The sequence below is a fragment of the Cornus florida genome, unplaced genomic scaffold (genome assembly GCF_030987335.1).
Source record: "Cornus florida cultivar Cherokee Brave unplaced genomic scaffold, ASM3098733v1 CherokeeBrave_3.0.0_Hap2_Chr05, whole genome shotgun sequence".
Lineage (NCBI taxonomy): Eukaryota > Viridiplantae > Streptophyta > Magnoliopsida > Cornales > Cornaceae > Cornus > Cornus florida.
In genome coordinates, this window is record NW_026775575.1 from 67,481,269 (window position 1) to 67,553,357 (window position 72,089).

The following is a 72,089-nucleotide window of genomic DNA, read 5'->3' on the forward strand; positions in this document are numbered from 1 at the left end:
AGAGTTGACTTCACGAATGGATTGATTAATAGCGTAATTTTCGAAGCCAAAATGAGTAAAACAAGTTTCAAAAGGATCTTGACCTAGAATGAATGGGAGAGATTCTTCGACCATTTATCTATGATGTCAAGAGAAAAACACTCATATTCCTTCGGAGGATGTTGAGAAGCACTAAAGATGTTGAGCTTCACCTCCATATTTCCAAAAGATATATCCATCACCCCGGTTCGGCAATTAATGGAAGCATTAGCCATGGATAAGAAGGGCTGACTAAGGATCACGGGAATATATTTTTTTGGATTATGGACCGGTTCAGTATTTAGAACCAAAAAGTCTACCGAGAAGTAGAAGTTATCCACCTTAATGAGTACATCCTCAATGATACCACGAGGTTGTTTTACGGATCTATCTACAAGTTACAAGACAACCGAAGTAGGTTTGAGTTCTCCTAAGCCAAGTTGCAAGAAAACTGAGTAAACTGAGGACAGAATCAGATTTACACTCGCTCCTAAGTCAATGAGGGCCTTTTCTATCTCGTTGTCTCCAATGACACCCGAGATTGTCGGGTCACCTGGATCCTTAAACTTTTGAGGTGTATTGTGCTGAATGATAGCATTTGCTTACTCAGTCAACCTCACCTTCTTAGGAATATTGCTCTTAGAAATGTGTTTTTGAGTAAACAAATCCTTAAGAAATTTAACATTAGGTGGAATTTGCTTAATGCCATCAAGGAGAGGAATGTTGATCTTTACTTGCTTAAAGACTTCAAACATTTCCTGAATTTTATCGCCTTTGTTCCCAAAGTGTGTGGACTCTTTGAGGCATTAAGGAAAAGGAGCCTTAGGCTCATAAGATGTCTCAACATTTGGGATTGGCAGATTTGGAATTTTTGTACTAACTTTCAGATTTTTAGGTGAAAAACTTGAATTCTTAGGAGCAAGAGTTTTAGTTTTTTCATCAACCTTATTGTCCACAATTCTTCCATTCTGAAGTGTAGTGATTGCTTGGTCTTTCTCAAGATTCGATCCACTCGGAGGAGTGATTTCATAAATCATATATTGCCTTTTTGGGTTCACAATAGGTTGAGCAGGAAGTTTTCCCATGTCCATCTTATGAAGCTGGTTCACACAAGTAGCCAATTATCCCAGTTGGGTTTCAATGTTGGCTATTGATTGGGAATGAGTATTAACCAATTGCACAGTTGATTGCATACCACTAATGGTAGTCATTATCTACTTATTAGAGTTAAATATCTCATCCAATTGGGATGGGTGAGGAGGAGCATGATTTTGATTAGAAGAGCTCGCATTATAGGAAGAAGAACGGTAACTTGAAGAAGTTGAAATGGCCGGTTCATGGGCTAAAAATTAGACTAAGTTGATTGCCCATGACCTTGAAATGATGAATTTTGTGGGGCTTGTCGCCTCCACGAGAAATTTGGATGATCTCACCAACCCGGATTGTATGTATTGGAATAAGGATTATTTCTAGGGTGAGAGAACATGGCATTGGCCTGTTGTAATGACCCGGTCATTTTCCTTCCTTTTTTTTTTTTTTTGGTAATTTTTCTTTTTCGTCCTTTAGTCATTTTTGGTTTTTCCTTTCATAACCTCACTTTTTGTGCTCAGATTTGATTCCAACTTTGCATACATCCATGATATTTGAATACTATAATATCTACATTTGCACTTTTATAGAAAAACATGTTAAATGTTTACTTTCCTTGTAAAGGGCGTAGATGAATAACTTTTGGTATTTCCTTAAACTTGAGGGATTTTTTTGTAATTAAGTAAAGTAATTATTTTTCATCCTAGGGACCATTTTGTAATTTAATTTGGAAGATATTTTTAAAAAGGACCTTTTGTAATTTTTGAAAAATGTGACAAGTGTCACATTCCTAAGGTGCCACTTGTTGGCTTGGTTGTGAAACCACTTAGAGCCATTATCCCTTGACACATGGAGGGTAAAGATTTACCCATTTGTTGGCCTAGGATTGGAGCACATGTTGGCTTAGATTCATGACAAGTGTAGGCTAGGGATTTAGTGTAGGGAGACACCTTGGATTCATGACAAGCGTAAGCACAAGATTAAGTTTTGCAAGTGTGTGTGTGAGATGTAGTGCAAGAGCACCTAGTGAGTGGAGAAGCCCACCACCTTATTTAACTTAAGGTTTGTATTTTTTTCTTGCATATTTCATCTTTTCCTCTCAAACCCTAACTTGACCACTATTAGAACAAAGCTTGAGTCATGGTTTAAAGCTTCATTTTGGTGCCCTTCCATTTGCCTAAGATTATTGAGCTTGGAATACAAAAGCCTTGCATCATCATCATCTTCATAACCCTACAAGGAGAACTTGAATTTCCTTTGCTTTCATTGGATTCAAGAGGGTCAATCCTCTTGTGAGGTAGGAGGTGTTCTAATGTTTATTTTTTTAAAGTAAATCATTGTCTTTTTAGTGATGTATTAATTGTATGCATGTCTAGTATTAATTTGAGAAATCAAGGGTTTAATTATAGCTTCTATATAAATCACTTTAAACCTTGTATATGGCATGATCATGACTTGAACCATGATATACATCAAGTTGGCATGATTTGAATAATCTTTTAAATCTACAGAATTAATTAGTATGAATTGATTTAAATACTACTTAATTGTATCATACTTGAATTCCATCCTAGACTTGAAATATGGTATGATCATGACTTATTCATTGCTATATATTTAATTGGAATCATTTGGACAATTCTTGAAATCTAGAGAAATTACTTAGTTGGTCTATTTAATTTCTATAATATTGATTTTATGATTAAATCATGTAATTCATAAAAATTATTGTGTGTTAATACATATTATGACTTGTTGCTCTATATGTTGATTTTGGGAACTTGGGATATCATCAAGAACTTAATATGGCTAGAGCTTGGTTCTAGTACGGGGGACTGTCCTCCTAAACTATAGTGCGCACTAGGGGAAAGGTACACATGGGTTAATAGCCCTAAAGTGATCTCAAGAATACGGTTTTAGTCCGAGCGATGTCCAATTATCTACCTTAATTTGATTTCACTCTTTAATTCTTAGACTTGATAATCTTGTGATATTGCATTTTAATGTGCCATTTTAAAGTCTCAATGTCATTTTAATAGCATAGACCAAATACTATTAAATTGCAAACTTTGTAATAAGTTAATCATGTGCATGCTCATCCCCTACGAATAAACTTGTTAGACTTGTTTATTCACCCCGAAGTTACTGGGTGTTTTGCAGGTAAAGAAGCATTGTTGAGGGATACACAACACTCTTAGACATGCTAGAAGTCTTGAAGTATTTTTGATGACATTGAATATGCACATGTTAGCATATCATGTTTACTTTCGTTTATTTTGACAAAACTTGTACTTATTGTCTAAGCCATGTAATGTGCACTTAAGTGTACCTTTTGACACTCTTTTGATATGTATGTAATGAGGCCAATGGCCAAAGATACTTTTATGCCATGTATATTATTTCATCTTAATAGTTTGTATGTGAAATTTAAGGGATTTCATCCATTGAAGGGTCATATTTTGCATATGACATGCCATGAGGCCATAGGCCATTGTAGCGCATCTATTTTATCAAATTACACATGCGTGCATGGTCATTTCTGGGCAAAACCCATTCCTTGGTGATTTGAGCCTCCAATAGACTCATTTCACATTTCTTTTGCAAAAACTGAGCATAAGGGAATTTTGGGGTTTTCACATGAAAATTAAAGTTTCCTTTTGGCATAGTTAGCTAGAAAACATGATTTTGGGGAGGGTTTCTTCTTTGTGTTTTTCTCAAAAATGCCCAGAAAGTCCTCAAAATTACTTTTTAAGTCCCAAAAGTTGCTAAGCTTGTCAGCAGAACGAGCGCTTGTGCATGGGGACGAGCGCTCACAAGTGGGACAGTAGGATTTTGCCCTTGGGTGTGCGCCATACGAGCACTCATAGCCCTTGTACGAGTGCTCGTCTGTCCCTTTTTCATCACTGCACCTCTGACTTCAAATTATCATATCTTCCTCGTTTTAACTCCGAATTGGTCCGTTCTTGATTCTAAACTGACCAAGTCGAAATAAGCTTTACAATGGTATCAATTAGAGATTCAAATTCCATTTTGAACTCAAGTTATTCAAGTTTTAGTGAGGTAGTGTTAGGATTTGGTTTGAACCGAAAAAGGGGTTTTCTTTCCTTAACTTCAAGACTTGATATCTTCTTCGTCCGGACTCCAAATCAGGTCATTCTTGAGTCCATTTTTTTTTATTATTTTTCATTGTATTTCCAATGGTATGCTTGGTAGCATCCATTTCTCTATGAAATGACCATTTTACCTCTAGGTTCGTTCTTGTCCGTTTTTGTAACGTCGCTTCCGCACTTGTTTTCTTTGGGTTCCGTGACCTCATTGAGGGTCACCTTGGTGTCTTATAGACATGTAGCATCTCTGGAAACCATTTTTTTACCTTTTGCATCCGCATTTCGATTCATTGTTGGATTTACATTCGGGTCACTGCTAACGCACCGGGTTGAATTAAACTCGGGTCGTTACAAGTGGTATCAGAGCTCCTAGGTTCCAAAACCTTGGGACGACGGGTTTTGGGTGCATATCATGCTTTTGTTGGTGTACCTTGATTTATTCATATGCCTATGATAACGTGTTTTAGTATTATAACATGCTTACGTGCTTAGTTTGATAACATGTCTATGTGTTTATATGTTTAAGTACCTAGAAGATTTCAGTATCTGTTTAGCATGTTGTATGTGCTTACCTGCTTTAGCATGACTGTATGTCACATACATTGACATGTTTCTTGTTTCATGCATTCATAGCGTGAGTTACATTCAGTCATAATAACTTGTGTTATTATTGACCTTTTTCATTGCATATGTTTAGCATCATGGTTGTCACACGTGGGGAGTTTTCACGTCAGGGTATTGAGGAGCAAGTGGATGACACCGAGTTTATGAAAGGTCCAGGGAGGCCTAGGATTCCAGTTCGTGGCATGGTTCCTAATCCAGCACGAGCTCCGACTTATGAAGAGCAGATTGCACAGGGAGTGGCTATGGGGATGTCAAAGTCCATTCAGCAGATGTTTCGTCAGCATATTGCAGGGATGCAAATTCTGGTAACGACACCAGTTGCTAATGAGGCATTGGATTACTTCATGAAGTTACAGCGGGTTAAGATCGATCAATTTGCAAGGAGTATGGATTCGCTTGCTTCAGAGGCAAGGCTAGATCTCATAGTACGCAAGCTTGATAGCATGGCAGTGCCTATAGACTGATTGAGGATCTCCTTAACAGCCTCTATGTTCATGGGAGATGCTAATATCTGGTAGAGGTCTATGACCAATATCCATGATGTAGAGGTGATGACTTGCGAGGAGTTCAGGACATTATTCTTCAATCGCTTCTTTCTGAGGGCTATGAGGCAGGATATGAGGGTGCAGTTCACAGGTCTTTATCAGAGCATGATGAGTGTCATTGAGTATGAGACACGCTTCATTTCTCTTTCCCGCTATACACCGAAGATAGTAGCTACCGATGAGCTCAGGGCAAAGAAGTTTCAGGATAGGTTACATCTTGATATCAGGTCACGGATTTCAGTATTGGACTTGAGGACCCACGGAGAGGTGGTCCAGAGGGCTATGATGGTTGAGGCAGAGGACCGAGATCAGAATAGGATCAAGGAATCGTATAAGCAGTCTCGTGGAAAGGCTCCATTAGTATCTACTGGGGGACCGTGGAAGAAGGCTAAGGCCAGGGATAGTTCATGTACTCAGGGACAGTCACAGCAGGCTTGGTCTGTTCCAGCAGTTCCAGTATCTTCGGGGTCAACCCAGGGAGTGATTTGTCACCACTGTCAGCAACCGAGGCACATCAAGCCTTACTGCCCACAGCTTCAACCACAAACTAGTCAGTCACAGGCTAGTAAGCCTACAGGTTCGATGAAGAGGTCTCAAGGGACTTGCAACTATTGCAAGTAGCCTGGTCACATGAGGAAGGATTGCCCTCATCCACGGAGCAAGGCACAGAGTGGCGCAGGTCCACAGGCCACACCAGCATAGTCGACAGTTGCACAGTCAGGTTTCAGGGTGCCTCAAGCACCACAGCCAATTGCACCAGTCAGTTCGTATCCGGGTAAGAACCCTACACCTACTGCTTCCGGATATCAGTCAGCTCAGTAGGGCAGTTCACAGTAGTCGAGGGCTCAGGGACGAGCTTACGCATTGCCATAGGTGAATACCTCTGTTGGGACTTCTACAGTTCGAGGTATCTTTCCAGTTTTCAGTTCTTGGGCTAGAGTTCTTATTGACACAAGTGCATCACATTTATTCATATCTGCATCATTTGCATATTCTTTGGGTTTGGAGGTCACGCAGCGGGATGGTTTCCTTTGTGTTGACACACCAGTTGGTGGTCCAGTGTCTTTGGACTGTGTTTATCGAGGTTGTGCTATCGAGATAGCTGTACGAACGTTAGAGTTTGATTTCGTTGTTTTTGACATGACGGGTTTCAACGTCATTCTTGGGATAGACTAGTTGTCTTTCTTTCTTGCCACGATTGATTGCTTCCATGGGCGAGTGTCCGTTTGCACTCCCACAGGAGATTGTTTTCACTTTGTGGGAGATCGGAGTGATTCCCACTCAACGATGATTTTCAGTATCGGTGATTGGAGTCACCATAGCTTCTACATGGCTAGCCTGTTAGCTGACGAGGGTAACAGTTTGGGCCATTATTTTTCGACAGTTATAGGCAAGTTTCAGGATGTCTTCCCAGAGGAGTTGACAGAACTCCCTCCTCTTCGGGAGGTTGTCTTTGCCATTGATGTCATTCTCGGTACTGTACCTATCTCTATGACACCGTACCGTATGTCACCGGCAGAACTTGATGAGCTGAAGGCTCAATTGGATTATTTAAAAGCTAAGGGCTTTATTCGTCCTAGTGCTTCACCTTGGGGAGCATCGGTTCTTTTTACGAAAACGAAGGATGGGTCTTTGAGACTTTGCATCGATTATCACAAGTTGAATTATGCCACGGTCAAGAACAGGTATCCTTTGCCTAGGATTGATGACTTGTTTGATCAATTGAAAGGAGCGACATACTTCTCAAAGATTGATTTGAGATCGGGTTACTATCAGTTGAGGGTTAAGGATGAGGATATATCCATGACCGCTTTTCGTACATGGTATGGCCATTATGAGTTCCTGGTGATGCCATTTGGTTTGACCAATGCTCCAGCAGCTTTCATGGATTTGATGAACCATGTATTCAGTGACTATCTTGACAGGTTTATGGTGGTGTTTGTTGATGACATTCTCGTGTACTCAACTTCAAGGGAGAAGCATGAGTACCATTTGAGGACAGTATTACAGATCCTTAAGGATAATCAGTTATACACAAAGTTCGAGAAATGCGAATTTTGGCTATCGAAAGTGAAGTTCCTTGGACATGTTGTGTCAGGGGGCAGAGTTGCAGTGGATCCGTCAAAGATTGAGTCGGTGATGAATTGGGAGCATCAGAAGACAGTGTTTGAGATTCGGAGTTTTCTTGGCCTAACCGGCTACTACCGGAGATTTGTTCGAGATTTCTCTGGTTTAGCGGCACCTATGACTCGATTTACCCAAAAGGGGGTCAAGTTCATATGGAACGAGGCTTGTGAGTTTGTTTTTCAGGAGTTGAAGGTCAAGTTGACATCGGCTCCAATTTTGATCATTCCTGAACGTGGTTTGGGTTATGTGATGCTTCACGAGAAGGTTTGGGTTGTGTCTTGATACAAACAGAATGGGTGGTTGCTTATAAGTCTCGACAGTTGAAGACTCATGAGTTGAACTATCCGATACATGATTTAGAGTTGGCAGCAGTTATCTTTGCCCTGAAAAGGTGGAGATACTATTTGTACAGGGAGAAGTTTGAGGTTTTCTCTGATCACAAGAGTCTCAAGTATCTCTTCTCTCAGAAGGATTTGAACTTGAGACAACGCAGATGGGTTGAGTTCATGGAGGACTATGACCTTGAGTTATAGTACCATCCGGGTAAGGCCAATGTGGTGGCCAATGCATTGAGTAGGAAGTCACGGGGGACTCTTGCTAGCATTTTCATTCACAGATGGATGATGTTAGAAGAGCTTGCAAATCTTGGTTTGCAGTCTTATGAGGACGCTTCATCGGCTATTTTGTTTAGCCTTGTGGCTCAACTGGCTCTTGTTAGCAGAGTTATTGAGGCACAGTTAGAGGATGGGGAGATGAAAGCCATCCATGTTCGGATTTCAGGCGGCAAGAATGTAAAGGGTTGGACCTTACATTCAGACGGTGGTCTCAGGTACAAGGGGATGATGTTTATTCCTTTGTCTTGTAGTGAAGACGTTCTTCAGGATTTTCACCACTCTCGACTCGTAGTTCATCTTGGTGGTACGAAGATGTATCACAATCTGCGGCAACAGTTTTGGTGGCAAGGTATGAATGAGATGTTTCACAGTTTGTGGCTCAATGCCTTACTTGTCAGTAAGTGAAGGTAGAGCATCAGCGATAAGTAGGATTATTGCAACCATTACCAGTGGCTGAGTGGAAATGGGAGAATATCACTATGGATTTCGTAACGGAACTTCTGAGGTCTCGGGCTGGGAATGATGCCGTTTGGGTCATAGTTGACATGTTGACTAAGACGGCTCACTTCTTGCCCATGGTAGTGACAGATAGTGTAGAAAGACTGAGTGGACTGTATGTGAGATAGATTGTCAAGCTTCACGGGGTTCCTGTATCCATTGTTTTGGATAGGGATCCGCGGTTCACATCTCATTTTTGACAGAGTTTTGAGGAGGCTCTTGATATGGGGCTTCATTTTAGCACGGCATTCCATCCTCAGACTGATGGTCAATCAGAACGCACCATTCAGATATTTAAGGATATGTTACGGACTTGTATCTTGGATTTCAGTGGTAGTTGGGAAGATTACTTGCCTTTGGTTGAGTTTGCCTATAACAAAAATTAGCAAACCAGTATTGGCATGGCACCTTTTAAGGCATTGTATGGCAAACCTTGCAGATCTCCAGTTTGTTGGACCAAGGTAGGTGATACCGTTGCCTTGGGTCCCGACATTGTCATTGAGACTACAGAGAAAATCAAGTTGATTCGGCAGCGGTTGGCTGCCGCACAGAGTAGACAGAAGAGTTACGCTAACTGGAGGAGGCGATCCTTATCTTTTGAGGTAGGGGACCATGTCTTTCTCAAGATTTCTCCACAGAAGGAACTTCTGAGATTTCGACAAACTGGTAAGTTGTCTCCTAGGTTCATTGGACCATTTGAGATTTTGGAGCGCGTCGGTGAGGTTGCTTATCGTTTGGTGTTACCGCCAGACCTGGATAGGGTTCACGACGTCACTCATGTCTCTATGCTGAGGAAGTACGAGCTAGATCCATCACATATTTTATGATGGACTGACATGGTTGTTGATAAGGACGTGACCTACGATAAAGGTCCAGTCCAGATTCTTGACTCACGGGAACAGGTCTTGCGGACCAAGACCATTCCATTGGTTAAGGTCTTGTGGAGACATCACGGCGATGAGGAGGCTACCTGGGAGCTCGAACAGGAGGTTCACTCTCGATATCCCCATTTGTTCTCTCTTTCAGGTACGATTCGATTTCGGGGACGAAATCCCTTTAAGGAGGGTAGGTTGTAATGACCCGGTCATTTTCCTTCCTTTCTTTTTTTTTCGGTAATTTTTTTTTTTCGTCTTTACCTTTTTTCGTCCTTTAGTCGTTTTTCGTTTTTCCTTGCATAACCTCACTTTTTGTGCTCAGATTTGATTCCAACTTCGTATACATCCATGATATTTGAATACTATGATATCTACATTTGCACTTTTGTAGAAAAACATGTCAAATGTTTACTTTCCTTATAAAGGGCGTAAATGAATAACTTTTGGTATTTCCTTAAATTTGAGGGGTTTTGTGTAATTAAGTAAAGTAATTATTTTTCGTCTTAGGGACCATTTTGTAATTTAATTTGGAAGATATTTTCAAAAAGGACCTTTTTGCAATTTCTGAAAAATGTGACAAGTGTCACATTCCTAAGGTGCCACTTGTTAGCTTGGTAGTGAAACCACTTGGAGTCATTATCCATTGACACATGGAAGGTAGAGATTCACCCATTTGTTGGCCTAGGATTGCAGCACATGTTAGCTTAGATTCATGACAAGTGTAGGCTAGGGATTTAGTGTAGGGAGACACCTTGGATTCATGACAAGTGTAAGCACAAGATTAAGTCTTACAAGTGTGTGTGTGTGAGCTAGTGCAAGAGCACCTAATGAGTGGAGAAGCCCACCACTTTATTTAACTTAAGGTTTGTATTTCTTCTTGCATATTTCATCTTTTCCTCTCAAACCCTAACTTAACCACCATTAGAACAAAGCTTGAGTCATGGTTTAAAGCTTCATTTTGGTGCCTTTCCATTTGCCTTAGATCATTGAGCTTGGAATACAAAAGCCTTGCATCATCATCATCTTCATAACCCTAGAAGGAGAACTTGAATTTCCTTTGCTTTCATTGGATTCAAGAGGGTCAATCCTCTTATGAGGTAGGGGGTGTTCTAATGTTTATTATTTTCAAGTAAATCATTGTCTTTTTAGTGATGTATTAATTGTATGCATGTCTAGTACTAACTTGAGAAATTGAGGGTTTAATTGTAGCTTGTATATAAATCACTTTAAACCTTGTATATGGCATGATCATGACTTGAACCATGATATATATCAAGTTGGCATGATTTGAATAATCTTTTAAATCTAAAGAATTAATTAGTATGAATTGATTTAAATACTACTTAGTTGTATCATACTTGAATTCCATCCTAGACTTGAAATATGGCATAATCATGACTTATTCATTGCTATATATTTAATTGGAATCATTTGGACAATTCTTGAAATCTAGAGAAATTACTTAGTTGGTCTATTTAATTTCTATCATGTTGATATTATGATTAAATCATGTAATTCATGGAATTTATTGTGTGTTAATACATATTATGACTTGTTGCTCTATATGTTGATTTTGGGAACTTGAGATATCATCAAGAACTTAACATGGCTAGAGCTTGGTTCTAATACGGGGGATTGTCCTCCTAAACTATAATGCGCACTAGGGGAAAGGTACCCATGGGTTAATAGCCCTAAAGTGATCTCAAGAGTACGGTTTTAGTCCGGGCGATATCCAATTATCCACCTTAATTTGATTTCACTCTTTAATTCTTAGACTTGATAATCTTGTGATATTGCATTTTAATGTGCCATTTTAAAGTCTCAATGTCATTTTAATAGCATGGACTAAATACTATTAAATTGCAAACTTTGTAATAAGTTTATCATGTGCATGCTCATCCCCTACGAATAAACTTGTTAGACTTGTTTATTCACCCCATAGTTAGTGGGTGTTTTGCAGGTAAAGAAGCTTTGTTGTGGGATACACAACACTCTTATATGCTAGAAGTCTTGAAGTATTTTTGATGACATTGAATATGCACATGTTAGCATATCATGTTTACTTTTGTTTATGTTGACAAAACTTGTACTTATTGTCTAAGCCATGTAATATGCACTTAAGTGCACCTTTTGACACTCTTTTGATATGTATGTAATGAGGCCAATAGCCAAAGATACTTTTATGCCATGTATATTATTTCATCTTAATAGTTTGTATGTGGAATTTAAGGGATTTCATTCATTGAAGGGTTATATTTTGCATATGACATGCCATGAGGCCATAGGCCGTTGTAGCGTATCTATTTTATCATATTACATATGCGTGCATGGTCATTTCCGGGCAAAACCCATTCCATGGTGATTTGAGCCTCCAATAGACTCATTTCACATTTCTTTTACAAAAACTGAGCATAAGGGCACTTTGGGGTCTTCACATGAAAAATAAAGTTTCCTTTGGCATGGTTAGCTAGAAAACATGATTTTGGGGAGGGTTTCTTCTTTGTGTTTTTCTCAAAAATGCCCAGAAAATCCTCAAAATCACATTTTAAGTCCCAAAAGCTGCTAAGCTTGTCTGCAGGACGAGCGCTCGTGCATGGGGACGAGCGCTCGCAAGTGGGACAATAGGATTTTGCCCCTGGGCATGTGCTGTATGAGCGCTCGTAGCCCTTGTACGAGCGCTCGTCCGTCCCTTTTTCAGCACTGCACCTCTGACTTCAAATTATCATATCTTCCTCGTTTTAACTCCGAATTGGTCTGTTCTTAAGTCTAAACTGACCACGTCAAAATAAGATTTCCAATGCTATCAATTAGAGATTCAGATTTCATTTGTAACTCAAGGTATTCAAGTTTTAGTGAGGTAGTGTTAGGATTTGGTTTGAACCAGAAAGGGGGTTTTTTTCCTTAACTTCAAGACTTGATATCTTCTTCGTCCGGACTCCAAATCAAGTCATTCTTAAGTCCATTTTTATTAATTTTTCATTGTCTTTCCAATGGTATGCTTGGTAGTATCCATTTCTCTATGAAATGACCATTTTACCGCTAGGTTCGTTCTTGTCCGTTTTTGAAACGTCGCTTCCGCACTTGTTTTCTTTGGGTTCCGTGAACTCATTGAGGGTCACCTTGGTGTCTTATAGACATGTAGCATCTCTAGAAACCATTGTTTTACCTTTTGCATCCTTATTCTGATTCATTATTGGATTTACATTCGGGTCACCGCTAACGCACCGGGTTAAATAAAACTTGGGTTGTTAGATAAAAAATTCTGAGAAGATGAGAGATACGGTGCCACAAGCTGAAAAACTTTGTGGGCTATGGCATCCACTTGAGAGGATTCTTCCCTAATAGTCTGTGCTTGGCACGAATTTAAGGGTTTCCCAACATTAGAAGTAAAAACTCTACAAGAACTATGTTACATAGAATTTTCGCTTGTATTCTCAAGTAGAGTCCGCATCATATGGATTTTTGGACATGAACATGCCCTCATAGGAAGAATCAATTAATTGTCTATGTGGTTCTGTTAAACCATCATAAAAGGCTTGCACCAATTGTCATTTTGGAATTTGGTGGTGTGGACAATTCCTCAAAAAATCTTGAAGTCTTTCCCACGTCTCATAAAATATTTCCCCATCGATTTGGGAAAAACTAAGAATGGATCGATGCATTTGGTTGGTCTTACTTATATGCTAGTATTTTTTAAGGAATTCTTGTTGCAATTAGACCCACGAAATGATGGAATTTGCAACAAGAGAGTTCAACCAATACTTTGCTCTATCTTTCAAAGAGAATGGGAAGAGAAGCATATGAAGTACATTTTGGGGGAAGTCCCTCATCTTGATGGTGGAACAGATTTCCAAGAACTCATCAAGATGTTTATAAGGGTCCTCGTTATCAAACCCATGGTATATTGGAAGCATTTGGATTGTGGTAGATTTGATATCATAATGATGAGCCTTAACATTGGGCATGACAATGCATGATGGAAATGTATATGTAAAGGGTACAAAGTGATCCCTTAGAGTCATTAGGGCTACATTTTTACTTTTAACTCTAGGATTTTTAACTTTAGGATTTTCAACTCTAGGATTTTTGAGATCAGCATTTTCAAGATTAGCTTGTTCATCAGCCATATTGTCTACTTCGATTTCAAGTTCTCTTATAGTTTCGGGATCCCTAAGGTTCCTTCTTTGTTACCTAAGAGTCCTTTCAAGTAAAGCAATATCAATTGGTTCCTTAAGATGTGGTAGAGACGATGACCTACGACTTACCATCAACTATCAAACACAACAATAATGAACCCTTTCTCCTCAATTCAACAATAATGAAAAACAGATTAAAATGGCCATGACAAGGACATATACTCTGAACAAAATAGATAATTATAATAGCCTTAATAAGGGCCAACCAACAAATAAACTAAAAACTTACCCAGAGTCCTTAAGACTTCAAATTTTGCAATTAGATCACCTGAAAAGTCTTTAGTTCCTAGTAACACAAAAACACACTAAAAACATAAAACACACCAAAATAAAAATATATATACAATCAAACATAAAGCAATTTTTAAACTTTGATTACAAAACCGTATGCAATCCCCAGCAACGGCGCTAAAAATTGATGGACATAAATTGTTACCACTTAAAATTACCACTTTCAATAGCACATATATCAATGTAGAAAAGGGCTATTATAAAGGTTTGTCGAACCACAAGGATTGCTAGTTTATGGCAACCAAAGTTGTAAAATCACTTTTTATTTTGATAAAAAAGATGATAGTTTGATTGAGTTGTCACTTTAACTACGAATTGAAATTTAACAAAAATAGTAAATAAAATGGATTTAAATAAATTAAACTTATAAAGATAAAGGCTAGGGAATTGACTTCACCAAAACCTCATAAACATGCTAACTTGCATTTAACTTGAGGATAAACAACTATGTATATGAAATGATGTGTAGAAGTATAAAACAACCACAACATCTTCCAGAAATTCATACATTTCAGAAGTAAGCATAACCCATCTTTGGTTGGAATGGTTCATCCACCTAAACTAAGTTATGGTATGAACCATCTTCCCTAGGCATAACCTATCAAGGTCCTTCAATTGTATGTTGAAGCACATGAAATTCAATTATCTATCATAAATTATCTTCAGTTGGTATGAACCATCTACCTAACATAAATTAACCTAAAGGTGTAGCATGGTCCATCTTCCTTAAGTATAATCTATACAAATTCTTAATTAATATGCCAATATAACCATTTCATAAATTCATTCCCATTATCACTATAGGAATATCAAGTGCATAATTGTGCCAATATGATTTTTAAGACAAGATAAATATATCAACATAATTATATATTCAAATGAAGGTCACATACATTAATTCAATGTAAAAATACACCAATTCAATGTAAACAACTTTTAATTTATGAAATCAAATATACAAAAGATGAATCCCCAAGTTAAAAAGACAATTACAATATGTTTACTTAGTCTAGGTTACATCAACTCCCTATGAAGGGAGTTAGTTCCTCATGGACATGGCAACAGCGTCAAAGATTGAAGAAGAAAAAGATAAATTCCACTCCAGCCCCATGAATGAAGAACAACACATGAACCCTAAAAATCCCCTCTCTCTACAATATATCTTTCAATGATAATCATGATCTCTTTTTCTAGCCTTTTGCCCCTTCTTAATCCCAAAATGGGTTGCCAAACAACCCAGCCCGTTGAAATTCAAAATTCTCTAGTAAAAGGGAACAAACTTTAACAAAAGAAAAGTGGGGACCCATAGGTTGGCGTCCGAATGCAAGGATTGGCATCCGGATGCAAAATGCCAGAGTGCTTCATTGCGTGCATATGAGGAATGCCTTTATGTGGCTATGGCGCCCGGCATCCGGACGCGAAGTCCCGCGTCCGGACGCAAACTTCATCAGCTACTAGAGTTTTTTTTTTCTTAACTTTGCATTTTGTCCTTCCGAAGTCTTCTTGGCGTTCGGACGTAAGAATTGGCGGCCGAATGCGGAGTGCAGTCCTTGAGCTAAAATGAGTCCCTTTCTTCCTTATGCAATGTCGAATATGTCCATTGAATATTTGGGCCATCTCTTCTTGAAAATCACTTGATATTTAGGCCCGATATGACTTGTTCTTCAAAAACCCTTAAAACCTTATTTTTATTTCTTTTTAGAGAATACACCAGAAAATAAACAAGAACACAAAAATGAAGATAATCTATATACAAAGACCAAATAATAGACTTAACTAATGCAATTAAGGGCGCTTAAATATACAATATTCGGCTTTTATCAGCTACAACAAAGGGGTCAAACATAGAAGCTTCAACCTAGGAAACCTGGTCCTTTTGAAGTCAGAAAAATATGTTGGCAAAATGGATCCTAATTGGGAAGGTCCATACCGGATCTCAGATATGATTAGGAAAGCAGCATGCAGACTCCAACACCTGGATGGCACTAAAATGGCCAAACCGAGGAATGTGATAAACTTGAAAAGGTATTTTCGATAAAGTAATCGTACAATGCTTTCCAATACTTTATTTTTGCGAATAAATAAAATTGTCTTTCGTCTTTTTCGAAAGTCCCACATCAAATAAAAATAAGACTCTTAGTCATTATTTAAGAAAAAACAATACAAAGTGTAAACAGTGAAGGGGACTCCCAGATAGTAGGCGACCTAAAATGGGACCCACTATCAGGGGTCTCCACTTCACAACTTTTGTTTTGTTTTAGAAAAACAAAACTACTCTATCTACAACTAATGATATCCCACATCGTCTAGAAAGCATACATCTATGATATTTTTATAAACTTGTATGATTTACTTACAAAATTAGTGAGTGGGACCCCCTTGATAATGGGAACCCGTTTACGATAGATCTATTATCAAATGCCCCATTATTAGAGGTCTCCACGCACTTCCCACACCTTTTTAATAAAGATGTTTCATTTTTAAAACCTGGGTCCCACATCAACCAAAAAGGAAAAATTACCTTTATTATTAAGGTACAAACTATTTAGTATATAATCAGTGGGTAGGTACCTTGAATTATGTGATTTATAGATAATCGTTGTCCATGGATCTGAAATTCAGAGCCTTCCCCGCTTTCTTTTGGAGTCAAATCTTTTCAAATAGATAATTTTCTTTAAATCTGTGTCCCACATTGACTAAAAAGAAAATATTTTCTCTGTAGTTAAAATGAAACAATTTGACTTCATTATCAGCAGGTCAACCCCCTTAATCATGGAGACCCGTTTTGACCACATAGGCCCAATAAAAGGGACTATCCCCACATCAAATACTCTTACTGTGTTCAGACCTTCATAAGGCAGCTAAAAAAAAAAAAAAAAAAAAACTGAATGGCCACAAGAGTCGATCGCAAAAATAGGCGAAGGCCCCAAGAGCCAAACACCCAATCCAATTTGATTAGAAAGTTGATCAAGTCTAAAAAAGCCGAGCGGCCACAAGAACTGATCGCAAAAATAGGCGAATGCCTCATCAGATTTGATCAAAAAATTGGTTAAGTCTAAAAAGACGAACAGCCACAAGTGTCGATCGCCACAATAGGCTAAGGCCTCAAGAGCTGAACACCTCATCAGATTTGATAAAAAAATTAGTCAAGTCCAAAGAGCTAAACAACCATAAGTGTCGATCACCACAATAGGCTAAGGCCTCAAGAGCCAAACGCCTCATCAAATTTGATCAAAAAACTGATCAAGTCCAAAAAGTCAAACGGCCACAAATGCCGATCACCACAACAAGCTAAAGCCTTAAGAGCCGAACGCCTTATCAGATTTGATTATAAAGTTTATCAAGCCCAAAAAAGCTGAACGGCTACAAAAACTGATCGCAAAAATAGACAAAGGCCTCAAGAGCCGAACGCCTCATCAGATTTGATAAAAAAAATTGGTCAAGTCCAAAAAGCTGAACAGCCACAAATGTCGATTGCCACAACAGGCTAAGGCCTCAAGAGCCGAACACCGCATTAGATTTGATCAAAAAATTAGTCAAGTCCAAAAAGCCGAACAACCATAAGTGCCGATTATGACAACGGGTTAAGGCCTCAAGAGCCAAACGCCTCATCAGATTTGATTAAAAAATTAGTCAAGTCCAAAAAGTCGAACGGCCACAAGTGCCGATCACCACAACAGGCTAAGGCCTCAAAAGCCAAACACCTCATCAGATTTGATCAAAAAAAATTGGACAACTCCAAAAAGCCGAACGACCACAAACCGATCGCCATAACAGGCTAAAGCCTCAAGAGCCGAACGTTTCATTAGATTTGATCAAAAAATTGGTCACGTCCAAAAAGCTGAACGGCTATAAGTGTCGATTGCCACAACAGGCAAAGGCCTCAAGAGCCGAACGCCTCATCAAAGTTGATAAAAAAAATTGGTCAAGTCCAACAAGCCAAACGGCTACAAGAGCCGATCGGCACAACAGGCTAAGGCCCAAAGAGCCGAACGCCTCATCAGACTTGATCAAGAAATTGATCAAATCCATAACAAAGACTCAAACAAACACAAGCAACCAAAAGAAGCGCAAACGAAAAGTAAACTTCTATATATAGAACAAAAATATATAGTTTACAGTAGAGGCAGGACATACCCTACACCTTCATAAAAAAAAAAATAAAAAAAAAATAAAGAAACCTGGTACATCAAATCACTCCTCATTCATAGGATCCCCCACGGTTATAGTTCCACATTCTGCATTAAACTTCTGTGTCAAAACATCAACTAACTCCACTCTAGCTGGGATAGAAGGAGAGGCATTAACAACCAAGGAAGGTAAGCCCAAAGAGCTTGAGGGATACTGAAGAGGAGGCAAGAGCTCAGAAACCACTTCCTCTTTCAGCTGAGCAACAAATTCAGTTTCCCTAGGGCAGTAGATGGCGCTGCATACTCCCAAGTAATCAAGAGCCCCTACTCGGTGTCATACTCATTAACATCACCATAATCCCTCTCTTCAGAAGGAAGCTGCCCCTGAGCAAAGCCAAGCCTAATACCCTTGGCATAGCAAAGATTCGCAATCTGGGAGAAGCGGTTGAACATCTCTAAACCCTTATCTCTGTAGGTTTGGATAAGAGAATTTGTTTTCTCAAGCTATAAATCAAGATCAGCCATCTTATTCTCAAGCTCATTGGCCCTCTTGTCAAAATACTCAATTGACTTGAGCTACTGAGCCTTCTCCTTCTTAACCTCAGCAAGAGAAGCTACCAAAAGATCAACCCTCTTTTGAAGGGCAGTTGATTGGTTCGCCTAAAGAGAATCAGCTGATAGCTTCTTCATAAAGGCAAACATCAAGAAAGAGCTTTGCAAAAAATGAGCATAATGTTATAAAAAAATCAAAACAAAGAAGCAAATGAGGGGTCAATAAAGATTATCTCCATGATGGACTTGGAAGCAAGGGAAAGAAGATCATCGACACTCATCTGCTGTTGCAAAATCCCATCCCTAGGCAGCCACATCCCTCTGGCTAAGCCCATCAGTGTCTTTAGGTCCTCGGCTCCAAATTCACCAATGGTGATAGGGGAACCATCAGCCTTCAACATTTCAGGGAACCACTTTTCAGCAGACCCTTCAAAATCACCCCAGCAACGTCAGCGGCACCAAGGACTAGGGCACTTTTGCCCTTCAAAGCCCTATCCATAAACTTGGGGTGCTTAGAAAGAGAATCATCCTTTGCGAAAAAGCGTTAGCTTGTGCCCTAGCATAGACTGAACCCCATTTAGTTTCTGAGAAAAGGAGAACTTGCCCGCCTTAACAAGGACGCTCTTCCTCTCCTGCAGTAATTTAACAGCTGCCTCCCTATCTTTCCTAGTCATATGAGGTTTTGGAGGGAGAAATTTCATCGCTAACTAAGAAAGAAGAAAAGGGGCAGGTGATACATAGCTAGCCTCGGTATCAGAACCATCAAAGTCGATAGGCTCCTCGGGATTTTGAACAATCACGAGAGAATCCCTAGAGATTGTCTCAAGAAGAGAAGAGGAAAGAAGGACCTTAGCAGAAGGAATGTCGCTTCAGACGCTCGCCTGCAAATATTCAAGATGGCTATTTACAAATTTTAAAGAGAAAAAATTAGTTTTGTAACCTAAGAAGTCATAAATATAACAAACTTGCTTTGCGACATAAACAAAGCAAGAAGACTCTCCCGAATCATTGAATGCAGGAACGAATGGGGCATGAAAGCTCGATCAAACAAATAAATCCTGAGCGGATGAAGAGCACCACGCCCCACCGACTTTTACAATTTTATCTTTCCACTCCTTGTCAGAAGTGTTAAGATAAGAGAAAAGGGCCCTACCCAGTCTAAAATGAAAGTGGAACCCACCCTCTCCACATTTTGTTCTATCAAGTGTATAGCAGAATAAAAGATCAGCAAGATTTAAAGTCAAACCTCGAACCCTATTCAATGCAAGAAGGGAAGATAGGATGCAGAAAAAATTAGGGTTAACCTGAAGGGAAGCCAAATTCAACATCGACAGAATTCGGAGATAGAAAGGGTTAAGGGGAAATTGAAAGTAGGAAAGTGTAAAGCTGAGAAGAGCATCTCGCCTTCTTCCAAACCCTCGCCAGTACTAAAGTTCAAATCATGGTCATACTCCTTAAGGGTAACATCAGAAGGAACACAGTTTTTCTTTCTCAACTGGGCAATTGAAAAAGACTTCCTTTCTACAATATCTAGAGGGAGGATTATGTGACCCTCGGCATAACCACTTGAACTAACCGCCGCAGTCCTTGACTCAGAATTGAACATATGAGCACTGTGAGTTCGTTCTCTACTTTCTTGACTCATAATGATAGAAAAAGGGAATAGAAGAAAGACTAACCTCAACAGATGAAAGGAGATGATGCAGCAGCGGTTGCATTCTCTCTTAAACTCAAAGATGAGATCATAAATACAAACACCCGAAAGATAATAACACAATATATAGGCGAAGTGAAGCGGATAACAAAGAGGCGAGCATGAGACCCCAAAAATTAAGAGCACAAATGGTAATGATAAGCAGTAACAACCGCAAAAACTTCTCCACTTCCTGAAAGTAGTTACAATTTCATATATGAATTCAATTCATAAAAGGAATTGGGGGCAAAGTATGGAGGGAAAATTCCCCACCAATCACAACATACCATGTATCAATAGGTGTATAGCCCATTACTAGCCAAAATCACCTTAAAGCCCAGCATAAGCTATAAGCCCAATAAAAAAAAGTCCACGAGAAAGTCAAGTCGACCCAATTAACGAAGGACACTCCACTTGATCAAAAGCGGCCAAGGAATGGCCCAAGGACAGCAAATCCCAATTTCCATAATGCCCACCATAAAAGAGAAGGTCGCAAGTTCAGGGGCCATAACCGCCCACATTCATAAAAAAAACTACCGATAACGGCTCCATATAATTCTCTATACAAGCCTATAAATAAAGCATGAATGAGAAGGAAAAGGGGTCCAATTCCAACAATACAGTTCTCTCTTATCAAAATTATTTATTGTCTCTATCATATTGTTCTTAATTCCTTTGATTTATTTCATTAAGTGTTCGGGTGTGAAAAATTACACCTACATAGTCCCTTAGCAAATACACTACAAGACATCCCCTTTTTCGTGGGAGTGACGAATGCATTTAGCATATGCAACAAGCCTTTTAAACCCCTAGGTATCCCTAGAGGATGAGTGAAGTCTCGTGAGGGTTTACTAGAAATGATACTCCCAAACATTAAACGACAAGGCTCATTCTTACTAAGTTGAAACATATAACCTTGGGGAAGGACTCTATCATAAAGACTACAACAAGTATTCATACAATGGTACCTCAAAGCAATATACAATTCCCAGCATTCATGCAGCCACAAAGTAGTCCACATACACAATCATAACATCTCATTTATAATAGAATTTCATCTCAAGTTCCTTAAAAGTGAACCAAAATTTTTATTTCATTTTATAATGCACTTTTAACCCTTTCATGGCTCATATAATAGCTTCCACATCCTTAACTCATTTTTTGAAATAATAATCCAAGGCATGAATTTATTTAAAGACATTTTGTGTTGCTATTTTTTTTTTTTTTTTTTTTTTTTTAATATGCATGGCCATGTGCATTGTCCAAGTCTCAAAGTAACAAGCACTCTTATTCGTGTACTTAAATTGGTTAATAGTGAGAGAAAACCTCTAATGGGATATATTTATGAGTCTATGGATAGGGCTAAAGAAGCCATAGCCAAAGCTTTTGGTAGGAATGAGGAGAACTATGAGGACATCTTTAAGATCATTGATGATAGGTGGAATATCCAACTCCATCACCCTTTGCATGCAGCTGGGTATTTTTTAAACCCAGAATATTTGTATAGCAATCCAAATATTGAGCAAGATGAAAAGGTGATGCGTGGTTTATATGAATGCATAGAGAGATTGGTCCTAACCACTGAAGTGCAAGATAAAATTTCTTTAGAGTTGAGTAGATATATAAAAGCTGATGGTCCATTTGGCTCATCAATTGCTATTAGACAAAGAAAGTCAAGAGCACTAGGTAAACAACTCAATTAATCATTTTTTTATATATTTGAATATTAATTTTTTACCAATAATGTGTAAATAACAGTCGATTAGTGGTCCACATATGGTTTTACAACTTCTAAATTGCAAAAGGTTGCTATAATGTGCTTTTCTGAAATGAATTCCGGGAGGGACTTATGTAATGGACATCTAGAGTTCCCCTGGCTAAAATTTTCGAGTTGTGACACACTGCTAAAATTTGGTGTATGCTGCTCTTGGGAGCAGCTGCACTCTGCCGTGGATCCGAGTCATTTGGGACGGAGAGTTGGTCAGAGACTATTCGGAAATTTAGAACATTTCATGCATCTTCAGCAATTAGTGAATAGAAAATTGACAGTTCACCATGAAAATATTTGTGCATTGCAGGTTCAAACACGAGATGGATTGTAAAAGGCTATCGCCTGCAAAATTTTGAAGTGGGATAGAGAAATTTTGTAGTATAATTTGCTTTGAGGTGAGGCAAAGATTTAATATAATGCGAAGAAAGGATGCAGGGTTGGATTCCATGCTGCTGCTTCTGTTTTTTTGAATCTGATTTTAGTGTATAATGGCTAGCTTGTAAATTTTAAAATAACATATTGTGTAAAGTTGTAGATGTAACATATATATATATATACACACACACACACACACTTCTATGTTTAGACCGTGTTTGTATTTAAATTTCTCCATCCTCGCTAGCACAAAGGGTAGTGATTGTCACTATCAATTGAGACCGCTCATCACCGTCAGGGTCAGGTGGGATAGTTCGCTTGGTGGTGCCAGGGTGCACCAGAGCTCTTGAATTCGCATTCTCTACTCTTCAACACATAAGGGATCTGTATCCCCTATGTACATAAAAAATATATATATATATATATTAATTTTAATTTCCTATTCAAAAGAAAGGGAAAGAAAATAAGTAATCCAAATGATATTCTCTTTTTTCTCTGTGTCTTCATATTTCTCTAGCCTCGATATTATATTTGTTGGAATCATATGCCCTACAAGTCAATTATTTATTATTTATTCGATATTTTATTAATAAATATGATATTCATGCATTGGACTTTACATATAATTGTGTGAGATGCATTATAGTGCTCAAGTTGCATTATAGGTGACTTAAGTGTGTAAATAAGATTTACACGCAGGAGATTTGGGCTCACCGGTTTCTTGCACCTTGGCATTGTTCACAGTCAGTGATAAAAGTTGGACACTTTTATCTATAAGACTGTAACACAATTGACCTCTATAAGATATGATGGTTTGTCTCGACTATTAGGGTAATTAACTCTAAGGTAGTGTGTTAGTATGCTTGGAGTACATTGAACTGGATCACCATAAAATCACACCATACAATGTACTGTCATTATTTTGGTGTGTTTCTTATCTACTAAATTCATAGTCTCTAAATTCTGAGAGATTTAGTGATCTTAAGTTTTAGTACTAGTCACTTTGACTTACCAATGTATGAGATCTTTTTAAGGTCAATACCACGGTATCTTGGGTGGCTAATGTTGGAGCTCTGGGAACACAAATGCTCAACATGGAATCCACACTCTTTATAAGAATTAGAATATCCCCTTGATGCAATTTAATAAGTTTGATCACTAGAACCTAGCCAGGACATTTTAGTAAAATGTTTATTAAATTATTTTTCTATTATTTATTTTGAAAAATCCTTTCTAAAAGAATTTAATTCAGTGATCATAAAGATTAAGTTGGTTACTCAAGGAATATAAAATATAAGTAAGCCTTAGGTGGGACAGTATATATTTTTCTGGGGCTACTTATGGATATTCGGTAGTGAAGGAACTTAAATATAATTATTTAGTACACAGGGCCTTATCGTAATTTCTAAATCCTAGAATGAAATTACAATACTATTTGTAGTACTTATTGTAATTAATTGGATAGGATAGAGTTATATAACTCTATCTCTATCCAATTGGAGTTAGGATAAGGAAGCCCTCTTGGATCCTCATCTCTAGGCTCAGACTTTTTAACCGATTCTCTCAGATCATATATTCAGTGAGATAGCGATATAAAAGATTGTATCATACACTATCCAGAATACAGAGAATGAGAGAGAAAGTTAGGATTCCACAAACCTATATTGGGGTCATAGAGGTAAAGACTCATTAGTTTTCAAGGCGAAAGAAAAAAGTGAATACTGTTTTCTAATACGACGATTATTCAATCGTACAAAAGTATGAGATCCATTTACAGTATTTATTAATTTATTGAAAAATCACATGGTTACGCTCCTGAAAATTTTTAAATGCCTCCGTTGTGTCTTCAATTGGTATCAGAACAACCCACGTGTTTTTCATTAAGCCATGATGATGATATGAATATTTGATTATTATCTATGATTATATAGATTTATATTCATGAATTATTTTTTTGTCTGTTTCATGAATATGTATTTTATTTATTATTGTTATTTTATTTGTTTTATCTGTTAATCTATCAGATAGAAATCGGATCACAGTGAAGAGAAATAAAATAATAAATAAAATCGGATCACAGTGATGGGCTTAATGTTTTATGCACTGGATGAACACAGTGACTCATGATAAAGAAGGCAATTATTTAATTGCTTTTAAAATCACGCCCAGATTGTTCATATAGGGCAGATTGTTCATATAGAGGGATTTTAATATATTAATATATATATATATATATATATGATCCAGTTCGTGCTCACCCATGAGATGGGTTCACACATCAAAAGGGAATTATATACATATCTCATTGACAACCACCGGTAACACAGTGGATAACACCCATGAGAGTGGGTGATTAAAATCACATGAGCATCTATTTTTGCGTGTGGCTATTCTTGTTACTAGTTACCACTAACAGCACTGTGATTTGTGTTGATGCCTTTAATATATATAATATATTATATTGATAGTATTCTATTTATTTGAAGTTTGAACACAACTAGTGGAGTTAGTTTCACATATATTTAGTATTCTATTTTGTACGTCTCAACCATCCATGGTTGCTTCTCAGATGCAATCAATTTGATTATAATTTTTTTTTATGAATATATGCATAAATATGCATATTAAAGTTTAATTGCAGGTGCAGATTAATTATTTAATCTCTCTCATGGCTCGGTTGAATTTTTAATTTATTATTTAATTATATGTGATGTAATTAATTAATTAGAGGCGGCGTTTTAAAGGGCTGATCTAATAAGAATTAGTTTTCCTAAGCCGAATAAGTTTATTTTATTTTATCTTGTTTAGAATTTTTGTAAGCCCTAAATTAGGTATAGGACAAAGACTAATTTAGGTTTGAAGTTCTTGAAGAGTTCAAGAAAATATTCAAACAAGATAAGAGTCAAAGGCTTTCAATAGAGGAATTTGGAAGCACAAGGTGATCATGAGATGTTTTTTAACCGGCCATGAGAGGGGATTAGCACTATTTATGGTGCAACATGATTTTTATTTGCATATTTATATTCATGTGATGGTTATAAGCTTAAATAATGAATTGCTCTAATTTTGTTTTAGTTAATTTTAAACTAAATAAAATTGGATTTTTTTTTTTATTTGGGTTGTTTTAAGAAAATTAGCACTTTCCAAAATAATTTTAAAATATGATTTTCTGAAAATTAAAAAAAATTATTTTTAATTAAATTTTGTGGAAAGTATAGGATTATTCCATAATCAAGCTCAAGAAGTTAAGCTAGTTTGACCCAAATGGTTTAGGCTGATTGGGCCTAATATATAAATATATAGATTCCAATATTGTTTAGATTAAAATTAATTTTTTAACATGATGTTATTATACATGAGATATATAAAATTTAAAGAAAACTCTCTATTTTTAAAACAATCAAGTGGGAGCGGGATTTAATTTTTAATTCACAGCGTTCCATTGTCGATCTATTGTAAGGTGTAACAAGTACCTCGTCACCAATCTTGGGTACTCCTCCAGAGGGTATTTGTTTCACTGGTTACTAGATATAGATCTCGTATGATAGAACTAGCGGCAGGCGGATGGGGACGATCACCATTAGGAGACGGACCTCATTCAGTTGCACTACTTCTAGACAATGGTATACACTTGACTAAGTGGGAGTACGCTCCACCTCAGGGGGTATTTTCACTTAGAGGGCAAGGATAAATCGATTGGCATATTTCATTTGGCATGAGATGCCTAGACAGTGGGATATGGTGAAAATTGTTTCCGTCTAATCAAGGTAGTGACATGATCTCTTGGTAGTGGCATGTTTTTGTTGCCCCCTAAGATAAACGAGTGAATACCTACATGGATTATGATTACCGATGTTTTCATTACATCAATGGTTTAGAGAGGCCCACTGAGAAACTATATGAAAACTAAAGTTTAATTTTTTCTTTTGGAATGTATGCCCTTTTATTTATGCATGAATGTTTATATTTCAGATGTTAAATATTTTCAATCCGCTTGCTTCCTTACTTAAGGAAAACAAATTAACCAGGTTGAACTATGTTAACTGGAAGAGAAATCTTCAGACTGTGCTCACTCAAGAGTGCCCTCCTGCGCTTAGCCTTAATGACATCTAGGAGCACAAAGAAATTGATTATAGTGTTGGGGTTGTCAAGGTTAAGGGTAATAAGAAGGATAAGTCCAAAGGGAATTGTTTCCATTGTGGCAAGGAGAGACACAAGAAAATGAATTGTTTGGTATATCTTGCTAAGAAGCACTCTGAAGATATTTTTCATTCACTTATTGCTGAGACATGTTATGTGGCAGGATCTACAGATACCTGGTGTGTAGATTCTAGAGCCATTAATCATGTTTGCAATTCATTGCAAGGGTTCCAGGAAACCAGAAAGCTAAGTGATGGGGAGATTTATCTTCGACTTGCTTCACAAGCAAGGATAGCAACAGTATCAGTGGGAGTGGTTATTTTAAAAATAAATGGTAAGAGTTTATTATTAGAAGATTGCCTTTATGTACCAGAAAGTAGAAGAAACTTGATTTCTATTTCGGCTCTTTCAAAAACTGGTTTTTCAGTATTATTTGATTCAAAAGTTTTGATAAAGAAAAATGGAAAGTTTGTCTGCTCTGGTACATTGGTGGACGGTCTATATTTAATTACTCCTACATCTCACTCCTTGTATGATACTGAAATGATTGATACATCAAGTGTCTTATCACAAAATTCCTTCAAGAAACTTTACATATCTTTGGCATTTGCGGTCAGGTCATATTAATCTAAATAGGATCCAAAGACTGGTTAAGGATGGGCCTTTGGGCTTTTTAGTGGTTGAACCATTTCCAGTTTGTGAATCCTGCTTAGAGGGTAAAATAACCAAAAGGCCATTTACGGCCAAGGGGCATAGAGCTAAAGAGGTACTAGAGTTAGTGCATGCAGATGTATGTGGTCCTATGAACATCAAAGCTAGAGGAGGATATGAGTATTTCATCACTTTCATAGATGACTACTCTAGGTATGGCTATATTTACCTTATGCATCGCAAGTCTGAGCCTTTTGATAAATTCAAAAGAGTTTCAGTCAGAAAGTGAAAGGCAAATGGGTAAAAGCCTAAAAACTCTTTGATCAGATCGAGGAGGGGAATACCTCTCTAGTGGATTTGAGGATCATTTACGAGAAAATGGGATTATATCCTAAACATCTGCACCAGGCACACCACAACAAAATGGTGTTGCTGAAAGAAGGAATAGAACCTTACTTGACATAGTAAGATCGATGATCAGTTATTCAAGTCTACCAGTATTCTTTTGGGGACATGCTCTGGAAACAGCAATTTATATTCTAAACTTAGCTCCATCTAAAGCAATTCCTAACACTCCTAGGGAATTGTAGACTGGGCGTAAGCCCAGTTTACAACATTTACATATATGGGGGTGTCATGCACATGTGCGGAAAGGAAATCTTAAGAAGATGGGACCAAGATCAGATGTTTGTCTTTTTGTGGGCTACCCAAAGGGTACAAAGGGTTATTCATTTTATGATCCTAATGAGCAAAAAGTATTCATTAGCACGAATGCTGTTTTTCTCGAGGAGGATTATATAATGAATCACCATTCTCGAAGCAGAGTTGTTTTAGAAAAGTTGATAGATACACCAATCAATCAAAGAGTGGACATAACAGTTATGCCTAATGAGACACCGGATACCACAGATCCAGAAGCTCTTACTATACTGGAACCTTGGCATAGTGGGAGGGTTATCAGGCCACCTGATAAGTTAACGCTCTTGGGAGAGTCTTACGAGATGATCCCAGAAGAGCAAGATCCCTCCAGCTATGAAGAAGCTATGAATGATTATGACTCGGGACTTTGGTAAGATGCTGTAAAGGCTGAGATGGAGTCTATGTACTCCAATCAGGTTTGGGAGCTGGTAGAACCACTTGCAAATATTAAACCTATACATTGCAAGTGGGTTTATAAGCGAAAAAGAGGATCAGGTGGGAAGGTTGAAACCTTCAAAGCAAGACTTATTGCAAAAGGGTTTACTCAAAAAGAGGGTATCGATTATGAGGAGACTTTTTCGCCAGTAGTCATACTTAAGTCTATTCGTATTCTCTTATCTATTACAGCTCATCTCGATTACGAGATTTGGCAAATGGATGTCAAGACGGCCTTTTTGAATGGTCATCTTGAGGAAGACATCTATATGATGCAACTAGATGGGTTCATAGCAAAAAGCCAAAAGTGTATGGTATGCAAGTTACATAGGTCTATTTATGGACTTAAGCAAGCATCTCGTAGTTGGAACATTCGGTTTGATTTAGCAGTCAAATCTTTTGGATTTGATCAGAATCCGGAAGAATCTTGTGTGTATAAGAAGAATGAAGGAAACGTGGTGGTGTTTCTACTTTTATATGTTGATGACATACTACTAATTGGAAATGATGTAGGAATGTTATCAACAGTAAAAATTTGGTTATCCAATCAATTTGATATGAAAGACTTAGGAGAAACCAGTTACATTCTAGGAATTAAGCTTTTGCGAGATTATAAAAATAGAATGTTAGGCTTATCTCAGACTGCTTATATTGATAAAATATTGGTCAAGTTTGGTATGCATAATTCCAAAAGGGGTTTATTACCTTTCAGACATGGAATTGCTCTTTCTAAACAACAGTGTCTTAATACACCAGAGGAGGAAGAGTGCATGAAGGCATTTCCTTATGCTTCAGCAGTAGGAAACCTCATGTATGCTATACTTTGTACTAGACCAGATATCTGTTTTGCAGTCGACATGGTCAGCAAATATCAGTCCAACCCTAGACAAAAACATTAGATAGCGGTGAAGCACATCCTTAAATATTTGAGGAGGACCAGAGATTACATGTTGATCTATGGGGGTGATGATTTACTTACAGTGGATTACACAGATTCTGACTTCCAGTTAGATAGGGCTAATAGGAAATCTACCTCAGGATATGTGTTTACCCTTGGTGGAGGAACCATTAGTTGGAAGAGCGTGAAGCAATCTTGCATTGCGGACTCCACCATGGAGGCCGAGTACGTAGCAGCTTAAGAGGCAGCTAAACAGGCTGTATAGCTTAAGAATTTCCTCTTAGAGCTTGGAGTGGTACCACTAGCACGATCTCCTATTATCTTATATTGTGATAATAGTGGGGCAATTGTTCAGTCCAAAGAACCGAGGAACTACAAGAAGGGAATGCACATTGAGCACAAATATTATCTCATTAGAGATATAGCTCAGCGTGGGGACATTATTGTCACAAAGATTGCATCTGCAAATAACCTTGCAGATCCTTTCACTAAGACTCTACCTACTAGGGTTTTTGAGTCTCATGTTGAAGGGATAGGTGTTAGATGTAATGGTAATTGGTTTTGAGTGCAAGTGGGAGATTGTTGGGATCATATGCCCTACAAGCCAATTATTTATTATTTATTCGATATTTTATTAATAAATATGATATTCATGCATTGGGCTTTACATATAATTATATGAGATGCATTATAGTCCTCAAGTTGCATTATAGGTGACTTAAGTGTGTAAATGAGATTTACACGCAGAAGATTTGGGCTCACAAGTTTCTTGCACCTTGGCATTGTTCGCAATCAGTGATAAAAGTTGGGCACTTTTATCTATAAGACTGTAACACACTTGACCTCTATAAGATAGGATGTTTGTCTCGACTATTGGGGTAGTTGACTCTAAGGTAGTGTGTTAGTGTGCTTGGAGTACATTGAACTGGATCACCATAAGATCATACCATACAATGTACTGTCATTATTCTGGTGTGTTTCTTATCTACTAAATTCATAGGCTCTAAATCCTGAGAGATTTAGTGAACTCAAGTTTTAGTACTAGTCACTTTGACTTACCAATGTGTGAGATCTTTTTAAGGTCAATACCACGGTATCTTGGGTGGCTAATGTTGGAGCTCTGGGAACACAAACACTCAATATGGAATCCACACTCTTTATTAGTGTTAGAATATCCCCTTGATGCAATTTAATATGTTTGATCACTAGAACCTGGCCAGGACATTTTAGTAAAATGTTTATTAAATTATTTTTCTATTATTTATTTTGAAAAATATTTTTTTTGAAAAATCCTTTCTAAAAGAATTTAATTCAGTGATCATAAAGATTAAGTTGGTTACTCAAGGAATATAAAATATAAGTAAGCCTTAGGTGGGACAGTATATATTTTCCTGGGGCTACTTATGGATATTAGTAGTGGAGGGACTTATATGTAATTATTTAGTACACAGGGCCTTGTCGTAATTTCTAAATCCTAAAGTGCAATTACAATACTATTTGTGGTGCTTATTGTAATTAATTGGATAGGATAGAGTTATAAGATAACTTTATCTCTATCCAATTGGAGTTAGGATAAGGAAGCCCTCTTGGATCCTCATCTCTAGGCCCAGACTTTTTAACCGATTCTCTCAGATCATATATTCAGTGAGATAACGATACAAAAAATTGTATCGTACACTATCCAGAATACAGAGAGTGGGAGAGAAAGTTATGATTCCACAAACCTATATTGGGGTCATAGAGGTGAAGACTCATTAGTTTTCAAGGCCAAAGAAAAAAGTAAATACTGAATACGACGATTATTCAATCGTCCAAAGGTATGAGATCCATTTACAGTATTTATTGATTTGTTGAAAAATCACGTGGTTACGCTCCTGAAAATTTTTAAATGCTTTCGTTGTGCCTTCAATATTATTATTATACAATCCTCATACTATTAGACTATAATAATTACGACACTGAACGAAGCAAAATGAATGAGCTAAAAGCCTAAATTGGATAAAGTTTCTCTTAAAAGTACCGTGAGCAGTAAAGGTGTCTTTTTTTTTTTTTTTTAACCATATTTAAGACTTAACTAAACCAATGGCAAGAAAGTGTGTTGTTGGTAATTATTGTTTGAAAAATGATATAATGACCGAATCAAACAATCCAGTAAAAAATCGAACCTAACGTGAATAGGCCACGTATTTCCTAAAAGCGTAAATGTCCACGTTTCTCTCTCCTCTCTCCCTCTTCCTCCACGTTTCTCTCTCCTCTCTCCCTCTTCCTCCATTCTTCTGGTTCTCGATTCTGCCTCTCTTCTCTCTGTCTCTTTTTTTTTTGCAAAATTAGAAGAGAAAAACAAAAATAAAATTTCATCTTGTATTGCCTCTTAAATTCAAGGGTTTAATCCATGGTTGATAAATAACTCTATCATTTGGGCCAAAACAAAACAAATGATTATGAATGCTTCACTTTCAACCAAATTAAAGATGGAATAATCTGTGTGTTGTAAAACTCTTTGCGATTCAAGTATGACAAAACTGAAATATAATTTGTTTTTTGTATCTTGTAGATCACATATTTGCCAATAAAGTCTACACAAAAAAAAAAAAAAAAAAAAAAGGCTGCAACTGTAGTCTATCGCCTTCAAAGCTTTGAGAAGATTTATCAGTTTCTCTTGATTTTCATTCTGTAAAAGATTAATGTCTATTGTGACTGCAACTCTTCAGAACCCCAAGGTAGAGATGCCTATAAAGAGAATATTATGAGACTTGAACAAAAAGGTGAGGATGAGGACTTGAAGAGAGAGGAGAGAGAGAAGTGGCGAGAGAGAGAGAGAGAGAGAGAAATGGCCGACAAAAAGAGAGGAGAGAGAGAGAGAAACGGCGAGGAAAAGAGAAAAACGGCGAGGAAAAATCTGATGTGGCCTAGCCACGTAAGATTTGGTCCTTCTTTCGGCAAAAATCTTCGGTTTCCTTATCACTACTCTTATTGTTTTAACAATTAGAAAATGTGAATTCCACAATATTAAATATCATAGGATTAATGTTCATTATTTTAACACTCGACGAAATCTTTCACTTGTGCGGGCATGTGGCAAGCACTCAACATGGTCTCCTATGTAACGGGGAACTCAGAAATTTTTTAAATTAGGATAAATTACATCGAACCTCTTTTAAGGTTTGATGCTTCAGCGTTTATCGATTTCTTCTGAACTTGTTCACTAACTACCAAAAGGTGACTTTGAGTGTGAAAAGTCAATAATACCTTTATATTATAGGGTAAAGTACAACAACGCCCTTAAGGTTTGCCAAAGAGACTATTTTAGGACAATGACACACCCTCAATTTTGATAGAGCTACCAAAGACACCCCAATGATAATAAATTAACATTTTTATCACTTGACTTTTATATTGACCAATTTAAATGTTGAAATAACTTTTCTAACCTCATACCCATAATCATTTCTTTCCTTCTCTACTCTCTTCCTCCACCCCAACACCAACACACATATATACACACACATACTGTCACACATATATACACATATATATATACACACACACACTACATATACATATACATATACATATATATATATATACACACACACACACAAGGCAGAGACTACGGCGAGCCGCCTCTCCTCCACCGTTGGCGTCATCGTCATCCTCCACTTCTACATCAACGAATGGACTACTTTAGATCTTCGAATCCGACGTGGCTAACTCTAGATCAGCGGCCTGCCTTCGATTCCATCGACCAATAGAGCCCCATAGTCACCGATGAGATAAGTGTGGCAATGGTTCGGCCGGTGGAGGGCTCGACCGTGATGGGCGATGGTAGAGATGATGGCGACGGGCTGGTTCGCGACAGAAAGCGAGGAACAGCAGTGGACGGGCGGTGGTGACAAGGACGGTTCGCGGCTCGGCACCGGCGGGCAAGGAGAACTCGGCCGGTGGAGACGGACTGGTTTGGCCGTGGATGAATTGGCAGCGGCTCAGATAAGGGTGACGGCGGAGAGCTTCGGCTTTAATGATGTCGGCTGTGATGGCGGCGGTGGCGAGCTCAGTGATGTGCAAGGCTAAAGATGGTGATGTCTCAGCCGTGGATGATGGCGACGGCGAGCTCGGCTTTGGACGATGGCAGCCGGCGAGCAAGGACGACGAGAGAGAAAAATCCACCAGTTATGTGGTTGTCAACGTCTGTGGCAGGGTGGTACATTTATTGTAAATGGTTCACCACTCACCAGGAACACTTTTTACACCATTTAACACGATTTGACTAATGATTGACACATTACGATGGTAAGTATTAGAGTGAAAAAATTAAACATAGCTTCAAGACTTTAAGTTTATAAACATTGATTTAAATAATTTTCATATGTATTTTTTTAGTCGTTCTAAAACAGGGGTGGATGATATCCTTATATTTCAAAACTTAGCTAACAAAGTTTCTCTCTCCACCTATTATGGAAGATATTGACTTTGAAGTTAGAAATTACTTCAGTTATTTGAGGTCATCTGATCAATTGGATCAAACCAAAGAAAATTCTTCCCATTATAATCTCATAGTTATTTCAGTTTTATTTATTTTGTATTTTATAATTTGTTGATATTAAATTTTGTCCAACAGTCCAATTGTAGACCCAAATCAGATTTTAAAGATAAATCTAACATAATAATTCATGAGAAAAATAGGGAGAATATGGTTTGTAATGGATTCGATGACCTGTCAATTTTTTTTTCAACCTTGTATGTAAGGTCTAAAATGCATCAATAAACAACTTTTTATTATATAATTTTATATAAATAAATTTTTAAATGAATTTTAATAATTTTTATTAAAATTTTGAAGACCATTAATCTAAATGGTTATTTATTAAATGGGTCAAGAATTGACCAGTCATTTAAACAGGCTGGGAAGGGTTAATTTCAATGACAGAAAACAAGCCATTCAAATTGTGTTTCCCTTTCTCTTCTTTGTCTCGCATGCTTGGAAAAATAAACCACCGTAGAGACTGGGAAGTGTTTATAGAACCTCTAAATCTCTAATCCCATCTTAAATAAACCAAAACTAAAAGAATTCAATAATGGTACCAACCAAAAGCAACAGATAATATAGAAAATCAAATGATGGAACGTAAAATCAACTTGAATTATTTGTTAACATTTTGACTTGGGGTCAACCCATAAAGCCTTTCTGCACCAAAACTGAAGGCTCTAAAGAGGAGGACAAATTTTATTTGATTTATTATGTCTAAAATCATATTCTGAAAACAGAGTTTTAAAAAGAACACATCATTAGTATACAGTATTTCTTAATTTTTTTTTAGATATCTGAAAATTATTTGTGATTTTAGTTTTCTGGTAGGCTTTTCTACTAGGTTTCATGGACCCGAATTACAACAATTTTTAGGCCGGTTGAAACCACCATTACCTGAAGAACGTCTCAAGACTAGGCGGAATTATACTTGGGTCTTCTGAGTTTTAACCCATACAAAACCTTTAAAGAGAACATGGGAACAAAATGCATTTTGAATTTAGAATTGTAAAAAATTAAAATCAAATTTTTTACTAAATTTTCTTCAATTCTAAATCCATATCCCATTGCTCTCAAACATAACAATAAATAATTTACTGACTTTGAGGAAACATTAGTATTTTGAATTGCCAAACATCAAATTTATTTTACAATGAACCCAAATATAATTGGTAATAATTACAAGATGTTATTTAATTTGAACTCCTAAGCAGCACAAGGAAAAGAAATGGAAAGAGTTACAATATCTAACGACCATCAAACACACCGTCTAAATATTTTTCCGTCAAAATATCTTTCGAAAATAATCCACAACAAAGTAGTAGCAAAAGGTAACACACACCTCAACCAAATGAATCCAGACTCGCCTCCAGTAAGGGTTGATGTAGAAAACAACTGCAATCCCTAATGACATAGTTACGTAGGACGCTGTAAAGGTCACATAAAATGATTCCATGTCCATGAAGCCATCATCCACTTCATTGCTATTCACGACTGTTGGGGTTGTTGGAGGTGGCCCAATGGCGGTGCAAGGTCTTGAAAGTGGTGGTCCACAAAGAAGTGGATTGCCAATGTAGCTACTATTATCAAATTTATCAAATTGAACATATCTTTTACTTTGTGGTATGGTGTCGGACAGGTTATTGTATGATACATTAAATATGGCCGAGAATACAACTCATTAAGCTGTGAAGGGAGTTTCCCACTTAAGTTGTTGAAGGAGATATCTAAGCTCTCTACTTTGTATAGGTTTGAAAACGTTGTTGGTATTGTCCCGCTTAGGCCATTGTGAGACAAGTTCAACGCTCTGATTTCGCCAATGTTTCCAATTTCATTTGGAATGTGGCCTGTCAATCTGTTGCAGGAGAGATCAATAGCTGAGAATAGATCAAGATTGATTCCCTTGTAAGAGAGTGACGTTCCTTTATTAGTGAATTTTACTTCTGCTTCTCTACCGAATTCGCCCTGATAAGATCTGTGCTTGGTTTCTGCAAATATATCTAATGCATAGCTGAAACCCTTGGTTTCTGCAAATATATCAAATTGTTATGTGACAGTTTCAAAATTTTTAAGACCATGCAACCCATGGCCAAGTGCTCCGGTATTCCACCCGATAGTTGATTGTTGGACAAGTCAAGAATCTGTAGAGAAGACATATCACCTAATGAAGAGGGAATGCTACCACCAAATCTATTTCCGGACATGGTTAACCATATTAAACCTGGAAAAGTTGTACCAATGTTTCTCGGAATATGCTGGAAGTTATTGTGAGAGATATCTAGTGCTAGAAGCTGTGTTTCGGGATGGGATGGCAACTGAGGATATCTACGGAATGAATTATTTGGTAGAAAAAGTCCTACTAATCCTCTATTGTTCTCCAACAACCAATTTGGAAACTTCCCATCAAAGCTAATTTGAGAAATCTCAACTATTTGGAGGTCCTTTTGGTAGTAGAGGAAGTTGGGAAAGTCTGTAGTGCTACTGGTATTGCTAGATGCACTGTGAGATAAACGAATAACAGCCAGTTGGAAACGCGGCGCCGGAGTCTGGAAATTCAATTCTGACACCAATTCGTTTTCTTGGCTTTCAATGAGCTTGAGTTTTGAGTGGTTGAAGAATGATGGAAACGTGATTGGGACTTGGAAGCGGTTGTTTGAAAGGACAAGGTGTTCAAGAAATGTCATTTGAATAAGTGGAGAAAATGCAATATTTCCAGTGAATTGATTGGAATACAGATCCAAAAAACGAAGGGATGTCAACTTTGCCAAGCACCCGGGCAAGTTACCCTCCAGTTTGTTATAGGAGAGATCAAGATGTTGAAGAGTACTCCTCAATTCACAAAGCCCTGAACACCATTAGAATGACGAAGTCTAATTAACTTTCATCTAATACTCCCTCCATTCCAATTGAAGTGTCACCTACGGGGAGTACTAATTTTTAAGGTGACATGCAAGACATGTATTGTTTGCCTAAAAAATTACTGACTTTACTATTAAAGTTGGATTTAGGAGAAAGAAATTAAAAAAAAAAAAAAATTACTATTGAAGTTGGATTTAGGAGCCCACCAAGGGAAATATTGAACTAGTTTGCGCACTAAAATCCTTCTTGTCATGTGTTTTAAATTACAAAAAACTCCTTCCACCATAATTATTAATTATTTGAAATTGATGCATACATGCATAATGTTTCAATCTAAATAATTAGATATAAATTTAAATCATGCATGCTTCTTAAGTTTATCCAATTCAATTCATGTCAAATATTCCTTTAATCCAAATGGAGTCTTACTTTTCAACATTGATTGTGTTAAAATATATATGCCCAACCCTAACTCTTTTTGGTACAATGAAGAGAAAATAACACTTTTATATATTTTTTCATTTTGAAGAAAGGTTAGCTAATTACGTTGCTAAGTAAATGTCTCCCTAAGTCAGTGGAGAATCGATATTGAATTAATTTTTAAGAGAGTTGAATATATAATTAATTGACTTAAAATGTTAAAACTATATTTTCTTCTTGGTAGATGTATACCTTGGTTGGATATGATATTATCGATGTTGTCCCGGTTATATTCAGCTCTTTCAAGTTGTTCAAACCATCCAAATCTAGTAGGGAAAGAGAAATCAGAAAAAAATAGTAATAATTAGCTATAATACATTGCTCACTATTAACCAAATTAACATGAGGATAATATTATAAACATGAGCATTTATGTTTTGTTTTGGATCTAGAACTGAGCTTTGAATGATGAGAGGTTGCTACAATATTACAGTCACCTTTCATATAAATCGTTCCATTCAATCTGTTATCACTTAATTTAGAGTCTTGAGTGTTGAAAATCCATTCAGAGATGTTAGGATGCTATTATTGAAATAATTGTCCGTTAAATCAAGGATTTGTAAATTGCTCAACCTTGATAGTTTTTCAAAACCTGCAAGGCCCACAATAAAAAAGTAATTTGCAGGTTATTTCTTAGCAATAACACACAACTTTGTTCTAAAAATAAAAATAATAATAATAAAGAAATTTTAAAAAATAAAGGAACCAATCAATCATCAAATGCAATCCTTAAAATGAATATGTATCTCATCTTTTATATATATATATATATATATATATATGAAGAGAGAAGTTAGGTAAACTTTCGTTCTCAATACATCCTTGTATATTTTGGTAAGCTAAGTCTAGGCTTATGAGAGATTCAAAAGGAAGAAATATTAAAGTGTTTAAATACCAATCTTCTAACTCATATTCTCTCGTAGAATTAAGCGAAAATTTGATGACGCAAAGTATGGTGGTATTGCACTCAACACCTTACCATTCACAGCAATCGAAGTCCTCCTCCCATGATGGCAAGGAAGAGCCATATATGGGTGGTTGATGGAAGGTTTGAGCCCCAAAAGAGCGACTCTCTCTTGCTCCCAACACCCATAACACTCATTCGCCAAAACAGACATAAAAAATAATGATAACCTCAATACTCCTTCTGAGTACTCCATTAGTGAATGCCAAGTAATTGAACGGATTTGGGTTTAAGTAGGCCTTCTTAATGTCATTGCCTTTTCTTTTCCAAAGCATGAATAGGAAGTCCCCAAAGTAAATATAAAAATATCTTTACAGCTACCATTGGCTTTCCACACAAAAAGTCAAGGTGTTAGACACGTGCAATGTTTTACTTGAGAACAGAGACAAAAATCCAATTTTACTTTGTGGTAAATTTAGATAGAATTTTACCTTTCTGAAAGGAAAAAAAAAATTATATATATAGATAGGATTTCAATGAAAGAGAGAGACTGAAAAAATAAAAATAAAAATAAAAAATAACAGCACACCCAATACATATTGTAAGGCTGTGATATAAAACGAAAGGCAAGTTTCTACGCAATTAATTTGTCCAATGCAATTTTTGTACGTAGATTATGTGAGAGATTGTGATTTGGTACTACTAAATATCATTAATCCATATATTGAAACACAGTTTCTCTCTACACCTATTATGGAATACATCGACTTAAAATCTACTTTAATTATTTCAGTTTAAATTTTCTTGTATTTCATAATTTGTTGATATTAAAGTTTCGTCATTGGACTGAAACTATGATGCAGATTAGGTTTCTTAGATAATCTGAAATAACAATCCAAAAAAAAAAAGAAGGAAAAAAAAAAAAAGAAGAGTAGAATATCCATAAGAAAAATTGGAGCAATGCAACTCCAGACCTAATCAAATAAAGACCTGAGTATTCAGTTGGGTCTACAAAAGTTCATAGAAACTCTAATCCAACTTGAATAAACAAAGGAAAAAAGATGAATAGGAAAATGATGGAACATAAAGATTCCGTTTGTTTGGATATTAAATTTTTTTTTTTTTTTTGAATGTTTGGTTGTAGTAAAATATTTACGAAAAAAATATATATATTAAAATAGAAGAAAAATAACTTATTTATCACTTTTCGACAAATTATTTTACATGTTCGGCCCGATGGAATCGACCTCAACTTCAACGTAAATCTTTATTAAAAATATAAAAAAAATATTTTACGTCAAAACAAACAAGTCAAAGTAAAATTAAATTATTTGATAAGATGCACTTACCTCAAAGTGAAGGGAGTGTGCAACGTGAAACTCACTCAGCAATTATCGGGCCACTTACCCTTGAAAAACTGCAGCTTCCCTCTAGTTTCTTTCCCACTTTCCTTTCGTTTCTTTTCATCCAAACATGCAGTCAAAAAGGAAAAGAAATCTCCAAATCTATCAAATGTATCTGTGTCTCTGATAAGAATATAATAATATATTCTTGACTCGGGTCAACCCACATAGCCTTAAATTCTGCACCGAAAGCAAGGAATAAGAGAGTGAAACGTGAAACTCACCTTCTTTCCGTTTTTTTCTTCTTTTTAAGCACAAGTCAATCAACGCCATCAAAAGAAAAACATGAATCACGTAGCCAGCCAATTCATGATTTCTTTGTTTTTTTTCTTTCACGATATTCAATGCATTTAATCAATTGTTGAAATTTGGGTAGTTAAATCGTATTTTGGTTAAGATATTTTTGACAAATTTTAGTAATTCTGAAGTTGTTTTGTTGTAACTTAAAAATTACAAATTTGAAATAAAAATGAAAGCTTGCATACATCTAAACATTCCCAAATTTTGCACTGGTGAAAACATTATAGATTTGTTTTTTTTTTTTTTTTTTTCTAAAAATCATATTTTTGGAAACAAATTTTAAAGGAGGAGACAACATTATTAAACAGTTTTTGTAGGTACTTAAAAACTGTTGTGTCATCAAAAGTTCTTAAAATCTTATTCAAACTGAATGTGATTTCTTTCTTTAAGTAAAAATTACTCAAATTTGATAACTTATATCAGCAAGAAATTTAAATAAAAATTTAGAAGACTTGTTGACAGTAAATGAATATTACAATTGACTGGTAATTAGAATTGATGAACAACATTCCACTAGTGCAATTGCTTCATATCAATCTCATAAACTTTATCAAATTGGAATGACTAGAACTCAAGCTGAGATCTCATAACTTTTATCCAGCCTTCTATGCTGGTCAAATTATTAACTTTTGCCCTAGAGAATGGCTATAGTTTTATATAGGAAGAGTGGAAATAAGAGAAGTCAACATATAGGCGCGGCACCGGCGGCCAAGGAGAACTCGGCAGGTGGAGATGGATTGGTTCGGCCGTGGATGAATCGGCGGCGGCTTAGATGAGGGTGACGGCGGAGAGCTTGGGCTTTGATGATGTCGACTGTAAAGGAGGCGACGGCGAGCTCAGTGGTGTGCAAGGCTGAAGACGGTGATGTCTGGCTCGGCCGTGGATGATGGCGACGGCTAGCTCGGCTCTGGATGATGGCGGCAGGCGAGCAAGGACGGCCAAAGAGAAAAATCCGGCGGTGATGGCTTGACTGTTCTGTAAATGGGTTGTTGTCTCTTGCTTTTTTTTCTTCTTTGTTTTTTTTTTTCTTTTTTTGTGGGTTTGGCTTTGTAATTAATTGGTGGTGAGAGGGTGAAGGTCGGCTCATGATTAATGAATAGAGAAAATAAATTGCCCGAATATGCAGGGTGGTTGCTGGGTGGAGATGGTGGCGGTGGTTTGGGGGTGGGGACGGTGGTAGTTGTGGATTTTGGTGTGGAGGGTTGTAGAATTGATTTGGGTGCTGAAGATAATTTGGTTATTTAAGTATTTTGATATTTTATAATTAAAATTAATAAATTCAAAAGGAATTTAAGGGTTTGAATTTCACTAGAGACGTGTGTAAGTATCAATTAGGAAAAAAATGTTTGGATGACAAATTTCACAAGGAAGTGTGATTGTTCCAAAATAGGCAAACTTTAATCATATTGTTTTTTCATATAAGGGAATGACAAAATTATCATTTACTAAAATTTAGTCTAACCGATCTTTCAAAAATAAAATTTTAAGGGTGTTTATTTGAGCAAGCGCGCGCTAAAACTTTAGAGGGGTGTGATTTGCCTAAACATCTGGAAAAGTCAATATAATTTACTAATTTACCCTTTAAATTACCATTACTATCTTTAACAGTAATGCAATGAAGGAGAACACATCTAAAGTTTGCTACATTTTAATTTGAATGATCCCATGACATGTTCGGTTCAGTTGTTTAAAAACAATATAATTTGATGTCACAAAGCTAAAACCTCATTTCTGTTTCACGGACCCAGTTAAATGCTATCATATGCAGCTGGGTTAAAATCCAATAACGCCACGGAGAGAGATGTTTTTAATTCTTGCATTGGTTGGTCAGATCTAGTATGTAACATCTAAAGTGACAATGAAATTACTCTTTTACTCTGATTATTTTAATAATAAAACAGACGAAAAATCTAAGCTTGTGAATTGACATTTTTGCAATTATTATCTATCCTCTTTCCTCTTTCCTTTCTCTTCTTCCTTTCTGTGTTCTCTCCCTCCTTTCAAGCACCCACCACCACCACCACCACCGTCTCTTCTTCCTCCGTGTTCAGACTAAAAGTAAACTGTTCCCATTTTAGTCCTTTGTTGTCTCTTCCCTAACAAACAACGTCGTGCAAGATTTTTCATCCTTGATCCTTGTGATTAGGCTAAAACCTCATTGGAGGTCAGTGTATTTAATATTCAACATCTAAATGAAACAAATCCCTCCAACAAAAGTAAAATCGATGAATGTCAGATTAGCTACTAATATTAATCAGATTGACCTAACAAAATGACCACTGTTTTGATATCACCAATGTCAAATGTTCAACAAAAAATAAGTAAAACGAAGTGCTAACTTCAGAGAAATACGCCACACAAATGACCATGTCTATAAAGAACACAGCATTCACATATACAGTCCTTCTGGGACCCCCTCTTTCTTCTTGAACATAACCTTGTCTTTCGCCTTTTTGAAGTCTGGATGTGTTACCTGAGACACATCAAACATTCTTGTAAGAGAATCAAACACTAAAAAGATGATGGTCAAATTACAACATAATATATGTCTTTTAAGTATTAACATAGTTAAATTTTAAAAACTCTTCCGGTTAACAAACATCATTATCATAGCATTGTGTTGTTTCTCTCTTCCCTCTTCGAGGCAACCTAGGGGTGCTCCGACATTTCCTGCCCTATTGAGGGAACCTTTTAAGGTGAATTGAGCACTTAGCTTCTGAATTATTATTCATAAGTTCCATTCTTTCTATTAAGTGGAAGTTGAAAAAGTCATCAGTTTTACACAAGGGACCCTATGCCTTCTGATTTACAGCCATCTGAAACTGAAGATCAGATGATATGGTTGCCTATCAATAAAGACTTATCTAAACAATGAGTATGGGATGATATCGGGACTAAAAAAGCCATAGTCCTGTGGCATCACTTTTTCACTGTTTGAAGGGGCAGGTCCAAAACACTCCTTTTTGTTATGGGTAACTATCTTAGATTACTAAAAACAAATTACAAAGATGAGGATAATAAATTCAGAAAGCTGTGTGTTCTGCAGACAAACTGAGGACAATGAGCATCATTATTTTAATGCTGCTGCACATAGAGTTTGGTCCAATATCAGAGCTAAATGTGTTTTAATTTGGATAAATTGGCAGATCTTTAGTTTCTACGCTGAATAGGCAAGTTTTTGGGGCTGTGGTCTATTCAATTTGGGCAGAAAGGAATCTAAGAATTTGAACTCTTGAGTAAAGAGATGGAACCACCTAACAGAGAAATCATGGAAATTATTAGACTAGTCTTTCCCTTAAAGGTTTTGAGGATAATCAGGTAAATAAATGGCTTGTTGGGGAATGGAATCTTCCTGGAACAGTGCTGGAGAAGTGAAAGGCCTGTCTTTTTCTGAAATGCTGATTTAGATGTATGTCAAGGTACTTTAGGTTTGGCACATGCTGTGTACTTTTTAGATTGTATTACAAATCTCTGTACTGTCTTGATTGGTTTGCATTGGTGTGCTGATTTTTGTCTCAGTTCCGATTGCAGCTCAAGAACGGACTGTTGTGAAGCTTGTTTTTTTTTTCATAAAAGATAGGAGTTTCAATTTTCCTTCCTTTTTAATCCTGATCTGTTTTAGTTGAGTTGTGAGGTTTAGAGGCTTTGATATCAAATTCATTGCTAAAAGATTCTTTTTTAGGTGGAGGTGGTGTGTTTTGCTCTATTGGATTTTAGTACTTTTTTTGTGAGGGTATATATTGAGGAAGGAATGTCTCTTTTCTTCTTGTACATGATTGTTTTGAGTAATGGAACAGCTTACTTTTCAAAAAACAAATAAAAGCAATATGCCAACAACCATGGGCCCCCGAACTAATATTACCGTGGATAGACAACATATTATGATTTTTTTATATGTTTTGTGAGAATTGGTCATAAGAAGCGCAAGAAGCAAAAGCCATTGGTCTCACCTTCATACGACGCTCTCTTAATGCAAGCAAACCGGCTTCAGTGCATATTGCCTTGATATCAGCTCCAGAAAACTCATCCTTAGTCATAACAAATTCTTCCAAGTTGACATCATCAGCCAATGTCATCCTTGATGTGTGTATCTGCATCTCAAAAGTAAAAGGTTTGCTTAGGTGAAAGTTATCACAAAGATAAGACTCATCAAAACTAAAACCGATATTTTTGTATCTATATAAATTAAGCCATGCATGCACCTGGAAAATGCGTCTCCTTGTTTTAATATCAGGAAGAGGGAATTCAATCTTCCTGTCTATTCGACCAGGGCGAAGCAGTGCAGGATCAAGACTTTCAATTTTGTTTGTTGCTAGGATCACCTTTACATCTCCTCTAGAATCAAAACCATCCAACTGATTCAGCAGTTCCAACATAGTCCTCTGAATTTCACGTTCACCACCTGAGTGAGCATCGTACCTGTAACACATGCCAAAATTAATAACCACCCAACAGAATTGCTCTGCAGTCACTACTACTATTCATGGACTCACCTTTTTGTACCAATTGCATCAATTTCATCAATGAACACAATTGAAGGTGAGAGATCGTCCGCAACTCTAAAGAGTTCCCTCACTAACTTCGGACCATCTCCCAAATATTTTTGAATCAATTCACTTCCAACAACACGTAAAAAAGTTGCAGATGTGGAGTTTGCCACAGCCTGAAAACAATACCACAGAGACCTAGAATTAAGGACTATTTTGACACAACTCGTGCAATCAACCATAAAGTCTTACGCCTAGCCATTGATTAACAGATGGCTAATCATCTATTATTAGCGAGTAACTAAGCAAGTAAATAAAATACAATTACCAACACCCCCCCCCCCCCCCCCCCCCCCCCCCCCAAAAAAAAAAAAAAAAAAAAACCACTATTGCCTTCAAAAATCCAAGCATTAGTTTAGTTAGTCTTTAAACTAAGCAAATCACATCAAGTAACGATTGTATAACACAATATAATACAATTCAATCAAATGTGTTTGAAACAAGCCATCAAGTATATCATTTTTTTTTTTTTTGGTATGAGAGAAATTAATGTTTTATATTTATGCAAACATGGGTAACCAATAAAGACAAAAAAAAAAAAAGATTTCTAGAGCAAGGGAAAAACTCGTATATACATGCTCTTTAATGGGAAAAATAGTTTCCATAAAAATATATAGTTCGCAATTGATGTTAACACAAATATTTAGGAGTCATTGACAGCATACACCAACTGTACAAGCAAACTTACGTTTTATCAATCAAGGCCATAGTGGGGCATATCCTAGAGATAACAAAATGCAAAAAGGATGATGAAAAGAATAGGCAGAGACGCATAATAAGTTTAAATGCAGTAACTCAACAGATAAGTGGATTAGGTTCACACCTTAGCAAGTAAAGTCTTGCCAGTTCCAGGCTCTCCATAAAGTATCACCCCCTTAGGAGGCTTGATACCAATGTCTTCATATAATTCAGGGTGTGTTAGAGGGAGCTCTACTGCTTCTTTGATTTCCTGTATCTGGGCATCTAAGCCACCAATGTCAGCATATGACTCCAATGGCGCCTTCTCAACCTTCATTACAGACACCATTGGATCAACTTCATCTTGAAGAAGTCCAACAACAGAAAGAACCTGAGAAAAGAGCATATATAATACAAAAATATTTAAATATTTCTTTCCAGCATATTTCCTCAATATTTCTTTTCAATCAAACAAAAAGTGCAAAATGAAATGACAAATGGATAATAATTTCTTGAATGAGACTATGTATATCATTCATGATAATTTTTTTTTAAATTTCAAAAAAGCCCCTGAACTATTAAATTTTTGCAGATAACCCCCCAAAAATACTATTTTGGCATGAAACCACCTATTATCAAGAAGTTGTATGTATTCCCCTGTCGTCGTAACTCCGTCAAAAGAAGAAATGTGGGTCACATGCACAATGTGTCATACAATCATATGTATTATGATTTATGACCATTCTACCTTTTTTTGGTTGACAAATATGCCAATGAACTCTTGATGCAGTTCATCTTCTCTGCCTAATGCTCAAACTGCTGCTGCTACTAATACTGCAGCAACTCCTTCAATGACCCCCTTCATATTAGGTAACTTCCAAGTCCTATCAACCCTAATCTTGTACATATAAATATATAACTTACTTTGTCTTGCCTTATATTGTCTTTACCATTGTTGTTTTACCCTTTTGAGGTTGACTAGCTAGTTATGCAGTAAAGAAAGTTTGCACTATAGTAGTGTGCTATCTGATTCCCGAGCACGCCGGACTCTACCTACTTTTGTAGTTGCGAATTTCCACCAATCAGAGGCATTATTTCTGACTTGTTGCCTACTCAAAGAGGCTTGTAATAGATTAATTGATACAATTTTGTAAAGAGTGAGATAGAATTGAATTTATACCAAATATAGAAATAGTTTCTCTCTCTAGAACTAAAGTTTTGAGAAAAAAGCAAGAATGAAGATGATGATGCCAATCTCTAAGTTAACCCTTGAGGATTCCATGGCCACTACAATGAGTGGCTAAATCCTTATAGCCCCTAAGGTTGCTTCCCCTAGTCTTTTGTATATTTTTGGGGATTTTAGTTGTAATTAATGTTTTGACCATGAATAAATATAAATCTTATTATTTTAACATGATTTGTATGGATTAATGTTTTCAATTGATCATTTAATTCTATCCATATGTCTATGTATGCTAGAATGAGTGTTCATGTGTTTTTCTCTAGATTTAATGAAATTGATGCATGTCTATGAGTGTTGATATTATATATCTAGTGATAGTCAAGGCATGGTGCTTAATTGATTACTCTTGTGGTTTATTTGATGATTCATACTCATTTCTTGATGGATTGTGCACATCCTTAGTTTAATTAGCTTAATTTTCATGTCATTAGCTTAGATGTAGTGTAATTGCTTTAATTTCTTAGGTAGGTAGACAATCCATTCTTATTGTTTGATGTTCCATACTTATGAATGCAAGAAGTACATTTCAAATATGTACATATATAGACATGTATGCTTATGAATGCAAGAAGTACATTTCAAATATGTACATATATAGACATGTATGCTTATATGTTCATATAAACATATGAATACTTAATACTAAAGCAGAACAAAGACCATCGAGGCCCAGGAGAGAACCAACTCAATTACCCTGTATTCATCCTCGAATTATAACTGAAATGTTTGTGGAATCGCCTCAGCCGAATCTCAATGACCTCCATCGGCATCGCTCATCAAGGTGAGCACATTATTGGTCCTCTCAGAACCAATCTGCACCATCCCCATGGTCCCATCTTCATCTTAAATCTCATACTTGCACCTCTTCTGGCTGATCCCACCAAAACTACCAACCCCAACTCTCTGCAACACAGTGTTCATTGTTTCCCTGGCCACCCTGCCATCATCACCATATCCCATATCTAGATATGCATGACTAAAAACACCACACCCCAAAAGAGGAAACCAATTACAGAATTTTCTGGTCCCAGAAAGAGAGAGAGCGTTGGTGAGGGAAGTTGAAGGGGGACAAATCTTTAGAGAGTGTTGGTGTTGCAATTGTATTTTGTTCACTCTACAATATGCTTTTATTTCTCCTTTTTTTTCCCTTTTCAAAGTGACAAAGGCAAAACTGTAATTTCAGTGGTACCTAACAAATAGTCCTTATTTGCCAAGTATTGATAGTTTAGGGGTTTTTTGCTTTTCCCAATGGCTATATCCAATAAATATATATATATATATATGGGTTGGGGAAGTTTCTGCAATTACTCCTAAATTATTTGCAAACCTGCCTAGGAATCAGTCCAACTAAGACCCAATGCTGAAAAAAGCTAAGATTCGTCCAACAAGTCCTTAGTTCCTTACCTTTCGTAACAACACCAAAATGAAACTTTAATAAAGAGCATATTACAAGCAGAATAATGAAAAAACACTAGAAAAGAAACTACAAATCTGAAGCAGTAACTTCCCCTAAACTAACCTCAATCAAACCCCAAATCCTACAAACACAGCTCATCAAATCAAACATGAACCGAATAATTCAAAATTTTGAAAAGGCAAAAAAAATAAAATAAAATAAATAAATAAATTCCCTAGGTTCCCATTTTCTCATCAAATCAAACATGAACTGAATAATTCAAAAGCCTAATATCCTGATCACTAATCGAAATCATAATTTCAACAAAAAAAAAAAAGCAATAACTTATTGTTCATCATAATCGCATATCCAGGCTCAAGTTGATCACTGTCTATAGGAACAAGCAGACTATAAAAAACACTAGACAGAGAAATTAAGAATCTGAAGCAGTAAATTGCCCAAAACCAAGCTCAATGGACCCTAAAGCCCTCAAAAACACGCAAAAACAGAGAATAATATCAGAAAATTGGAAAATGAATGAACCCTAATCTCTCATTTTCACATCAAATTGAGTATCACCTAACAGTTACTAATCACAGCTCAATAATTGAAAACCGTAAGGTTTCACAATCAGAAACCACAATTCAAACAAAAACAACAATACCTTATTGTGCATCAAAATGGCACACCCAGGCTCAAGCTGGTCCTTGTCTACGAACGACAAAATCCCCACGTAGTACTCCGGTCCCACCGAAGACGACACGATGGCGTGATTCTCATCGATCAACTCCTCGAGATTGCCAACGCTCATCGGCGACCCACGCAGATCGTCGACCTTAGATCGGTCCTCCTCCGTTTTCTCTTCTTGGGGTTTCAATCTCTCTTGATTCGTCACGAACTCTTCTTCCATCAGAAGGTAGTCTTTGATTCGCTCGAGTTTTAGTAACCTCAGCTTGCACTTCGTCAGTGGCGTCACCGTCGGAAGCCGCGCCGCCGCCTCCGGTCCCTTCTGCTTCCGCTGCTTGCGGCCGACTCGGGCCGGCGGCGCCGCCGGTTCAAACTTCTTCTCCTTCTTGTCGCCGTCTTGCTTTCGGTCGCCTGGTGGTTGGCGGTTCAGACCGCCCGGAGTTCCCTGACCCATGATGAGAGAGAGAAAGAGAGCAAGGGTTTGGAAGAGAGAGAGAGAGATGAGGTTTGGAATTTCGAGTGTGTATTTCGAAGTATGTGTAATTATATATATCGTGCAGTCGAGCAAGCGACTTTCCTTGCACAGCGCACTCTTAAGATTCCTAAAATTACAGATCTCTAAAAATATAAATTTACAAGAAAAAAATGTAGGAAAAAGTGCAAAAAACCTGTGAATTATTATCAAAATTGTAAATACCCATGAATTATTTGGGGTTATAAATGGAACTCTCAATTATAAAAAGGATGCAAAAATGACTTTTTTGGTCACCGGGCTATATTTTTCGGTGACCAAAGGGTTAAAATTATCAAAATTTCCCCGCTTATTAATTTATATAAAAATTATAAAATATAATAAATGTACAATACTTATAATACCGGACAATATTGCAACTAACTAATAGTTCAGGGGTTTTGTTACAATTTTGCCTAATAATAATAATAATTGTACTAAACTAATAAAAATAAATTAAGGTATGTAAATCACTTTTATAGCCCTGCGAATTAGCAATAAGAATAATAATAAAAACAATAGTAATCATAATAATAATAATAATAGTAATAATAATAAAATTTTAAAATAATAGCAAAAATAAATTACTTGATTAGTTACTTGATGGATCCTATGCCTATAAATAATTTTTGCAAACTCATAAATTATCAAAAAATAAATTAATTAAAAAAAATGATGTGCTAGTTCAGTTGACTGTGTAATAGTAATATATATATTTTGTGAAGGTAAATAATAGTAATATTAACAACGGACTAACAATGTGCTAAAAACAAAAAGTATAGCAGAAACATTTAATTTCATTAATTATATATAGATAGATTACGAATTTACGTGGAATCCACGCATTACATTAACTCATTAATATTCTCTTACTTTACCATTGTTTTGGGCTTCATTTGTTTGGTTGGAAAATTTTTTATATTTATTTTTTTGTGTTCTATTGTCCAAAATTTAAGTAAAATATTTACTGAGTAAAATAATTTACAAAAACCTAACAAAAAATAACTTATGTTTTTGTTCTAGAATTTTTTTCAGGACCTTTACCAAACACCGAAAAATAAAATTAAAAAAATATATTTTATCTCAAAAAAATTATATAAAAAATATTTTTCAAGGAAGATATTTTAAAACAAATGAAAATTTGCCTAATTTTTCACTTTAAAAAGTATTTTCATATATACATGTGTATGTACATATATGTTTACTATCATCATTTTTTTAATTTATTTATTTGTTTTTTTTAATAATTTATGAGAAATTATTTATAGGTATATGGATCCATCAAGCAACTAATCAAGCAATTTATTTTTGTTATTATTTTAAATTTTTATTATTATTACTACTACCACTAGTACTATTATTATTAGTTATTATTATTCTTATTGTTATTATTATTTTTAATTCATTAATCATTTAAATTAAGAATAATGTAGAAAGGAGGGTTTATTTTTATCCTGCACTCGTATTTTCAATCATTGAAATGACAATATACACCTCATATCTATTTCGAGTATTGATATTTAATGAAAATTTAAAATGGTCTCCATACATTGTAAATACTTTTTTTTTTTTTCTTTAATCTTAGTTTTATTTTTTTTAGTTATTATTTTGAAAAGATCATTGCAAAAATGAAAAGGTAAAGTAATTTTTTTTTTTTTTTTTTTGACAAAAATCTTTAAAACAAGACACAAAATAGTTCTTCATCTTCCTCTTCTTTATTGTTTTGGCTTTTTGCAGATTTGTTTGTTTTAAACACAAAATAATAATTATTATTAGTATTGAATATATAATATTAATGCCTAACTATAAATTTTTCATTGTTACACAATTGTGTGAGGGATTTCTAGCACCAACTTACCATTATAAAATTAGACTTGATTTATTAAATTACTATAATTCTGTTTATAAAATGTACTATTATTATAATATACTTAATTTATTAAATTATTCCGCGACTTAGTTGATAAAACTTTCCGAGTGGGTAAAGTTTTTTTTTTTTATTCTTTGTCTTATTCCCTCTTTTCTATTTTTAGATAGAGTGGACTATGATTATGATTTTTTTTTCCCTAGCAAACAAAGAGAGCATTACAAACTGATTTGGATCGCAATATTAGTTTTCCCTCATGGCTATGGAGTTGAACACCCCTATGAAGAGATTTGGAAATATCGAGTGCAAGCTTCAGATGAATAATTCATTCTACATTCACTCCGTTATTCCAGATATCAACCCACAAGCAGCGTCCCAAAATCAAAGCAGACTTTTGCCCAACAGTTGTGACCTGCACCCAAAACATAGATTCTGTAAAATAAGGATCTGTAAATTCCAAATTCTTCATTCATTCTCTGAGAACCACCAAATGCCCATCAAATAGACACGGGCTCTCATTGAGAAACCATTTCCAAAGGTGTTCATCGGAATAAGAACTTGGGAGATGTAAAAACCCACGTGATTCACCATCAATTGATCCTCCAAACCCTCAATAAGCTCTTGAAGATGGTCAGAGGTGTCTTCCTCAGTAAACTTCACGAGTTGTTGTTCAGCACAAGTAAGTGAAAAGCCCTCCATGAGAGCTACCAGATCCCTTTCCATGCATAATTCCACTATAAGAGCACAAACCAACCATAGACTACAAAGGCAAACCCCCCAAGAGAAATGAAGAGAGGAGATTCCCATAACGATAATGGTGAAAAGTAAAAGAAATGGAAGTATGCTCCGCCAGATCTTGAAAAAAAAAGTCGTCTTTGCTAAAGTGATTTGAAAATAAGAGAATTTACACACATGTGACATTTCGAGCAGACCTTTACAACTTACAACAAGCCAAGATCAAAATGGATGTTAGAAATAATGTGCCAAACTGTGATACTCCCGAATTTTCACGCGTAGGTTAGTCAGGCATACGCCCGAATATCCGGGAATATCAAAAACAAACCGGCAATAAATTAACACAGAATACAAAATGATAAATAAAAATATATAAAACGTTGATATGAAAGCTAAAATGGTAATCTAATATTTAAATCATCATAATAAAATTCTATTAAATAGTAAATTCTTCTGACACAATTAATTCTCCAAAATACAACTCGGGAATCCATATTATGTGGACTCTTAGAAAATCCCAAACTGGAATAAATAACAGTAATAACTGTCTACATCTTAATACTAAAAACATAAACCAAAATTCTATGTAGATAACCAGAAGAATGATGACTGGTCTCTACTTTACACGAACAAAATTTACACCTGGTACTATCATAGACCCGAAAAATAAATAGTGGGTCAGGCCCACAAATAAGTTCTTTCTACTACTTCTCATAGAGACTTAAGGATCAAATACATCCTAGTCAACTCATGCAATAACTATATAGTTCGTATACATATAGATACACACTACAGGACTCTCACTGGACTATAGGGCAGTCTCAACGTAGGCAACATGTAAAACCCATTGGTAATCATAAGTATCATCATCTACTAGGACACACAACAATCCATTATATCCAACTATGCATCTTAGGCAATATACGCTCCCTAACCACCGATCCTGATAATTCAAGCTCATATCGTGGCACATATCTATATATATAAATCACTATCCTATCCAAAATATAAAACATCATATCCGCCATAGTCTTTCTATGGCATGTTATCCACTTCTGAATCCATGACCTGACACGAAGTATGAGACTAGACTTATTGGTCAATTCATCCATAAAATATCCAAATCCAAAACAATAAAAATAAACTATTTGGATATGGATCCGTGGCCTGATACGAAGAAGTGAGACTAAACTTATTAGCCAGCCAATCCATAATATGCCCCCATATCCTGACAATAATGCATTATTCCATAATCATATCCAAATAATGGTTTCTAATCCAAACAATGATGCAAACATGCATGTACATCAAGTAATCCAGAAATAAACATGATAATCATCATTCAAATATCCATTGCATTTAATAAAGCAATATACAACTTTAAGTAGCATGTAATTAACTTACAGACAAGTAATTAACTTATATCTCAATTAAATTACATATTATTGTATATTATACATTCCGTGAATTAATCAACCCATAAGTTAATCAAAATCCATTACGTCTTTAATCTTAAGCATATTAATGTATGTTATGCATTCGGAGAGTTAATTAGGTCCATTTAAATCATCCATTACAATCTAGGTAGCTTTGAAAACCCCTGAAGTCAAAACCAGAACCCAAAAACATCATTCTGCAAAATTTCCATAAGGGAGTCGGCTCCCTCCAAAAAGGAACCGGCTCTCGCCTTGAGAATCGTGAAAATTTACAAGGGAACCGGCTCTTTTTCAAACAGAGCCAACTCTTGCCCTGTTGCTCTCCTTCTTCTCTGTTTCCGGCGATTTTTAATCACTTTGTTCTCTTCCGTTAAGAGTCCTAACCATCCGTACTAAGTCCCAAACGACCCAATTAATTATTTAAGATAATTACACATGATTAGATTCAGTTTAGACAACAATCCATGCATTATAATTCGAGATCAAAACAAAACATCAAAACATATATATAAACATGTAACTTTTTTATTTTAATCCGAATTAGCATGCATATAGGTTCATTAATCTTGCTTAAACATCCTAAAGTTGTCGTAGACTTGTATTGGACACTAGATCAAAGAAAAGGAGTATAACATAGAACTTGCCTTCAAGGGTTTTGGATTGAAAACACAACTCCTATCTTCTCCAGCCAATTCCTCAACGCCAGCATCCTCTGGTTGCTGTCGTCCTCCTCTGCAGGTCTGGTCTACACACATGAAAACCAGCTCCGTCTTCCTCTTCTTGCCCTTAGTAATTACAATACTAGTATAACCTAAGGGCAAAATGGGGTGTTTACAAATGGGCAGAAATATGTAAGCAGGGTGTGGATTGTAAAAGGTAATAATAAACAATAAAATAGAATAAATGGTTAATTACAATGACACCCCCTGAGGTTTGCTCTATTGATAACCATATATAAATTAGCCTATTTTTGAACAATGACACCTCCTGTCAGATTTGGCATCCAAACAGAACCTAAAAATGTGTAAAAAGTCTAATTCACCCTTCATTATTTTATTAAATTTTTAATGTAAAATATCAAAATACTTGAATGACTGAGTTGCCCTTTTGCTATTCATTCACGCTTCTCTCTGTACGCAAATATCATCTCTCTCTTCCCTAACCCTAACCATGTTTTCACCAATTAGATTATCTCTCCTACCTAACCTTTGATCATGACAAACCCTATAAAAATTTCACTGATGAAAACAACCACCACCGATCGGCAGCGATAATCTTGGCATCCAGGCCGAGGAGTACTTTTTTCTCACACTATGCTCACCTCTGCTCCTTTGTGTGTGTCCGTATATACTATTACAATCAGCGTCGGTGTGCGGTTATAAAGGTAAGGGTACTCTCTGTAATTGCTGCTCTGTTAATCTTTGATGAGCAGGATACTTTTCGGAGATCCATCTACGTCCTCACATATTCATTTGTCTTCCCTTGTTTGTTTTTCCATGGGGCCCCTTCACAAGGGGATTCCGCATCCACGGAGATCGATGCCTCTTTCACCCCATGAACCTGATTGTAGTTAATTATCTCTATCAATGAAGTTTGAAGTAAGTTTACCCCTTTTCTTTTCTCTCTTGATCATGTAGACATGGTCATTTGGCTTCCTCTTCAGGAAATTAAAGATTAAGAGCCAATGGTCCTTGGTTGAATACTAATTCTTTACTTAGTAGCTCTCTCTCTCTCTCTCTCACACATACACAGAGTACGAATTGAAACTCTCTTTTTTCAATTAAATTGCATACACAAACATATATATATATATATAACAAATGTAATTAAATTGAAAAAACAAAGTTTCAATATATATTGTGTGTGCTGGTGTATGGTTACATGTTTGTATATATATATAATTATATATATAACTCTCTTTTTTCAATTCAATTGCATACACAAATATATATATATATATATATATATATATATGTAAATGTAAATAAATTGAAAAAAATAGAGCTTCAATATTTATTGTGTGCTGGTGTGTGGTTACATGTGTGTGTGTGTGTGTGTGTATATATGCAATTAAATTGAAAAGACAAAGAACCCCAATCGACACTACAGAGGATGTTCGTGGCGCGCGCACAGAGGAAGATGATGGCAGAGGTAGTTCTTGACCTCCCATTTTCGCTGTAGGGGTTCTCGTTGCTCAGATCAGTGGTGATTGTAATCTTGTGGGAGGACTAGGATCGCTAGGAGTTTCAAAGGTCGAGAGATCGCTTTCATTCTGCCACTGTTATTCTTTCTTGAGGGTTGTTGGGTTTGGTAAAGAGGATTAGTTTTGTCCATTAAAAAGATTTAAAGAAGGTTAAAATAGTAATTTGATGATTGAAATATGTCAATTTATAAGTTAAAGGGCAATAGAGTTAATTTATCTCCTGTTAAAAGGATTGGGGTGTCTTTGTTAACTTTACCAAACTTGAGGGGGTGTTATTGTTAAAAAATGAGCTTACTTGTATATGGTTGTCAATAAAGCAAATCTCAGGGGGTGTCATTGTAATTAATCCTAGAATAAGAGATAAAATAAGAAAGAAAAATACAATATGAACATGCATGGTGATTAGCTTTTTATAATAATAAACAATAAAATAGAATAACAGATAAAATAAGAAAGAAAAATATAATATGAACATGCATGGTGATTAGCTTTTGCTTTACGCTACCACCCAAAGATAGGATAATATAAATATAATATATATAAGAAAAAAATAAATAAATAAATAAATAATAAAATAAACAAAATAAAATTTGTGTATTATATCCAGGTCGTGGCCTTAAGCCATTACCCAAAAATAAGACCACAATATATATATGTGTGTGTGTATATATATATAATACATATATATAATATAAATATAGCAACAAATAAAAATAAAATAAAAAAGGAAAAGGAAAAATAAATAAAATATAAGCGTAAATCAAGTAATTAAACTGATTATAAAAATCGTGGTTTACCTCAACTTTTAGATAAGGTAAGAAATTTACTAGTAATTAAAGTAAAAATAAAAATAATTGCAATAATGGAAACTCTAATAGCAATCTATTTCGTGGCTCACCCATAATGCAGGAGCATATATAATATAATATAATATAATATAATACGACAAATAAAATAAAATAAAATAAAAATAAAATAGGAAAAGAATAAAAAAAAACTTTCTTAAGGCAATATTATTTGTCCACTAAGAATAGTTGCACACCAAAAGTTCTTATTCAACACGTGCCTTTTTAAAATAAATGAGTTGCGTAGAGTCAACTTTTCTAAAATAATGTGCTTGCTCACCAAACACTTTTATCCTATAAATAAACCTTTTAACTTTTCCCCAGAGAGGCTTTACAAAGCACTGAATCCTGAATCTTGCAAACTAGATCCAACCCATCTTATATTGTAATGAGCCGGTCATTTTCTTTCCTTTCCTTTTCTCAGATTTTCACGGATATTTTTTTTCCGTTGATCTTTTCCTTTCTGAGTTCAGTTTCTCGCCACTTAATGTCATCTTAAGTGTTCGGGGATGGTTTCCGAAACTCTTTTCCTTAGATTGACGACTTCCTTTGAGGACCGAGTCATTTTCACGTTTTCATTTTTGTGACACTATTCACTTTTCGTCTTTTTTCTCGGTTGTCACTTTATTGGAATAACCTTATTTTTTGTGTTCGGATTTGATTCCGGTTTTGCATGCATTCACCATATTTAAATTCCATGCTATGTGTATTTTTACTTTTGTAGAAAACCATGCTAGTTGTGGTCTTTCTTCCTTAGGGGTGTGAATGCACACTTCTTTGTAATTTCTCTTTCTTTTGGGGTCATTTGTGTAATTACTGTAAAGTAATTATTTTTCGTCTTAGGGACCATTTTGCAATTTAATTTGGAACATATTTTCAAAAAGGACCTTTTTACAATTTTCGAAAAGTGTGACAAGTGTCACACTCTCATTAGCCCACTTGTTAACATTTGTGTGGAAACACTTTGATGCCTTGGATGATGACATATGGAGGGTGGAGATTCAACCACTTGTTGGCTTAGGATTGGTGCACTTGTTGGCTTGGATGGTTGACAAGTGTAGGCTTGAGATTAAGCCTGGGATGGAGCCTTGGATGAGTGATAAATGTATGTTCCAAATTAAGTCTTGCAATTAATTTTTGGGCCACTTTGGAATTATGTTGTTAAAAGGGGGTTTTGTGCAATTGACCAAAACTTGTGTGTGTTGACCTTGGTGTAAGACCACATAGTGAGTGGAGGATTTCTATTTCCTCCACTCACATTCTTTCACACTTAATTTCTATATCTTCCCTCTCTTGTAAAGAAAACTCTAGCCTCCATGGATGGAGCTTGAAACCTTAGGCCTTGACCTTGATTTTTGATGGCCTTTCACTCACCTTAGACCTTGAAACTTGGAACACTTTTTGTTCCCCTCGTCCTCCTCTACATAACCCTAGAAGGGTTAGCCATTTTGTGTTGATTTGCCTTAGATTCTAGAGAGACTATTCTCTAGTGAGGTAGGGGATGTTATAGGGTTATATTTTTGTTTCTTGCATGCTATTGATGCTTTTATAAGTTGTATGCATGTCTTTTGTTAATTTGAGAAATTAGTGATTTATCATATCTTGCATATAACTCATTTTAGATTTGGTAAATTGCATGGCCATGAGTTGATCTTTGATATATATTAATTTGGGATGATTTAGATGAATTTTCAAATCTAGAGATTAAATGGATTTAATTTGATTTAAATTCTAGTAAATTATATTTTACTTGTATTCCATTTTAGACTTGAGATATGATATGGCCATGATTTGGTGCTTGATATATATTAATTAAGGATCATTTGAATAACTTTTGATATTTGATTAATTTAAATTAATTAAATTCTATATGATGCTATCTTGCTCATTTGACACTTTTGATTTGATATATGTAATGAGTATGCTATGTTGTTTAACATTTATTAATTTGAGGTTATTCGAATTTGATTTGAAATCTAGAGAATTTGATTATCTTTTTTAATTAAATTCTATCTAATGGCTCCATGGATCTATTGGTATTTTAGAAGTTGTTTCTATATTCAAATCATGGATTTGAATTTGTTATGTATTCACTTTGTTGTGTTTTGAGTATTAGACAACTTTGTTGTTATATTTATATTCATGAGAACATGTTTTCTTTATGAAATATATTGATGCCATATGTAATGAATTGCACACTTTGTAATTGACATTATATATGCTATTTTAGAATTGAAATTCTAAGGTATGGATTGTGTGGTTTCAACCTACTTGTGCATGGAATGTGGTTTTCATGCATTATATAAATTACGTATAAGTTGTGAACTTATTTGATTATTTTGGAGTCTTGGGACATTGTTACAAGTGACATGACTAGAGTTTGGCTCTAGTGCGGGAGGTATAAGTTCTCCCCAATTGAGATAGTGCACCCTAGGGTGGTCTTCCCAGGGGGTTAATGCTCGGAATAACCATTTAGTTCTCGGCGGAAATCCGAGACGTGATGTCCAAGTCTTCCACTATTTGATTTCGCATTCAATTCCAAGTTGACAATCATGTTTAATTGTGACTTGTGGTTTTGCCTATTGGCGATTGATGTTATTAAGTACATCCATACTAAACTGTTATATTTAGTTGTTTTCACACTTTTAGATTTCAAGTTGATAACTTAGAGAATCTATGTCTTGATGTGTGGTATTTGAAATTTTAATTGTACTAAATTGTTATATTTAGTTGTTATTGCATTTTAGATTTCAAGATGGTAACCTTGAGAATCTATCTTAATACTTATGTAGCATGTTTCTATGTTAGTTAATTACGTAGATATTGTGATTTGTGCTTTATTGTTCAAATGTGACTTTGGAATGATCTTATAGATTCATTTAGAACATAGACTTTAAGTGGCATGATCCACTATAATTGTTTTAGCATTTTAGATTTCAAGTTAGTGACCTTGAGAATCTACATCTTGTTGCTTTGTATAGCATGCTCCCATGTTACTTTAATTGCACGAATGATATGATTTATGCTAGAAATGATCTTAAGTAGCTTAGGATACTCCCTAGGTCACACTTTGATATAGACGTTAGGTGGCATGAGCCCCTTTAACATGTTTCACCTTAAGGTAATAAAATTGTAAAAAGTTAGGTCGATGCATGCTCATCTCCTACAAGTAGCTTTTTGTTACTCACCCATGTTGTGGGAACATTTTTCAGGTACATGAATTAAAGTTGAGACTCTTATTATGCTTGGATGGTTTGTGGACTTGGAGGTTTCCATCTTTGTGAAGGTTAGCTTGGAATGCCGTTTGTAACCTTATTTGTCGCTTGGAATGCCGTTTGTAACCTTATTTGTCAAAATGTGTATATTTGATTCCATATATGTAGTGTGTACATGAGTGCACTCTTTACAATGTATTCAACATGTATAAGATGAGGCCGGAGGCCAATGTCATTTATTTTGTATCCTATGTAATTTATGACTTCATGAAATATATGAGAAAATTGAAAAATTCCAAGTTATAGTTTCACCATGTTTGCATCGGGTATGGGAATTCCATTTTTTATTCTTTCATAGGGTCTCATTAATCATGTACGAAGTGCGGCCAAGGGCCAAACGGTCATTTGAAGTCAGTTGTTGATTTTGGTTTTCAAAGTTTCCATTTTAAGTTCATTTTCGTCTTTTTGGTCGTCGGGGGGTCGAATTTTGACTCGGCCATTTTCGGGAGCCACGGACCATTCTCGCGCGCTCAAAATCACTATTTACGTTTGCGTGAATGATCATTTTCATAAAAACACCTTTCGTTTGTGTTTTAAGTCACCTATGGACTCATTTCACCTTTTTGTTAAAAAATTCAGCTTAAGGGTATTTTGGAAATTTGCTTTGGAAAATAAATTCCGTTCTTGACTCTGTCACATAGAAAATGTGATTTTAGAGGGAGTTTCTTCACGACATTTTTCTGAAAAATGTCATCTTGACCTCAAAAACCGTGTCACAAACTCATTTTTCTGCTAAAACACTGTTTCTGCTGCATTTTGGGTGTTCTGTTCAAGTTGAACCGGTTCAAGAATAGTTGAACCGGTTCAAGGTATCATTTTGGTTCAGCTTGGTCATACTGCCAATGTTGAACCAGTTCAAAGAGGCTGAACCGGTTCAAGTTCTCTAGAGTTTTCAGTTTTGGTCATCCAATTTCAATCTGATGTAACTTCTTCGTTTTAACTCCGAATTAGTCCGTTCTTGAGTCTAAATTGACCACGTCGAAGTAAGCTTTCCAATGGTACCAATTTCAGTTTCAAATTATTCTCCTAACTCAAGATATACTTGTTTTAGTGAGAGTATGTCAGTTTTGGTATGAACCGGGATAGGGTTCATTTGGGATTTCTTTTCATTTGGCCTTGGGACTTCATGTGAAGTTACCAAAGGATGTTTTTGATCTCATTCGACTTATTGGGAATCAAATTCCTTCCTCTTAGGATAAAATGACCATTTTACCCTTGGTCCTTCTTTTGGTAGGGTTTTGATACCCTTGTCTTTGATTTGCTTCTGCTGAGTCTCAAAATTCCTTGAAGGGCCATTCTTATGTCTTAGGGATGATGTACATCTCTAAGGACTTGGTTTTGTTTTGCTTCCGCATTTTGGATCCACTTCGGGTCATCACAAGACACACTGGGTTGAAAAATCTAGGGTCGTCAAACATATATTCCCTCAAGCCTCTAATAGAAAGCAAAGAAACATCTCTTAAATATTCCCTCAAGCCTCCACAAGAAAGCAAAGAAGGAATAAGGTTTGAAGATTAACGTCATTGCTCCGAAACATCATCTTGTTCCAAAGAGGCGGGTTATCTCAAAATAAGCTCAATTTGTTCGGAGTCCTCTAGGCACTTGTAGCAAAGTCAGAGCCATATCTTCTCCTAGCAAAAGTAAGGATGAAAACCTGTAAGGGGTCAGCCAAGAAGATTTCAACCAATTGGCTAAGTATGTTTCTAACACCAACAAAACAATTCAAATGCCGGTGGATCTATTCACTTAGCACTTCACCCTAGAGATGGCTAAAAAAGAGCCCAACACTCCTAATCCCGCTGGTAAAGGAAAAGCCGTCGTGATTGAAGAAAATTCTCCTCTTCCTCTTAAGTTAGGGGAAATTGATCTAAAAATTAAGAGTTTGGAAGAAATAATGAAGTCAATAACGGGGATCGACGCATATGGGGGAACTGATTATTCGAACCTTTGTTTCTTCTCCGACGTCGAGCTCCCTTCTAAGTTTCGAGAAATACAACTGCACGGGATACTCATACACTCATTTGAAAGTTTATTGCGGAGAATTTGGCTCCCATGGCCAAGATGAAAAGCTTTGTATGCATTTATTCCAGAGAAGTCTTACAAGACCCACATTAAGATGGTTCACCAAGATAAATCCTCGCAAGGTTCGAAGCTGGAATGATCTCACCAATACTTTCCTACAACAATATCGCTACAACACTAACATAGCCCCTTATCGATTTTCTCTTATAAGAATCATGAAGAAGCCTGGTGAACCCTTCCGAGATTATGCATAAAGGTGGCATGAGATAGCTGCCCAAGCTTATCATCCAAGAAACCCACATCCACGAGAGTACTTTTTTTATATACTCTGAAGAAACCCTATTATGAGAAATTATGCACATCCACGAGAGTTAGCTTCTCCAAGCTTATCATCCAAGGAAAGAACATCGATGATGGTATCAGAGATGGCAAAATTGCAGAGGCAAGAAAAAAAGCGTCATCTTCTGGTGTTCGTTGTTTTATCCCGAAGAAGCTAGAAAAGAAAGAGGAGGAAGTGTCCGTAATCCTCCCTGCCGGGAAGGTCACTCCTATTCCAAAACCTTAGTTTTTCACCACCTCAAGAGAAAATGCAGAAAAAAGACAAATTGAAAGGCACAATCGAGTTTTTACTCTAATAGGTTGCACTTACACTGAAGCTCTAACCTTTCTAAAAGATTTGTTTCCACCGATTCCTGTAAGACCCAGTCCTAATCCTCCACCAAAAGGTAATCCCTTTCAAAAGTGTGACTACCACTCAAGGGCGGAGGGTTATTCTACTGAGAATTGTTTTTCACTCAAGCATAAAATCCAGGATCTTAGAGTTCATAGCAAAACTTGGTAAAGGATGAACAACTAAACTATCTTTAGCATGAACACTAATCAACTGATTGCCCAAGTAACTCACGTCGGGCTCCATCGAATGCTCTTAATACTGTATTGTTAGGGCGCATATATTTTTCCATCTCAATCCACTTAAGAGTAGCAAGTGGACATATATTGAGAGCAGACCCATTGTCGATGAGTACCTTTCCTACTAGTAGGTCTTTGAATTCCACAGTGATGTGGAGAGCTTAGGTATGTTGGGTTCCTTCAAGAGGTAGCTCTTCATTAGTGAAAGTGATGGCATGGTAGGCTAACACGTGGCCTACTATTTCTTCTATCTGCTCGGTTGTGACACTGCTTGGAACATAGACTTCATGAAGTACTTTCGAAAGATCATTTTTATGTGTTTCCAAAATAAGGAGAAATTGTAACAAGGAGATTTGACTCAACATCTTACTGAGGCGTTCCACCATATTGTACTCGCTCTTCTTTAGGATTCTGAGGAATTCAACGATCTCTTGTTGAGTAATGGGTTGCTTAACTTAGTCATCCGCCTTATTGTTTCTTTTCTTTTGCTTTTCGAGCTCTGCGGGTGTGTAGCATCTACCCGATCTTGTAAACCCTCTAATCTCAGTAACAGATTGATCTTCTAAAGCAATTTTTGTGCCTGATTCCGTTATTATCTTGACATCATAATTCCACGGTATTTGACGGGTGTCTTTGATGGGCAATTGTCTTGGGATTACAATTGTGATAGATTCTGGGGCAGGTAGGGAGAATGCTTTGGGAGCAGGCAATGTGACCTTTTACGAACGGTCAAATGTTGGTGCAACAGGCAATAGTCTCAGAGCCAAAGTCAAAAAAGATTGTGTTTTTGCTTCTGTGCCCACCATGTGGATACCAGTGTCTTGAACTCTAGTGGCTTTCACATGGACTACCTTTCTAGGCTTTCCAATGAACATGGTTGGGTTGAAATCTATGTCATCCAAGTTAATCATATCTATGTCATCCATGGAAACTATATTGGTGGAATGATCTGGTAATCGATTTTTTGAAATATTGGGCTCTCCAGTTTCCACCAAGTTGAGCATACCTGCTTCTATAAGATCCTGGATTTTATGCTTGAGAGTAAAACAATTCTCAGTAGAATGACCCTCCGCCCCTGAATGGTAGTCACACTTTTGAGAGGGATCATAACTTTTTGGTCGAGGAATAGGACTGGGTCTTGCAGGAATCGGTGGAAGCAAATTTTTCAGAGAGGCTAGAGCTTTAGTGTAAGTGCAACGTATTGGAGTAAAACCTCGATTATGCCTTTCAGTTTGCCTTTTCTCTGCATTTTCTCTTGAGGTGGTGAAAAACTAAGGTTTTGGAGTTGGTGCGACCTTTCCGACAGGGAGGATTGTAGAGACTTCCTCCACTTTCTTTTCTAGCTTATTCGGGATAAAACAACGAACATCAGAAGATGACACTTCTTCTCTTGCCTTTGCAATTTTGCCTTCTACGAGACCATCATCGATGTTCTCTCCTTGGATGATAGGCTCGAAGAAGCTAACTCCTGTGGATGTGCACAATTTCTTATAATAGGGCTTCTTCAGAATATGTATGAAAGTACTAACCATTTCCCTTTCCGACAAAGGAGGATTAACTTAGGCAGTTATTTCACGCTACCGTTGTGCATAATCTCAAAAGGGTTCACCAGGCTTCTCCATGATTCTCATAAGAGAAAATCAATCAAAGGCTATGCCAGTGTTGTTACGATATTGTTGCAGGAAAATATTGGTGAGATCATTTCAGCTTCGAACCTTGCGAGGATTTATCTTGGTGAACCATCTTAATGTGGGTCCTGTAAGACTTCTCTGGAATAACTGTATACAGAGCTTTTCATCTTGGCCATGGGAGCCCAATTCTCCGTAATAAACTTTCAAGTGAGTGTATAGGCATCCCGTGCTGTTGTATTTCTCGAAATCAGGGATCTTAAACTTAAAAGGGAGCTCAACGTCGGAGAAGAAACAAAGGTCGGAATAATCAGTTCCCCCATATGCGTCAATCCTCCTTATTGACTTCACTGTTTCTTCCAGACTCTTGATTTTTAAATCAATTTCCCTGACTTAAGAGGAATAGGAGAATTTTCTTCAATCACGACGGCCTTTCCTTTGTCATCAGGATTAGGAGTGTTGGCCTCTTTTTTAGCCATCTCTGGGGTGAAGTGCTTAGTGAATAGATCCACCAGCATTTGAACTATTTTGTTGATGTTGGAAACATCCTTAGCCAATTGGTTGAAATCTTCTTGGCTGACCCCTTGTAGGTTTTCATCCTTGTTTCCCCTAGTAGAAGACATGACTCTGACCTTACTGCGAGTGCCTATAGGACTCCGAACAACTTGAGCTTGTTTCGAAGTAACCCGCCTCTTTGGAGCAAGAGGATGTTTAAAAGCAATGGCGTCAATCTTCAAACCTTATTCCTTCTTTGCTTTCTCTTGGAGGCTTGAGGGAATATTTGAGAGATGTTTCTTTACTTTCTCTTAAAGGCTTGAGGGAATATATGAGAGGGGTTGGATCAAGTTCGTAAGATTCAAGATTCAGTGCTTTGTAATGCCTCTCTGGGGAAGAGTTAAAAGGTATATTTATAGGATAAAAGTGCTTAGTGAGCAAGCACATTATTTTAATAATGTTGACTCTATGCAACTCATTTATTTTAAATAAGCACGTGTTGAATAAAAACTCATTTAGAACTTTTGATGTGTAACTATTCTTGCTGGACTAATAATATTGCCTTAAGAAATTTTTTTTTTATTCTTTTCCTATTTTATTTTTATTTTACTTTATTTTATGTGTTGTATTATATTATAATATATATATATATATATATTTATGCTCCTGCATTATGGGTGAGCCACAAAATAGATTGCTATTAGAGTTTCCATTATTGCAATTATTTTTATTTTTATTTTTACTTTAATTACTAGTAAATTTCAGTTTAATTACCTGATTTACGCTTATATTTTATTTATTTTTCCTTTCCTTTTATTTATTTTTTATTTTTATTTGTTGCTATATTTATGTTATATATATATATTGTGGTCTTATCTTTGGGTTCTGGCTTAAGGCCACTTGGATATAATACACACATTTTATTTTGTTTATTTTATTATTTATTTATTTATTGCTTTTTTTTTTCTTTTATATATATATATATATAATTCCATCTTTGGGTGGTGGCGTAAGTCACAACCTAATCACCATGTTCATATTATATTTTTCTATCTTATTTTATCTTTTCTTCTATTTTATTGTTTATTATTACTTCTTTTTTTTTTTTTTCTTTTTTTATGTGTGCCAAATTTGGGGTTGTGGATTGTAAATTGGTGCGGAAATAGTAGGTTTGGAAGTTCCACACAATATTCAACTTTCAGTTTCTTTTATTTATTTATCTGTGTTTTTCATTAAACCTCCCTTTTCTATTTTTTTTGCCAAAAAAAACCCCTCAACTATTCAAGGGGGGTGATTTAACTAACGGAAGTTAGTTAAAAGAGAACTGAAATATAAATTGACTTAAATATCCATTAAAGCTTATTTCAAAATCTACTTTGCTCCTTGTTTTTTTATTTATTAAATAATCTAAACGACATCATTCAACTAGACTGACAAGTTCACATTAGTCACATGGAAGGAATTTTTTATTTTTTTTATAGAAAAAAATGATATTGAAATATATATAAAAAAAAAAGAAGAAGAAGAAAAAGAAGAAAGAAGTATAAATATTAATATAAAAAAGAAAAAAAAAAATTAGGCATTATTTCTCTTAGTGTCCCTTAAATAAATCTATATAAAATGAAAATCAATAAAAACCAAATAAATGAATGCATAATATAATTCTCAAATATATATATATATATATATATATATATATATATATAACACATAAATTTTAAGAAAAAAACCTAGATTTATATTGGTCTGAAGGCTAAATGGAAATGAAAATATAGTATAAATAATATTTAATGGTTACATATTATATATACCATTATATTATGATACAAATTATATATAATATTATAATGATGGAAGAGTACGTGTTGTTGCAATGATAGAAGATATGCGACTAAGAGTGATAATGGAGTAGATATATATGTAAGGGTATATTAAAATAGGTACAAGGAAATTTTTGACAAAATATATGAGAAATTAAATATCCAAACAACTCCCTTTAAATTACCCCCCTCGAATAGTTGAGGGGGGTTTATTGACAAAAAATAGAAAAGGGGGTTTTGGTGAAAAATACATATAGAAAAGAGGGGTTTAATGTAGTTCATCCTAAAAACAATTTGTGATTATGCTATTATATATATATATATAATAAACTACTAGTAGTAATTACAATTATAAATGAACTATTATTTTTATTATGTACGGGGAAGGCGTTAGGCACGCCATGACTCCCGTGGAACAAGGTTTTATTTTTATATTGCATTCCAAAATTAATTTATTTATAAAGTTGAAAATATTGCTAAGTAAACTCATATATTCTAAGAAGATTTGTATTTTAAATATGTTTCTAAGGAAACTTGTAATTGAAAAAGTATATATATTTCTTAAGAAACTTATATTTAATTTATTTATAAAGTTGAAAATATTGATAAGGAAACTCATATATTCTAAGAAGATTTGTATTATAAATATGTTTCTAATGAAACTTGTAATTGAAAAAGTATATATATTTCTTAAGAAACTTATATTTTAATAAAGTATATTTCGAAAGAAGGTATATATATATATGTATTTCTAATAAAATTTGTATAATAATATATTTCTAAGGAAACTTATAATTTAATTAGTATATGTTTGTTATTAATGGAACTTGTATTAAAATAAAGTTTAATTTCAAAGGAAATTTGTATTTTTATTTTTAAGTAAACTTGTATGCTTTAGGAAATTAATATTTAAAGAAAGTATATGATTTATTTTTAAAGAATATGATTTATTTTTAAAAAATATGATTTCTATAAAAATATGATTTTAGAAAATATTTTAAAAGACATGACTGCTAAACAAAAAGATGACTTTATAGAAGATGTAATCTCTAAAAAAAATGATATCATTTCAGAAAGTTTGACTTTTTAGAAAATATGAAATCTAATACCAATATATATATTTTTAGAAAATAATATTTCTAAAGAAAAATAGGATTTTCTGAAGAATGATTTTTTTAGCAAATATGATTTCTATAAAATATTATGATTTAAATTTCATTATTAAGTCCTAATTTTAATTTAAGAATCGAATATCTATTAAAAAATAAATCTTGGATTATCTTAAGAATGTAGTCTTATTTTATAAAAATAGCTTTTAGGAAAGATTTATTTTAATAAAAATAGCTTTTAATAAATATTTATCTTAAATAAGTATTATTTTAAAAAAGTATTGATTTTTAGGAAAGATGTGACTTCTAGGAAAAATATATTACTAGGAGTTTTTTTTAGAAAATAATATATGGAAAAAATTTCCTTTCAAGAAAGGTGGTGTTTGGGAATGTTTTATTTTAAGAAACTTTATTTTCTTGGAAAATATTATTTTTAGAAATTAAAGATTCCAAGATAAATCCAAAGAGATAATCTCTTTTTTTAGAAAATTAGGATCCTAAACAAAATTATTATTTATGAAACATGCCATTAAATAATATTATTATTTTAGACCAACATGATTAAGTGATTTAGAAAATATAATTTCTAAAAACAATACTTTTTTTTAAGAAGTACTTTATAAGAAAAAAAAATTCATTATTGATGAAATATGATTATTGAGACCCAATTTAGTCCGATCATAACTTGCCCGAACCACCTACCAATCTATGTTTCGATAAAATGCAATTTGACAATGAGATGCTTCCTGATAATTAAGATCATCAAACATATGCTGGAATTCCAAACCCAATTGCCATTTTCAACCTCTTTCTTACTATTATTACATAATGATTCTCCAATTCATTCAATGATCAATAGGAATTTGACTAAAATGATTATACAAGAATCAGTATATATTGAATACAATGACATATATAACGGATAGAGATATGACTCACTTTCAGTATTATATGAATGCACACTATTAACGGATTTACAAAGAAAAATTAAAAGGGGCTGCGAGCCTATGCAAAAAACATGGGTAGAATAACAATTTCAAAGTTAAAGATTTGATAAAATACCTTTTGTGCCTCTTTTTTATTTTGTTTTGTTTCACGAGACTTGCCTTTGTTTGGTTGGTTCGGCCTTCACGTACCCTTGGCCAATTCCTCTCTTTTCTCTCTCTCTCTGCATTCCTCTTCCTCTTCCTCTTCTCTCTGTCTGCTTTCTCTATAATACACATGTAAAAGCCATACATGTATATATATAAAGTCTACATAACTAACCCTAATCTAATCCTAGTCCCAACCTAATTCATGTATCTTAAGAGAGAAGAAAAAGAAAATAAACTAATTATTAATAATAAATCCAATAATAATAGTAATAATAATACTATTAGTTATGGTCTATATACACCATATAGATATTTATATATATCCAGATCATTATATATATATACTAGGAAAAGGCGATGCACGTGGTGAATATTTTGTAACTTATAAAATTTTTGTATTCATATTGATTAATAAAAATTTATTTTATATTAATAAATAAATACTTAAATATTTTGAAATTGGTGATAGAGTTTAAGTTTCGTAAATTAATAAGTTCTTTTATATTTTTATATTAATATTGAAATATGTATATTTTATTTTTTATTAAATAATAATTTTTTATTTTAATAGTGAAATATTTGAGTTTTGCAAAGTAACAAATTTTTTTAGGTAATTTGAATTTTATTAGGTAATTTGTAATTTTAATTTTATTAGATAATTTGAAATTTAGTATAATTTTTAATTTACAATAGAAATTCAATTATATTAATTTTTAATTAAATTTTAAAATAGAAATTCAATTATACTAATTATACATTAGATAGAAATTTATATAAAAATTTATTATATGGAGTTTGTGGTTTTTGGAAGAACCTAGTTTATATTTTAATTTCTTTAAATATGTAATTTGTGGTAGAATTTTATAGAAATTATTTTATTTTATTTAGATATATCTTTGTAAAATTAGATTTTCTTTTATTAAAAAACTCATAAAAAATAGATAAATACAAGGGTTATATACTTATATGTGATAGAGTTCTCTTTTTGTATTAATTAATAAGTATTTTTTATATTAAAAAATAAATACTGAAATGTTCAATTTTTTTAACCATTATATTTTATTTATATGTATTATCATATTATTATATATTTTCTTTAAATATATCCTTATCTAATGTGATAGAGTTATAGAAATTATTTTTTTTTCTTTAAATATATCCTTATTTAATTAGATTTTATTTTATTAGAAAACTTATAATAAATAGATAAATACAGGTTATATGTGATAGAGTTTTAAAGAAAATAAAATACTTAATTTGTGGTAAAGTTTTGGTAATTTGTGTTAGAGTTTTATAAAAATTATTTAAATATATCCTTATCTAATGTGATAGAGTTTCATTGCAAATAAAATAGGTAATTTGTGGTAGAATTTTATATAAATTATTTATTTTCTTTAAATATATATATCCTTGTCTAATTATAATTTTTTTATTAAAAAACTCATAATAAAAGATAATTTGTTGTAGAGTTTTAGAAAAATTATTTTATTTTCTATACCAATTATTAAATATTTTTTATATTAATAATTCTTGTCTAGTTATATTATATTTTATTAAAAAATTCATAATAAATACATAAATAGGTAATTTTTATTAGAATTTTATATAAACTCTTTTAAAAAAATATTTTATTTTCTTTAAATATATCATTGTCTAATTAGATTTCATACATAAAAAAACTCCCAATAAATAGATAAAAACAAGTTATATGTGGTACAGTTTTAAAGAAAATAAAATAGATAATTTGTGGTAGAGTTTTATAGAAATTAGTATATTTTCTGAAATCTATTTATAATAAATAAATAAATAGGTAATTTGTGTTACAGTTTAATAGAAATTCATTAAAAAATACTTTTTATATCAATTAAAAAATATTTTTTTATATTAATAATTCTTGTCTAATTAGATTTCATTTTATTAAAAAACTCATAATAAATAGATAAATAAGGAATTTGTGTTAGAGTTTTCTAGAAACTATTTTCAAACCTCTTTTTATATTAATTAATAAATATTTTTTTATCTTAATAATGCTTGTCTAATTAGATTTTCTTTTGTTAAAAAAACTCATAATAAATAGATAAATAGGTAATTTGTGATATAGTTTTATAGAAACTCTTTTAAAAACTCTTTTTAGATCAATTAATAAATAATTATTTATATTAATAATACTTGTCTAATTAGATCTCCTTTTATTAAAAAACACTTAATAAATATATAAATAGAAAATTTGAGTTAAAATTTTATAGAAACTCTTTAAATATTATATCTTTGTCTATTATGATGAGTTTTATTGAAAATAAAATTTGTAATTTGTGATAGAGTTTTCTAAAAATTATTTTATTATCTTTAAATATATCATTGTTTAATTAGATTTAATTTTATTAAGAAACTCAAAATAAAAGTTAATTTATGGTAGAGTTTTAGAAAAATTGTTTTATTTTATATTTCAATTAATAAATATTTTTTATATTAATAATTCTAGTCTAATTAGATTTTCTTTTATTAAAAAATTCATAAAAATAAACAGATAAATATATTAACATAAATTTTATTAGACAGATTTTAGAGTCTGTTTGACATTTTTTTTTATTTATTTTTATTTTTTTATTTATAAAAACTCTTTGCATATCAATTAATAAATAATTTTTTTTATAAAAATAGATAGTTAAATACTGAAACTCTTTGCATATGTAATAATACTATAGATAAAAACTTTTTTTATATCAATTAATAAATATTATTTTATATAAATAAATAAATACTTAAACACCTTGGCACAACTTCTATATTTTACCCAGAAAATTAGATTTTCTTTTATTAAAAAATTCATAATAACAAATAGGTTAATTTGAATTTTATTAGGTAAATTTTAGAGTTTTATAGAAGTTTTTTTTCTTCTATAAAAACTCTTTTCATATCAATTAATAAATATTTTTTTATATAAATAAATAAATATTGAAATACAGAAACTCATTCCACATTTAATAAATATTTTTTAAATAAATACTGAAACTTTAGATTTTTTTTTATTAAAAAATTCATTATAATAAATAAATAAATAGGTTAATATTACGTAGATTTTAGAGTTTTATAGAGTTTTTTTTTTCTTTTATTTATTTTTTTTTATAAAAACTCTTTTCATATCAATTAATAAATATTTTTTTATATAAATAAGTAAATACTAAAATACTGAAATTCTTTGCACATTTAATATTTTATTTTCTTTAAATATATCCTTGTTTAATTAAATTTAATTTAATTTAAGAAAATTATAATAAAAGTTAATTTGTGGTAGAATTTTAGAAAAATTATTTTATTTTATATATTAATTAGTAAGTATTTTTTATATTAATAATTCTTGTCTAGTTCAATTTTCTTTTATTAAAAAATTTATAATAATAAATAGATAAATAGGTTAATTTAAATTTTATTAGATAGATTTTGGAGTTTGATAGAGTTGTTTTTTTTTTTTTTTTTTAAATACTTTTCATATCAATTAATAAATATATTTTTTTATAAGTAGATACTTAAATGCTGAAACTCTTTGCACATTTAATAGTAGTATAGATAAAATCTTTTTTTATATTAATTAATAAATATTTTTTTATATAATTAAATAAATACTGAAACACTTTGGTAGAGCTTCTGTATTTTACTCTGAAATTCAACTCTTTTTATATCAATTAATAAATATTTTGTTTATATAAATAAATAAATACTGAAACTCTTTGGCGGAACTTCTGTATCTAGAATTCTCAATTTTTGTTCCCCTTCCTCCTTTCGACTTCCT

General features: G+C 34.6%; 2 protein-coding genes across 2 annotated transcripts; both read right to left on the minus strand.

Annotated features, from left to right (window-relative positions):
* Positions 1 to 35,341: 35,341 nt before the first annotated feature.
* LOC132309408 (receptor-like protein 15) lies at positions 35,342 to 38,352 on the minus strand. The gene is made up of 5 exons (XM_059807721.1): positions 38,172 to 38,352; positions 37,673 to 37,820; positions 37,385 to 37,458; positions 35,937 to 36,698; positions 35,342 to 35,880 (listed from the first exon to the last, which is right to left on the minus strand). The coding sequence occupies exons 1-5, from the start codon at positions 38,350 to 38,352 to the stop codon at positions 35,342 to 35,344; spliced, it is 1,704 nt and encodes a 567-aa protein (XP_059663704.1).
* Positions 38,353 to 42,058: 3,706 nt separating this feature from the next.
* On the minus strand, positions 42,059 to 48,883 carry LOC132306722 (26S proteasome regulatory subunit 4 homolog A). The gene is made up of 6 exons (XM_059804246.1): positions 48,328 to 48,883; positions 45,170 to 45,415; positions 44,293 to 44,462; positions 44,002 to 44,218; positions 43,750 to 43,890; positions 42,059 to 42,272 (listed from the first exon to the last, which is right to left on the minus strand). The coding sequence occupies exons 1-6, from the start codon at positions 48,802 to 48,804 to the stop codon at positions 42,189 to 42,191; spliced, it is 1,335 nt and encodes a 444-aa protein (XP_059660229.1). The 5' UTR covers positions 48,805 to 48,883; the 3' UTR covers positions 42,059 to 42,188.
* Positions 48,884 to 72,089: the final 23,206 nt, after the last annotated feature.

Coding starts and splice junctions, on each gene's coding strand:
- LOC132309408 (XM_059807721.1), bottom strand. CDS start 38,352: ATGGAGTACTCAGAAGGAGTATTGAGGTTATCATTATTTTTTATGTCT. Junction 37,459..37,672: donor TTTTCAACACTCAAGACTCT/AAATTAAGTGAT, acceptor TTTCCCTACTAG/ATTTGGATGGTTTGAACAAC. Junction 36,699..37,384: donor TAATATCATATCCAACCAAG/GTATACATCTAC, acceptor AATGGTGTTCAG/GGCTTTGTGAATTGAGGAGT.
- LOC132306722 (XM_059804246.1), bottom strand. CDS start 48,804: ATGGGTCAGGGAACTCCGGGCGGTCTGAACCGCCAACCACCAGGCGAC. Junction 45,416..48,327: donor CCATTTTGATGCACAATAAG/GTATTGTTGTTT, acceptor CTCTTTTCTCAG/GTTCTTTCTGTTGTTGGACT. Junction 44,219..44,292: donor GATGCAATTGGTACAAAAAG/GTGAGTCCATGA, acceptor CATGTGTTACAG/GTACGATGCTCACTCAGGTG.